Source organism: Salvelinus fontinalis, chromosome 23 (genome assembly GCF_029448725.1).
Source record: "Salvelinus fontinalis isolate EN_2023a chromosome 23, ASM2944872v1, whole genome shotgun sequence".
In the NCBI taxonomy this organism is placed as follows: domain Eukaryota; kingdom Metazoa; phylum Chordata; class Actinopteri; order Salmoniformes; family Salmonidae; genus Salvelinus; species Salvelinus fontinalis.
Window position 1 is genome coordinate 20013339 of NC_074687.1, and position 71873 is coordinate 20085211.

Consider the following 71873-nt stretch of genomic DNA (forward strand, 5'->3'; position numbering starts at 1 on the left):
GTTGGCCATGAAATGAAATATGCATTAGTTATTAATGCAACCGCTAAGTTAGATTTTTTAAATTAACGTTACTAGACATACAGTGTGCGTTACAGACAGACTAGTGCCGCAATAACGGCGTCACTATTTGCCATTATTGAGTTTACATTTTTCCACATAAAAATGGAATAACATCATAAATAGCTATTACTTTTCGACGAGCTTCCATCGGAATCTTGGCCAAGTGGTACTTTTGTCCAAAAGAATCGTTGCTTGGTTGTAAAACGTTGCATTCAACTTCTGATATAGCAGCTAACTATAGCTAACAATTGCTAACATTAGCTAACGTGTCCAAATCCTCAATACTGAGGAAATTCCGAAAAATAGCAATATACTCGCATAATCTGATATAACTCGGTTTCAAATAGCTTCGTTATGATGTTTCTAACACCTATATCAAATTAAATTACAGACTGATACATCTAAAGTTCATTAGTGAGCGTTCGAAAATGGCATCCCCAGGTCTCTCTCTGCGTAAAGTTCAACGTCGAAAAGAAGGCGTACCTCACTCCTTGGTCTTTTATAACCTCTGAGAGTTACGTAGGAAGCCCATTCCACTTCTCATTGGTTACTGACATCCAGGGGAAGGCGGGTGCAGTTCGTGTCGTTCCATAGGATATACACACCCCTTTAAACTGAACTGAGATCAGAGCTTCGCTCTCAGACCTTCGCAAAACCTGTCATGGATTTCGCTGTAGAAAGAGTTCTGTTCCACTCAGAGACATAATTCAAACGGCTATAGAAACTAGATAGTGTTTTCTATCCAATAGTAACAATAATATGCATATTGTACGATCAAGAATTGAGTAGGAAGCCGTTTCATCTGTAGAGACAATTATGCTAATTTGAAACAGCACCCCCTACAGTCGCAAGAAGCTAACTTTCCAAGAGGTTGAGAGCATGCTGGCCAGGCGGTCATGAGAGATGACATACATGTACAGTTGAAGTCGGAAGTTTACATACACCTTACCAAATGTATTTGGCTCTCAGTTTCACAATTTCTGACATTTAATCCTAGAAAATTCCCTGTCTTAGGTCAGTTAGGATCACCAATTTATTTTAAGAATGTGAAAATGTCAGAATGATAGTAGTCAGAATGATAGTAGAGAGATTGATTTATGTCAGCTTTTATTTCTTTCATCACATTCCCAGTGGTTCAGAAGTTTACACACAATATTAATATTTGGTAGCATTGCCTTTAAATTGTTTAACTTGGGTCAAACGTTTCGGGTAGCCTTCCACAAGCTTACCACAATAAATTGGGTGAATTTTGGCTCATTCCTCCTGACAGAGCTTCACGGTTGGGATGGTGTTCTTCGGCTTGCAAGCGTGCCCCTTTTTCCTCCAAACATAACAATGGTCATTATGGCCACCCCCGTGCTTCACGGTTGGGTTGGTGTTCTTCGGCTTGCAAGCGTGCCCCTTTTTCCTCCAAACATAACAATGGTCATTATGGCCAAACAGTTATATTTTTGTTTCATCAGACCAGAGGACATTTCTCCAAAAAGTACAATCTTTGTACCCATGTGCAGTTGCCGAGTCTGTCTTTTTTTATGGCGGTTTTAGAGCAATGGTTTCTTCCTTGCTGAGTGTCCTTTTAGGTTATGTCGATGTAGGACTCGTTTTACTGTGGATATAGATACTTTTGTACCCGTTTCCTCCAGTATCTTCACAAGGTCCTTTGCTGTTGTTCTGGGATTGATTTGCACTTTTTGCACCAAAGTACGTTCATATCTTGGAGACAGAACGCGTCTCTTTCCTGAGCGGTATGACGGCTGCGTGGCCCCATGGTGTTTATACTTGCGTACTATTGTTTGTAAAGATGAACGTGGTACCTTCAGGCGTTTGGAAACTTTTCCCAAGGGTGAACCAGACTTGTGGTCTACAATTTTTTTCCTGAGGTCTTGGCTGATTTCTTTTGATTTTCCCATGATGTCAAGCAAAGAGGCAGTGAGTTTGAAGGTAGGCCTTGAAATACAGCCACAGGAACACCTCCAATTGATCAAATGTCAATTAGCCTATCAGAAGCTTCTAAAGCCATGACATCATTTTCTGGAATTTTCCAAGCTGTTTAAAGGCACAGTCAACTTAATGTACGTAAACTTCTGACCCACTGGAATTGTGATACAGTGAATTATAAGTGAAATAATCTGTCTGTAAACAATTGTTAGAACAATTACTTGTGTCATGCACAAAGTAGATGTCCTAACAAACTAGTTTTGGCAAGTCTGTTAACAAGAAATTTGTGGAGTGGTTGAAAAACAAGTTTTAATGACTCCAACCAAAGTTTATGTAAACTTCCGACTTCAACTGTAGGTCCTGATGCTACCAAGTACTTACATGCCATTGATTAGAGTGAGAATATGGATTTGACCAGTGTTGAATTTGCAGTGAGCTCAGACATCATTTGCTTGCCCCCTAAACAGATGCTATTCATAGCAAGTGAAGAAAGGAATGACCTGTATAGTGTCTTCTGTAACGGCTTTCTTCTGTGGAAGGAGGGGACCAAAGCGCAGGGTGGTAATTGTCCATAATGTTTAATTAAAGACAATAAACGTGAACACTACAAAATGCAAAACAACAAATGTGAAAAACCGAAACAGTTCTGTCTGGTGCAGACACACGAAGACTGAAGACAACCACCCACAAAACCCAACACAAAACAGGCTACCTAAAAATGGTTCCCAATCAGAGACAATGACTAACACCTGTCTCTGATTGAGAACCATATCAGGCCAAACATAGAAACGGGAAAACTAGACACACAACAAAGAATGCCCACTCAGCTCACGTCCTGACCAACACTAAAACAAAGAAAACACAAAAGAACTATGGTCAGAACGTGATAGTCTTCACATTAATGTATCCAGACAAGGATCTCACCATTGTTCAGCTGACAGAACATGATAAGGTAGACATGCTGGGAGAGGTTATAAGCACTGATCAAAGTAGAAGTTTTTGATCATCATGTGTACTTGCAGAGTGATTCACCACTGGCGGGCCTACTACGCATTCAACCAGATGTAAAGCTAAAACCAGGCATAGTAACACAGTTGTTCTCTTGTGATGTGCTTGTTGGTCCACATGGAACACACGCATTTCTCATGTCATAGCTCGTGTAAATTGTTTCCTGAAACATGCAAATCAATATAATTTCAAACCCCCTGTTGAGGGTTAGGGCAGGCATTGAAATCTGTATAAGGCACAGTTTATTCCAGTTCAGATAATTATGAAACGCTATGCATATTATCGGTATAAAGTGCAGTTTGCCAGGACTACAGAGACAGTAACTGTAGTAGTACCAGTTTCAGGCAGGGTGCTTTTTAGGCATTAGGCTACTTGGAGGTGAAACTATGAGAAATCAAGGGCCGTAGCATTGGGAATTTGAGGGCAAAGCTACGATTTATTTCTTAAATTGTAGAGGTTATAAACGTTGGATTTCACAATGTTTTAATATCTGCTTTTTATATGAAACTGTAGCGGAGCTGTAGTGGAGCAGGTCAAGACTTTCAAGTTCCTTGGTGTCCACATCACCAACAAACTATCATGGTCCAAACATACCAAGACAGTCATGAAGAGGGCACGACAAAACCTTTTCCCCCTCAGGAGACTGAAAAGATTTGGTATGGGCCCCCAGATCCTCAAAAGGTTCTACAGCTGCACCATCGAGATCATCCTGGTATAGCAACTGCTCGGCATCTGACCTTAAGGCGCTACAGAGAGTAGTGCGAACGGCCCAGTACATCACTGGGGCCAAGCTTCCTGATATCCAGGACCTAAATAATAGGCGGTGTCAGAGGAAAGCCCATAAAATTGTCAGAGACTTCAGTCACCCAAGTTATAGACTGTTTTCTCTGTTACTGCACGGTAAGCGGTACCGGAGAACCAAGTCTATGACCAAAAGGCTCCTCAACAGCTTCTACCCCCAAGCCATTAGACTGCTGAACAATTAATAAAAATGGCCACTGGACAATTTACATTGACCCCCGTCCCCCCCTGTACACTGCTGCTGCTCGCTGTTTGTTTGTTACCTATGCATAGTCACTTTGCCCCCACCTACATGTACAGATTACCTCAACTAGCCTGTACCCCTTTCACACTGCCTCGGTACTGGTGCCCTGTATATAGCCTCGTCACTGTTATTCTTTTTGTGTTACTTTTTATTTTAGCCTACTTGAACTGCACTGTTGGTTAAGGGCTTGTAAGTAAGCATTTCACAGTAAAGTCTACATTTGTTGTATTCGGCGCATGTGGCAAATAAAGTTTGATTTGGTTGATTTGTGATACTGTGAAACTGCATGAGGGGTTAAAATCCCTTTGTCAACCAACCTTTTTAGCTTGGTCTTAAATCAATGACACCTTTGTGTTTTATATCCTTGGATAACATTTAATATTTTTATTACTGTGCTTGTATTTTCATTGTATTGTTTTAAGTGTGTTGCTTTTTAAATGCACTTCAAATAATGTTTGAATTGAAGTTTGATATTGGATCTTTAATTGATGATTGTATGAATGTAGACTCCATTGACTTTATAGTCTATCATTCTTAGTAAGACGTTTAAAAAATGTATTAACTAGTTATAGGCCTACTAAATAAATGTTCGGAGTACATTGCCTGCTGAGCTGGGGTTTGATATGATTACAATAGACAAGGTGTTAGGGGCTATTAGCGTATGTAAAGATCAATGACCTCCCAGAGCTGACTAATCAAGACCGGTCAAGCTCTGTTTTTATTCTGACTTCTCTACGGAGCTTCTACTTCTTATCATTAAAGATATTCTGACATACATGTACAAACTCCGAAACAGGACATTTTACAAAGTGTAATTAGTACGTAGTACGATTAATACATAGTATGCAGTTTAAGTAAGTAGTAGGCAAGCCATATTTCGGCCACTGTGTGTGAGTGTGCATATACTGATGATTTGGCGTAGCCTATAACTTTCACTTTGATAAAGACCCAAAGAAAGCAATCGCATTACGGATACTTCTGCACTGAAGATTGATAGTACATTTAACCACCCAGATAGGCAAGCACACCACAAGGGAAAGTCACACAAAAAACAATGGTGCTTGCCGATAAAAAAAATGGATTGTACCTGTTGAAGCTACTTGAAAGAATGATCATGAGCTTCAGAACTTGGTTTCAGCACATACTGTACTGTGTGCACAGACAGACAGGCTAGGTTGGGGAGTTTGTAATCTGATTACATAATATATATATTTTTTTATTGTAATCAGTTACGTTACCAGCTAAAATATTGTAATCAGATTACAGAAACTTTTGAAAAAGAAGACGATTACTTTTTGCGAAAAAATACATGATGTTCTCAATTACATTGAATTCAACATTGGAAAAAAGGCACAAGTTTAAGTTGGTTCCAACTGAGCGAGTCTGACCATGTATAAACAAGTTTATTAGTCAACATATATTTTCATATTTGCGCTTTTTATATAGTTTCAGATTAAAAGTATCAGACCAACACTCTTGTGGCTGGCATTTCTCTCAAGCAGACATTCACAGCAACAACATTTGACTCATTCCACCACTCACCAGACAACGGCAGGTAGCCTAGTGGTTAGAGCGTTGGACTAGAAACCGAAAGGTTGCAAGCTGACAAGGTAAAAATCTGTCATTCTGCCCCTGCTGTTCCTAGGCCATAATTGAAAATAAGAATTTGCTCATAACTGACTTGCCTAGTTAAATAAGGGTAAAAAAACTGCTAGAAAAGAAGATTGAAATGGTATGATTGTGAAACAAAGGAAATGGTCAATGTGATATTATTACTTAGCAATGTGTATTTAGAAAGTAGTCAAAAGTGTAGTATTTGATCCCATATTCCTAGCACGCAATGACTCAAGCGTGTGACTCTAGAAACTTGTTGGATGCAGTTGGTTTTGGTTGTGTTTAATTTATTTTGGCACAGAATTATCTGAATGGTAAACAGCGGCAGACCGGGACCAGAAATTGGACATGGCATTTCTAACACACCGGCCCATTTTTTTCAAAACTTGAGACCCCCCTGCCGGTCCATTTTTTTTCTTTAGGCACCCGGTATTAGCCAGATAATTCATTTAATTGAATTAATTTAATAAATTAATTCATTTTGCGCAAGAAAAATAAGTTAGATAGGCCCACTGGGCTAAAAATGGACCATCCCATCTGGTATTTGCTCTTATAAGGTAGAGATACAGGCATGTGATATATTCACCACAACAAAGTTGTATTTTTCAAAAAGGAACATGCATAACTTATATACAGCAAGCATTAAGATATTCTTAACAACATATGCTCACCTTGCATGCATGATTTCAACTCAGTTTTGAACTGTTTTAAACGTAGCCTGAACACAAAACGGCCTTTTTGCTCAGAGTGGAAAATTAAGATCTGACCCAAATTTAACAGAGTAGGCCATGAGACCACGATGCACTGCAGTGCTGCAGTGTCATGAAAACCTCTGTGTGGGCAGGAAGCGGTGTGTTTCTCAGAAACAGTTTTAGGGTTAGGAGTCATGTACATGTCAGAATGAAAACACCTGCACAAAACATCCTCCCTTGCTAATCTGACCCTGGAAATAATGTGACAGTTCAAGTCAAAGAGTTTGTCATGAAGAGCCTCGAGTCACCAACATCTTCTTTTGTTTATTTCAATGTGTTGTATATAAATAATTGATGTTCTCACAAGCAGTGTCTATCATTTTCACTGATACTGGGGTAATGTGTAAAACGCACTGCATGCAATGTGGGAAAAAGCTTAGTAATGACTGTACTCTTAAAAAAAAGGTGCTATCTAGAACCTAAAAGGGTTCTTCAGCTGTCCCTATAGGAGAACCCTTTGAAGAACCGTTTTTGGTTCCATACAGGACCCTTTCCACAGAGGGTTCTCCCTGGAACCAAAAAGGGGGCCAGCTGAAGATCCCTTTTGGAATCCTTTATTTTAAGAGTGTATATTGATTTCTAGAATAGGCTCTGAGGGAAATGTTTTAGTCTTCAACTCTATGTCAGTCATTATGAGGCCGCGAGGATTAGCCAGATAATTATTATTTTTCACAAAAATCCCAAGTTAGACAGGCCCAATGGGCTAAAAATGGATCAGCCCATCTGGCATTTGCCTGAAATGCCAGATGGCCAGTCTGGTAAATAATGTATTGTGTCAATTTGGAGTCACTTTTATTATAAATATATGAATGTGAATATGGTGCCATCATGATTACGGATAATCATGAATGAATGATTAAGTTAAAGAGGCATAAATATCCTACCCCCCCAAAAATGCCAACCTCAACTGTCATTTGTAATAGTGAGAGGTTAGCATTTAGGGTGGGGGGAGGGGGGGGGGGGTATGATCTTTGTGCCTAGGACTGTTATGGTGACCATTTTACTGCCACAGTCACAAGCAAGTCATGACCGCAGTCAAGTTTAGTCGCGATAACTAGACTTCTCCAAGTTCTGATTCTGCTGATGGTCATTAGTAGTCTACCAAACCTGCTAACTGCCTGGTACTCAGCACTCTATTGTCCCTCCAAATCACTCCGACATCAATGCAAATGAAATCGAAAATCAAATCAAACACTTCACTGAGAGCCCAAGAGCTCATGTTGCGCAACAGGGGTATAGCCTACCTGGCTGGCATGAAAATAAACCGCAGGAAAAGCATCCTCCATTCGCTTTTTAAGTGCAACGTATATTTTTTCACCACTGCCCCTGATCGGAGACAGGTGATTGATAATGGTCCCTTCTAAATCAAAACCAATTTCACACATATGTTATTTAGTATATGCAGGGCGGGCCTTGGGGGTCCTGGCCCCCCCTATCGTACCTCCTTGCCCGTCCAAATACATTTTTGAAATATTAATAATTTATTTGCCCGAGACGCGCACCGACAGAAAGATGCATCAATCTCAGTTAAAGCACCCGAGCGAGCGAAACAGCGCCTCTCTGTCTCAGTATTTGTAGACCATTTATCTGAAGCTGGCTGGACCAAAAGAGTATGGCATGTCATACTATTTATGTCCAGACAGCATCAGATACATGGGCTACATATAGGAGAGGCGCTGTTTCGCTCGCTCGGGTGCTTTCTCTTGTAATATAGTTTCATCAGATAAGAAGAGGCGAAGCGAGAAGGCTCACTATCGCCAAAATCTGTCCATTATAAACCCAATGAGTTTCTATTGGAATAATATTCAGACCTAAAATTGTCTCAGCCTGCGATCCCGCCTTTGGGACAGACTCCCATTGTTAGGGCGAAGGCATCTCGTCATTAAATTGCCCACTGATAGCTGGTTTCAACTTCTTACGAATTGTTAAGGAATGCCTGCATTCCAAACACGTAAGACACACCCTCTCCACTAAACCCTCACATTTAGTGGACTCCTCTGGTGAAGTATCATGACCACTGACGAGTTGAAGAATGAATGAATTTGAAATGGACGCTCTTACCCGAAAATGTGTCATTCATTCTTCATGGAACAACTGGTAGCTGTTGCGTGTGTTTTATATGTGCTACAGTCAATTATGATTGCATTTCATAGCTTGGCTAGAAGACAATGAATCCACAGACATCGAATGTTAGCCATCCGACTATATCAGGTAAATCGAAATGTACAAAGTATAAGAGTGATGTAAGGGAAATTTTTATGTGCAAGCTAACGTTTCTTAAAGTTAACCAAACAAAAGCATAATACATTTTATGATACGTGTTTGAGCCGTCATGTAGCACACTTTCTGGGGATTTTCAGGACCCGGAGTTAACATAATTGTACTCTCGCAAACTCGATCAAAAACCAGGGCTGAGGTCCTTACGTTGCCGACTTCCCTTGCTTGGCTAATCATTTGGACAGACGACAAAAAATGGCCGCGGGGATTCCCCCAAGGGCATAAAGCGAGGGTACGTGGAGGAGGGTGTCTTATGAGTTTGAAACGCAGTGAACTGCTAGGATGCTGGTGGATTGCCATAAAGTAAATTGATGTTCCTGTCTAAATAAAATATTTCAGAATACATGACCAGGGAGTATGACTTAGCCGCAGAGGATCATTAGCTTCTTTTTATTTTGTTTAGGTCTCGCTGATTGAGTGGCAGCAGTCAGTGAAAAGTGTCTAAAATATGTTTGAAGATAATGTGTCTTGAGTATAATTTGAAATGTTTGTAACGACCCAGGGTTTATAAACGCGGATATCAACTCTGTCGCTTGAGCATGCTTTTACGGCACAGTCGATAGCGCGCTGAACTTCGGGCTAGAAGGCCAAGGGTTCGAAACCTGCTCCTTGCAAGACACTGAGGGGCTAGTGTTCTGCCATAGTTTAATTATAACTTTTATATTTGATTTTTACTTCAGATTTTTATGATTACCACAGGACAATGATTTAGAGAAACGAAAACGTTATTATTTAAATTAAGCTTCCACGAAAAATGTGCATATAAATATCGGTAGAAATAGCAGGATAAATTGTAAACTTCCCCTAACTTGAAACTCATGAGCCGCCTAAATGCGTGCAAGCGCGTGAACACATAGGATGTCTTGTGAAAGAAACGGCCCCACCTATGTAAATCAAATGCTCATCCAACTGATTCGTTCTGGCATCAGGTCTGAGTAGGCCTATATGCAATGACAAAATAAAAATTAAGAATAGTCTGATGGGTGACAATATTTTTATGGAACCCAAACCGGCTGCGCGCATGCGCTATCATGCATAATATATTTTGTCCCCCTACACCAAAAGCGATCACGACACGCATGTTAAAATATCAAAACTGTTGATAATTGGATATGGAGAAGGGCGAGCCGGTCAAGGATCGATTCAGACAAGGTGGTAAATTGTATGACAAGCGACAGTTTAATTATGAGTAAAGATATCTGGTACAAGCGTATAAGGTCTCGTTCCTTCGGCTCATAGAGAACCTCCAGAAAAAAGCCCAGATAACAGAATGCATAGACATTTTATACAGCACAGAAAGTAGGTTGAGTCTGGAAGTTCTGGTCCTTTGGTTGGTTCTGGACAGGTTGTTGTCTTCACAGATTGGTCCTGATGAGCTGGGCGTCATCCTTCTGAGTCTTATAGCAAAAGTTCTTTGTTATCAAAATGTTCAGCTAAACAGGAGATTTTGTGTGTGCGTAGTCAGCCCTCTGTCCTTGGGTATGTGTGTGTGTGTCTTATTATCTCGTGAAATGCGGGCCCAAGCACCCTTTTCTTATCAGTGTTTATGAAAGGTTTACGTCAGCCCTCTGTCCTTGGGTGTGTCTGTGGGTCTCTGTATCTGTTTATAAGTTTGTGAGAAACCCTGCTTAAAATGAAGTTAGTTATAACAATGTAATAGCAATATGCTTGTGTTATTTTAAATGGTATTTATTACAAAACAAACTCTGAACCAATGACATTAATTTGGGGACAGGTCGAAAGCGTTAAACATGTATGGCAATTTAGCTAGTTAGCTTGCACTTGCTAGCTAATTTGTCCTATTTAGCTTGCTGTTGCTAGCTAATTTGTCCTGGGATATAAACATTGAGTTGTTATTTTACCTGAAATGCACAAGGACCTCTACTCCGACAATTAATCCACACATAAAACGGCCAACCGAATCGTTTCTAGTCACCTCTCCTCCTTCCAGGCTTTTTCCATCTTTGAATTTATATGGTGATTGGCATCTACACTTTTACCAGACAACCGCAAAACATTTAGTCTTTCAATCACCCACGTGGGTATAACCAATAAGATGGCACGTGAGTACCTGCTTCTATAAACCAATGAGGACATAGAAAGGAGTTCTATTAGCCCTTGGCATCGCAGACGCTTGGTGGCGCGCGCAATAATTGAATAACATGGATTTCTACATTTATTTTGCGACGCTCGCACACGGACTTGTCCGGTCTGGTCAGCATGTAGCCTTTCACTTGTGAATGATGTATTATCACTGGTCAATAATGCCCGGCCTGTGCAGTAAGGCAAGAAACAGCGCATGCCTTTGTTTTGCAACTTTTAAAATCATAGTCACACACCTCATGTAGCATAGCACATAGTTGTATATTAAAATAAGGTTTGTATCACAAATAAAGTGGCCAAATAACTTCTTAAAATTAAGCACATCCGCTTTACAACCGGGGTGTAGAGCCTTTTGAGAATGGTGTGTTCCCGTTAATTGATTGCATTTTGGAACATTCGTGCTAATAGCTTACTGCCTTGTGCACATTGCTGTGCTTATAATATGAAGAAATAGCCTAATAGTTTATCAACATTTTAAGCTAAGCGTGCTGATCTGTTGCAGTTTTTTGTTGTTGTTGATGCTAGTCTTGTATTAATTTGGTTTCTATCACATCCCACAACTGTTTGAGTGTGTTTGGAATATTTATTTCTCAACTATCCCAGAGTATATTAGGAATATTTATATCTGTCACAGGACACATTGACCAATAGAATATGTCAACTGTTGTACTATTCGGGATAGTAGATTGACATGTACTATTCGGGATAGTAGATTGACATAGGTTAGTGTGTTTGCTGTTCGTTAGGCCTACTCATCTTGTTGGCTGAGGAAATGTACATGTGGGGAGTTCTTCAAACATCTTCAATATGAACCTTGGAATTCTTTAAGGACTCGTGCAGTTGGGTCCCCGATGTGTCTTGTTCACTTGTAGCCTAAATCGGAGATGCCTGTGAAAAGGACCTGATCATGTGATGGGCATTGGCTAATAAGAATTGAGATATCTGAGAGAGCCATGTGAGTGAGAGGTGCTTTGGAGCATGGCAATTGGCAGCCAGGAGAAAGGAATTATTATATTCAGCCCAAGGGCAGAACAGTCACTTTGGCCACAAAAGGCATGGATTTTATTATGGCCACATAAGGGGGATGCCACTGGGTAAATTTGAGGCCTGGTGAGAATATTATCAAGTGCTTGTCAAATTGTGAATGAGAGACCTGCTTAAGAAACAAAGCAGAGCTCATGATCTTTCATGGGACTTTTTTCAAATCATCATTAGCGTCGCATCATGCAGCCAATGTTTATCACAACTAAAGTTGCATAAATAACTCTAAATGAAGTGTATAGGAGGACCTGTTTCTTTGCTAACTGCTCAACACAGAATAGCTGCATGTGTGCACACTCCCAGAAAATATCCTTTCTATTTTATTCAGCTATGTTAAATTCTATTTTTCATCCTATAAAATATAATGCCACAGAATTCTAAGCAAATCTTGTCTGCTAAATTAACTAGTGTAGCCAACAACCATATGGCATAGCCAGATCAGGGCCTAACATAAGGACAACTCAGAGTATGCTATTCTGTTCTTTTGAAATAGACTACATTTTCTTCATATCATGTTTATTTAGACCTGTCTAAAATAAATAATGGATTTATTGTGATGGTGTAGGTTATATTAAAATTATTTGAGACTTTTTAAAATGTAGATGTTTCAAAGTTCTGCATCAGTGGCTTGTAGGTTATGCATGGAAGCCAGGAGATGCTAAACGTGTTTGTTAATTAACAGTAAATTACAATGGGACCGGCAGTTATTTGCTTGACAATCACAGGCTGACAACATTTCATGACCATCACAGGCCAATTTGTGCTTCTAACTTTTTCACTCATCATTATTCACGATTCATTCATTATTATCCGTAATCATGGTAGTATCCACATTAATGTAGCAGTATTCAGAAACATATTCTATTATTTACAATAAAAATTACACAATACATTATTGTGCCCAATAGAAATGAATGGTAAATAATCTGAAACACAACCGAAACAAACCGCAAATGCATCCTAACAGTTTCATAGAGCCACAAGCTTGATTTAGTCATTGTGTGCTAGGAATAGGAAAATTGTAAACTTTTGACTACTTTAATACACATGTATACAAAAGATTAAGAACACCTGCTCTTTCCATGACATAGACTGACCAAGTGAATCCAGGTGAAAGCTATGATCCCTTATTGATGTCACTTGTTAAATCCACTTCAATCAGTGTAGATGAAGGGGAGGAGTAGGTTAAAGAAGGATTTTTAAGCCTTGAGACTTGTATTTTGTATCTGTGCAATTCAGATGGTGAATGGGCAAGACAAAACATGTAAGTGCTTTTGAACAGGGTATGGTAGTAGGTGCCAGGTGCACTGGTTAGTGTCAACTGCAACACTGCTGGGTTTTTCACACTCAAACGTTTCCCATGTGTATCAAGACACAGCCAGGAAGCATAGGAACTGAGAAGTGGTCTGTGGTCACCACCTGCAGAACATTCCTTTTTTGGGGGTGTCTTGCTAATTGCCTATAATTTCCACCTTTTTTCTATTCCATTTGCACAACAGCATGTGAAATTTATTGTCAATCAGTGTTGCTTCCTAAGTGGACAGTTTGATTTCACAGAAGTGTGATTCACTTGAAGTTACATTGTGTTGTTTAAGTGTTCCCTTTATTTTTTTGAGCAGTGTACATCTGGCTGTACATTTGTATGATTACTGATTGTATTGTCTTTATTACTCATAACAATACTGGGTTATCAACGGTCAGATGGATCATTATCTGCTATTTGACACTAAATGATTCTCTTAGCCACTTATGAAGAACCTGGTGGATTATTTAGGATGCTTTCTGTTAAACATCAACTCTATGTATAATTCGTTATTAATCTAAACATTTTCACCCATTGCAGTGATTGTTAAGGAATTCATGCAACTTTTCATTCTCAGAATAAGCAGTTTGATCAACTGTAATAAATAATATTTTATTAAAAAACATCCAACAGCCTTGAGGAAGTCCTAATAATCAGACACTAAGAGTTTACACAGCATAAGAGGTAAAATTAATTAGGATTAGAAATAACATAATCCAGCAGAGATAAGTCAGTCTTATAAATTACACTTAATGTATTCAATGGAAAGACCATGTGACCTGACCAGGAGAAACTCAAGGTCGTTGTCGTAACACATGGAATACAGCATGTGAAACAGTGCTGGATATACACAACAGTACACAGCTAGTAGGCCTGAGGCTCTGCAACCTGCCAGAAGACCATATGGAGAAAAGTAGCAGCAAAGCGCATAACAGAAAAGTAGTGCCAACCACATTAGCCACACTATGTGCCAATATGTACTGTAGTGCTCAGTAACCAACAAGAGCAAAGGGGGTTATCAACCAGATTCATACACAACATAAATCTAGCAAACATAGTTGTTTAAGTATGGCTGGCCCCGCTACTACCTGGTCCTCAGTCTGGCTGCCCCCACCACCCTTACTTCCTGGTCGTCACACCCCAAAGATGACCCTGAGGTCAGCCAGGGAGAGCTTGGTGAAGGAGGCTCCAGTCCCTGACAGCACCTTCTGTGCGAGATCCTTCTTCTTCTCCTGCAGAATGGAGATCTTATCCTCCACTGTGCCCTCACACACAAACCTGCAGGGATAGGGACACACATGCTCTGTGTAAGCACTCACATCAGCAATCAGATTTATACAATGTTTTTATCCAACAGGGCACAACCTCAAAATGTCTGATATTTTCCTACAGTATCTCTGCACCTGAGCATGCTCTTTCTTACCTGTGGATGGTGACGTCTCGGTGCTGACCCACTCTGTAGATGCGGTCACAGGCCTGGTCCTCTAGAGCTGGGTTCCTGTCAGAACCACAATATAAATCAATAAAGAACACTCAGATGGTAGTGGTGGATGGGTGTGTGTTGTGGGTCTCACCAGTGCATGTCCATGAGGAAGAGGTGATTCCCTCCAATAAGGTTAATGCCCACTCCTCCAGCACACAGCGACACAAGCATCACCTAGAAACATAAAACGCCTTGTCTAAACTCTACCAACTACACTGTATCTAAAGCTGAAAGTAGGTAGAGCATATCACGATTTTATGGTCACGGTTGTCCATACGATACCTGTGGTCCTTTAGGGTTGGTGTTGAATTCTTCGACCAGGTCCATGCGGCGTTTGGGGTTGACAGTGCCGTCGATGACAGCAAAGCTCAGGCCCATTCTCCTCAGGTGAACGGCCACGATGTGAAGCATGCTGGTCCACTGGGACACTATCACACTGACAGACAGACAATGGATGATTATCATATATGATTACTGTACAATCAAACTGCAACATAATGACACATGCATTCAATCACTTTCTGACTGCATCCCTTTAGATTTGAACAAAGCCTTCCAGACATGTTTGCCCATGGTAGAAGTGGTCAAAGTGATTTTTTGAACCCAAATGCCAAAACATTCAGGAGATAGAGGTGCTCAAAGTTGACCCATTTTGCATACCCCACCCTACCATGAGGGAAACATTTTCTATTAACAATAATCCTTTATTTGTCATGGACTTTAGTTGTCTATCAAACTCCTCTATATCTGTCTGCCAGGACTACATCATCCAGATGACACCAAACATTTGTAGTCTGAATGGGCTACATTTAGGAGTGTGGAATTACCTTTTCTGAGCCTCACTCTGCTGCCTGATCTCCTTCAGCTCTGTGAGAATGGCAGCGATCTGAAACAACAAAAAACATTAAGAGAATCAAGCAGGTAGTAGAGTATATAGATGCACCGGATAGCCATAAAAACAGAAACATTTTAGTATACATGGGGGCAGTTGACGTCACCTTGGTGCTCTCGTGGGTGTCCTCGAAGAGATCGGAGGCGAATCGGCTCCCATTGAGGGACACGGTGGCTTTGAGGTCGGGGCCCGAGGGCTCGGAGGAGAGGCACAGGGCATTGAGCTGCTCCTCAAGGGAGAGAGAGATCCCATCCCCCTGCAGCTCAGACGGATCCAGGGTCTTTGAAGAAGACACACAAAGAGAACGCCAGGTAAAGACAGACCAAACTTACTCAAGAGTCTGTGGAGCAAGACACACAGAGAAGAGCAGCAGGTAAAAACAAAACAGATGCCTGTTCCATAGACCCCAGAGATAAAAAAAGAAAAGAGAGCAGCGCAGGTCAGGCCCTCTCCACAGGTCTGGCTCCCAAATTGGTGCAGCGGTCTAAGGCACTGCATCTCAGTGCTAGAGGCCCCCGGTTCGATTCCAGGCTGTATCACAACCGGCCGTGATTGGTATTCCCATAGGGCGGCGCACAATTGGCCCAGCATCGTTCGGGTTAGGGTTTGGCTCGGGTAGGCCCTCATTGTAAAGAAGAATAAGAAAGAAAAGTAGAAGTGTGTTTGTACCTTCTTCAACAGAGACGGATGGCAGCAGCTCTGTCTGAGTCGGAGCAATAGAGACAGGATGTGAACAGTGCTGGTGGGGCCCTGGGTCTGCTGGGAGGAGGATACAGAGTCCGCCTGGGACACTCCAAACTCACGAGCAACTGGGGGGGGGACACACACACACTAAGGTCTCACATTGGTATCCTGTGCAAATTCACATGCCTTTGGAGAAAAAGACCCATGAACTCAAACAGATTATTATTATTTTTTAACAGAAAGTTTACCTCCCTTACCCTTGTCGAAGGGATTGGAGTTGTCTCCCTTTTTACCATTGTCTCCCTCATGTCTCTTCAGATAGTTCTGCAGAGTGGACCTAGGAGAAAAAGTTTAAAGAATCGGTCATCCAGGTGTCATAAGCCGTAGACCCAGAGAGAGAAGTTTCAGATACCAATCAGACATAGTTGTTACCTGGACTGTGCAAACACCACATCGTAAACAGACTGCTCCTCTTCAGAAAGCTTCAGGCGATGAACCTCACAGGTCCGATCTGGCAGATTCACCTGGAAAATGAAGATGGAAATCAAGTCAGCTCATAATCCACATATGATAATGTGTGTGCGTCTGTGTGTCATGTACCAGAGGTTTTCCGGTAGAGTCCATCTGGTCTTTGGTGCGTCGGAGCAGCAGAGTTCTGGTCAGAATGTTAAGTCTCTCTCCTCCTCTCTTAGAGCCGTTGTCTACCTGGGTTTTCCAAAGCTTGAACTCATCAAATGGGGCGCAGCGCAGAAACCTGACAAACACAGGCAGAGACTTTACCAGAGGATTCTGTGGAGGGGGTGTATTGTTACTGGACATGTGGTATGATGTGTAATATAAGGGTAGAGTAAGATATTGATGGACTTACTTGAGCAGGGCGTACATATCCAGTAGGTTGTTCTGGATGGGGGTCCCGGTAACAGCCCACCTGGCCTTGGCCCTCAGCTTACACACAGCCAAGGAGGTCTGCACCTTGGGATTCTTGATGTTGTGGGCCTCGTCCAGCACAATGCGCGCCCAGGCCACCCGCAGCAGAGGGAGGGCTGATGGCTGGGGAAAGGGAGCGAGGGGACAACGTCGTAGTATCATTAGCACCATCAATACATTACACACTGTTTATCTCTGTGTGTTTATTCTTACCACATCCTCAGAGTCCTTGCTAGGTTTCTCTGCGTCCTCCTTCTGGACTGGGATCTCCTTGGAGACAAGGCTGTAGGTGGTCACCACCACATCATGCTCAGCCAGCCTATCAGAGAGCGGGAGATAGAAAACAAATAAAACGTGTGTCAAAAGCAACCTGTACACTTGACAGTCTTTCAGGTGACACAAGTGCGTTAAACTCAGGGAAACAGATGACTCAGGTGTGTGTGTGTGTCTTACACTTTGGCGTTCTTCTGGCGGTTAGGCCCGTGGTACAGGTAGATACTGAGTCGGCTGCTCTTGACGTGTCTCTCAATCTCCTTCTTCCAGTGATGAACCAAAGAGGCAGGGCAGATGATCAAAGTGCCCTGAGACACTACCAGGCTAGAGTCTGCAACACAATACAGGGTATAACAAATATATCATACACAAGTTACTAAATACATTATATATACACATTGTTCACATACATTACCAAATATATCATAATACAAGTTAATATTTACATGAGAAGTTGCCATTTGATATTACCATTTTTGGAGATCCAGCCTTCCAATTTAGTGTCTTGCTCCTCCTCCTCCTTTTGCTTCTTCTTCTGGGCCAGAATGAGAGCGATCATGGTGAGGGTTTTCCCCAAGCCCATGTCATCAGCTAAGGATTAGGGGGGAAATGTTGTTAATGCATTTTCTGAAGGTTTTTGAAATACTCTGGCCATTCAACTCCTTACAAAACCCCTGGGGCTGCTGCAATCAAAGCAACTACACAGACAGGCTGGTTGACCTTACCCAGGATTCCTCCACAGGGTTTCTGGGTCTCTCTCCACAGCAGCCAGGCAAGGGCTCGTCTCTGATGGGCCAGTAGAGGCACCTGACCAATGAGAACGACCACAACACCACAGTAGATTAGGGTACCATACTCATAGACAACAGTGTGTACAATATGAGGTTTAGAAGGGTTGAGGCATTGAGTAGTGTACAAGGAGGTCTTGCCTTGATGCCTTTCGGGTCCGTAACCTCATCGTCGGGGTCGGGGCAGGACTCCAGGGAGCTGTGGAGGTGGTCAATGGCCTCAGAGGTGGCGTTCTTCACCGCTAGCAGACGGTTGTCTGTCATCCTGCCTCCATAGAATGCTTGGCTCTGGGGGTTCACTGGACAATCAGGGAAAGACAGAAGATTTGCTGACGGTGATCACGGAGAAATGACTATATCTGACTAGAGCAGGTTACAAGAATATCAAGTGTGTGTGTAGCCCTGTTCCATACCTCCATACATCTGAGTGTATCCCTGGCTGAGCTGCAGCCCCATTGAGCTGGTGGAGGCCTGGTACTGGAGGGGGGCAGGAGCAATGGGCAGTAGGACGGTGCCTCCCGGGCAGCTAAATGGGTTGTACTGGCTGGGAGTGGGCTTCGGCTTGGCATTACCTTCGTCACCCTGAGGCTCTAAAAACAGAACATTAAATTGAGTTTGTGCTTGAAGTACCTACAATGACAATACAGTAGGCAATGTTGTGGTTAGCCAAACAGTCCAGTATCCTGCTAGGGTCTTACCTGGCTCAGTGGAAGTGGTGAGGCAGAGAGACTCCAGAGCCTCCTCCAGGTCTTTGACCTGACTCTTCAACCTCTCCCCTTTATCGGGCAGAGCAGACATATTCACCACCGACAGAGTGGCCTGAGAAAGGGAAGGACAGTTAAATATGAACTATTTATTTCAGTGTACATTCTGACACACACACACAGGGGTGTCCCTCACCTTCTTCTGTTTGAGCTGAGCGGTGAGCTGGCTGTGCAGGGCCCTGGGGTCCTCCCTCTGACCTTTGACCTGAGAGGCAGGCTGGAACCCTGGGAAGGATGTCAGGGCTTTCTGGACCAGGGGCACTGGTACTAGAGTCGTCGTCTGTGTACCTGGCTGAACTGACACAAACTGGACATCATCATCATCACAATGCCACTCTCCAAATTGGTTCCCACGATGCGACTTGTCCTGGTTCTGCTGTGATGATGAAGCAGTCCTTTTCTCTGCCTCCTTATCCTGTTCAGTTATTGGAGTGGAAAGTCGTTGCGCTGGTTTATCGGATTGTGGGATTGGGGCTTTGTTCTTCTCTGTGCTCTTAGGTGCTTGTGCGTCTTTAGAGGTAGTCCCATTTGGGTCGGAGGGGTTGCTCTTCTTCCTATCTGTGCTTTGCTTTTTCCCAGCATGCTTTCCAGACTCCTTAAGGCTATTGGTTGGTGGCTCTCGTGGGGAGTATCCATGACGACCCTTTGAGGCTTTGTGTGGGTCCTCTGTATCCTGAGATTTCGGGCTAGAGTTGTTGCTTTTCTCAGCCTCTCTCTGGCTGTCTTTGTTTGAGTTCTTGTTTTTGTCTTTCGTCTCCTTGGCAGTCTTTTCCTTTTCCTCAGGTGATGTTTCAGAACTTTCCTTATTCTCCTCGCCTGATACTCCCTTCTTTATCTTCATCCTTGCTGGAAGCTGTTTGTCTCTCCAAGACTCCGAGGGACTTGACATCGCCCTCTCCTCCTCCTCCTCCTCCTTCCCCATACCTCGACCATGTTCGCTTTCTTTACCTACACTCTTGTGAAGCCTCTCCTTCTCTCCACCTTTCTCATTCTTTCCTTTGCCCTCGTCCTCCAGTCTCCCCCCATCTTGGAGTCTCCTCCACTCTGACGTCTGGTCAGTCTTGCCTGGGGCCTTGAATGGATTTCTCTCTGGGGGCAGGCTGGAGGGCTGCAGCTGTCTATCAGACAGTGGGCTGCGTTTCTCTGCCTTTGGCTGCAGGGATGGAGCACTAGTCAGTCATTTTGAAACACATTCAACGAGTGCTTGCCATGACAGTAATAGGCTATGAATTAGGCAATGTATACTGTATGTTCATCATTACCAGTAGTTAGAGGTGCTTACCGCTGTCCAGGGAACATTGCCACACCACCTCTGACCTGCATTCTTCCCCAAAACACACCGGTAGTACAACCTGAGAAGAGAAAAGAGAGAGACACGGTATGATAATGCACCTGAACACAAACCATAGATCATAGCTAGAGTTAGAGGAAGCATCCACACACATGCACACAGACCTATAGCCCTGCTGCTGCTGACTGCGGATGAGAGTCTGGAGTTCCACCATAGAATCCTCATGAAGCAGGCAGTGTGATGCCGGGATACTAATGAAAGCCATAAAACAGATCAGTCATATCAGTAAATGACTATTGCATAAGTCCTGCACGCTTTTGAGAATGCCACGATCAGATATCAGTTAGGATAGAGCTAGTGCTCTTCATGAAAAGAGAAACATGCATCAATGAACTGACATGAGAGACCACCTACCCTGCCACTTTGGTGAAATCACAGGGAGACCCCTGTTGACGCTCCCCGCACAAGTAGAAGCTTTTACCCTTATTTGGCCCTTCTTTCACTCCCGTCTTCAACATGCATGTGCTGCCTGGTTAGTGTAAATACAAGTCAAATAGATCAAAACATGAGTTCATATTCAGTAAAACACGTCCTTGCCTTACTAACGTTATCACCCCTAACCTGCTAACGTTAGATGGCTACAATAGCAAGCTAGCATACGTTTCAGAAAAGCATCTCGTTTCAGCAGGCACGAATAACAATATAGTCATTATGATAATGCAACACTTTGACTATGTCAATGCAAAAATAAATACATTTACCGTGGGTATTGCATAGTACAATCTCCATTATCAAGAAAAGTCAAATTCGTCCAAACGTTTGAACTTCTTGAAACGTTCAATTGACCAATGGGAATTGTGTTTGAAAATCACTTCCGAGTCAATTATTTAACGTTAATTACTACATTACCCAGATTGCAATGCGACCCATTTTTTTCTCTCTCGCGGGCTTTGTTTCGGTGTGGCGGAACACTTCGAAATCTCGAAATTCCCATTCGTTGTCTTCACAACGAAAATACCCTGAATACTTGTACTTGTCACATGTAAACAAGTAAGTTCGCTATGTATCCATCGTTATATAATTGAAGCACAAATGTTGTCTTTCTTGCCTGCCATGGTAAGATTTTGTTGCAAGCTTGCTAGCTAGTTTGCTAGTCAAACCAAGCCATTGTCAATGGAGTGGCAGGTACTAACGTTATGAACGTTAACATTAGACTGCTAACTAAGCTGTTGTTTCCAACATTATAAAACATATCTGTCATTTAGCACGCAATATGTCATATTATAAGGTAGTTACAGGTACTTTACGATTCAGGGATCTACAACTTCTTGCAACTAGTGTAAAATGCACAGTGGGCAAACTGTAGGTAGTAAGCTGTTGCTAACAGTCCTTTTAAACTGTCTTTTTTGTTGTTGCCGTAACTAAAGCCTAACTACACTGTGACATTCATAACTAGTTATATTAGGTAGCTAGCCACTTGATCGTGTATTCTGAATGAGGCACGCCTTCTTATTATTGACCTGTCTCTGAACTCTGATTTACTCTCGGTTTAGCCCTGTCTGGAGAGTACTTTCATGTCATCTCCAGCTGGGTTACAGGCTCAGCAGTGCCAAACAAACTTCCTCGCCCGATGGATGCCAAACATCTCTCGTGCCGTGGTTATCCTGAACCACTCCCTAGACCTGGCTGAGTCTCTTCGATATAGCTCTGTCTGGGGATCCCGGGACGTGGACGATTCCTTCGCTAATCTATTCCTTTGCCTCAGTGTAAATTCCCTCGTCCATGATGCTGAGTCTGGGACAGAATTGAACAAACAGAGCCATCGACCTGGGGATAGGCCTTTGTCTGAAAGACAGTTTGCTGGACTGCAGGCAGCGGCGTCTCAAGGGTTGACGTTACATGGAGAGATGGAGAAGTTGGTAAAGCAGTCTCAGGACCTACCCCTGATACTCAAACTTGAACAGGTAAGAAAAAAACATTATTGAATGGCTTCATAAAATATTTGAGAACTGTTTGGAATGGCTTGTCACTTCCAGGTAGGTAGGCCTGTCTAGTGTTGTACAACAGGAACATAAGCACTGCAGCCCATAGCGCCTATGCTTTGTTGTAATTGAGGCACTGATTAGTGATGTTGTGTGCTGTATTTGGAAGCAGTGCTTATTGGTAGTGTAATGTGCTGTGTTTCAGCTGAGGCAGTGGCAGCAGCACATGCAGGAGCAACTGAAAGCCCACCAGCTGGAGGAGCTGGTCCATCTCCAGGAGGAGCAACAGAGGCTACTGGGCATGGTGCATGTGGCTCAACAGGATGGAGCAGGTACTGAAAACACGCTCACACTGTGTTTTGCTGTGTTATTGCCATGTCATTGTTGTGTTATTCCGGTGGTAATACTCAGCAATCTGGATGGAGCAGGAAGCACTAGTTAGAGTTTGACACCCCTGATTTAGACAAGACTGTGGTTTCCCACAGATTACATAGAGACCTCCAGGTTGACGGGAGCAGACTGGAGAGAGGGCACTCTATTGGGGGACGCCCCCCTCTCTCAAAGTTGCCCAACAGCCCAGAGCTTTCCTATAGGCCCCCCACAAGGGCCTGCATCTTCCCAGCTTTGGAGACAGGGGTCTACCATCCAACAGCCTCCAAGGGGCCAGGAGCAGGAGGGAGAAGATCAGGACCAAACACTGGTTTGGAAAAGTGCTTACTGGGGGGGAAATGTACTTACCATGACTGTGATATGTGGTTGTCTCACCTAGATACCTTAAGAGGGAGGCACTAACTGTAAGTAGCTCTGGATAAGAGCGTCTGCTAAATGACTTCAATGTAAAATGTGCCAAGGTGCTTAAAAGCATTTAAAAGTGCTTTTTACATGAGCATTGACTCAAACTCTGTAACTCAAACAGGGACAGAAGCATGGAGCAGTCCACACAAACATCAGCTGAGTGGGAATGCTGATCATAATCATGATAATGAGGAGATGGAAGCAGTCATGTTATCCCCCCATTCTGCTCCCTCTATGACTGAAGAATGCAAAGCATACAGAGGAGATGACAGTGAACTAGACTCACAGGACAGGTAAATGTTTAATTTAATATTTGAGATGAAAATGTCTTAACATCTTTTATTTCACTATTCTCTGTCGACTGACAGTACAGACTACAAAGAAGCGATTTAGCTGTGTGTTTATGGTCTACTCATTAAAGACCCATTAAACAAGGAATAGAGGGGCAGAAGCAGACGTTTGAGGAGCTCCTGGAGGAAGAGCTGAGACTGGAGGAGCAGAGACTGAAGACCACCCAGCAGCAGCAGGTCAGAGACTAAATCTATCATCACTACACTACACTAAATATGGGCTGTAGAGCTCACACAAGTGACAAGTTTGAGGTTGATTTATGGTGGTCTTTGGAGCTACAGTACCATTCCCTTTTTTGGGGGGCATGCAACATTGCTAATGCTAAGCTCTTCTCTCCATCCCAAAAGAGCCCAGAGGCAGTTGAGGGTGCCATTCCCAAAAAGGTCTTCCTGAGGCGAGGGGAGGGCCTCTCCAGATTCACCAATAGAAGCAAGCCCCATTACCCAACAGACAGAGACCCCAAAAAGATCCCAAACCCCAGGGGACCTCAGAACCCAAGCCCACCCAGAGGGTCAGTCAGTGGCCTCCCATACAGCGCAAGACTGCTGTGCTCAAGGTGAATAGACCCAGAGATCCCTGCTCACCCCCCCTGGACAGTGGCAGTCCAGACAGCAAGGCAGCGCAGCCAGAGGCAGTGAGACCCGGAGTCCTGAGCAGTCACCACAGACAGAACATGGCGACACCTGACCTTCTGAGACCTAGGGATGTGATTAGTAACAAGGTGGGTGGGACTTCTCAGCCTGTGAGTAGAACTCCTGCAGCTGCAATTAAACAGCTTGGGCTTGAGGAGAGGACTGGGGCCCTGCAGAGGAATGGAAGTCGTCCATTGAGACTAGATGGAGCAGCAGAGGGAAAACCAGGTGTTGTTTCAGAGTATTCCTTTGAGCTGTCGTTTCAGGAGAAGCTGCAGCGCTGGGACTGTGACCGTCACAAGGAGTGTGTGGAGCTGGGAGAGTTTGAGCTGCTGGAGCAGGCAGCCGAGGAGCTCTCTTTCTCCTCCAACTCATCCTTCGTCATGAAGGTTTGTAATGCTTTTATACCTGTCTTTTTATCATGTATGGCATTAACATTTTTTGTATGTTTCACAAATAAATGCTACACAATTGCTTAGTAAATGTAAACCTACAGGTGCTGCAGCTGGACCAGCAACACCCCCTCCATGGCAGCTGGGGGCGCCACCCGCTAAGCCTGTCCTCCACTCCAATCAAATCCCCCAAACCCTCGCCAACTAAAGGTATTCACAGCAGAGGCACCAGTAAAAGTGGCCTAGGAACAGGGAGTAGCTCCTCTGAATCATCAGGAGTATCTGCTGTGAGGGCAAAGGAGGTTGTGATGAGGGAGAAAGGAAAAGCCACTGAGGAGGAAGATGAAATGAGTGACCGCAAACAACATGAGGAAATCTGTATCTCGTTCCACAGCAGCTCTGAATTCGGGGATCAGGAGAAAGTAGCCCGACCACCGTACCAAACTATATTTCCCAGCAACCCCTGGGAAAACACGCTCCCCACATCCAACCCTCCATACGACAAGAGGTCATATCAGGACAGAGAGGGGGGCTCAGGCCAGGCAGAGGGGGCAGGGAGAGTGACCTTGATGACTCCACCCTATTGGAGAACAGAGAAGAGGGGGACCGCAAGGGTCGGTTGGTGTTTGATGACGATGACACCTGGAATGACCTGGAGGAGGCTGGTAGAATCGTTGAGGACCCCATCAGAACAAAAGGCACTGCTACAGGAAACAGCCACACTCTCACAATAACAGGGAACGACGTCTCACCGCCAGAGAGGACGCTGAAGAGAAAGGTGGCTGTGGCCAAAGGGGCCGAGCTGGAGAGGGTGTCAATTATCACAGCAGCCAACCAGGAGCCAGATCCTCCTCCCGCCTCCCAGCTTATGGCCAGGCTGTTCCCCTCGCTGAAGCCCAAGACCCAGGCCCCTCCTCCACCAGAGCCTAGGAAGTCTGAGAACGAACCAGGTGAGAGAGACGGTGCAAACACTCTTAACCCAGGGAAGCATCTCAACAGCAACTGTTTTCCCTTCCAAAGTTGGTAGCACCAGCATTAAACTCTGTGTGGGGGTGTGTGGGTGGGTGGTCAGGCCAGCAGCAGCAGTCCAGGCAGCTGAGGGAGAGGAGACTGGAGAACGAGAATAATCAGGAATATCTCAGGTAACAACCATCTGGTCTGACCTGAAATGGGACGGTTTTCCCCTCATTCAAAGGCATTGTTACAAAAATTATATTTAATAACCCCCATATTAAAATTATTAATATTGGGTATTCTATTCCAGGAAGGAGAGGGCAGAGTTTGAGCAGCAGAAGGCTGAGGAGCTGGCCAGATTTGAAGAGTTCAAGAGGGAGGAGACTAAGAAGCTGCAGAAGGAACGCAAGGTGTTTGAGAAGCACACCGCCGCCGCCAGGGCCATACCAGACAAGAGGGAGCGCGACGAGATCCAGGTGAGACGTTTTAGTCATTTAGTAGACTTACAGGAGCAATTCGGGTTAATTGCTTTGCTCAAGGGCACATCAACAGATTTTTCACGTAGTCAGCCCGGGGATTCGAACCAGTAACCTTTCGCTTACTGGCCCAACGCTCTTAACCGTTAGGCTAACTGCCGCAGACACACACACACAGACAGGTCTTGTATCCGTCAACGTCCTTGCCCCCGTCCCCCCCAGGCCCTGAGGCAGCAGCTGAGTTCCCTACACAAGAAGCTGAAGTGGAGAGCGAGCCGCTGGTCCACCACACACAGCCGTCTCCGACAGTAGATAGACTCCCTGAGCTCAGACAACAGTGCCTTGAGAGACGAGGTCCGCACCCTGGAGAAACTACGCCTCAGCACCTGGAGGAAGACTGGGACAGACAGCGACAGAGGGGAAGACAGGCGGGAGAATGAGAGAGAGAGGGAGGGGCCCAGGCCATTTGACAGCAACATTGCTCTTGGAGCCAGGGGCCTCAAATCAGCAGTGAGTTTACAGATTTACTACTACCACGATTTTGTGATTTTCCTGTTTTATTCTCTGTGTTCTGAATTCACCACAAAGGTTGTTAAATTCTCTGTTGGACTAATGCAGTGTGTGTTCAGAGTCCTGACACAGTGAGGAGCAGCCCACCACAGAGCAGTAGCTCCTCTAGAGGCAGTGCTGCTATTGAAGGTACAAGGAATGCAGCTACATATGGACTAATCATGATACTTACCACAGACTAGGAGTTAAATAAATAAATCATATTTATTCATTCATATGTGGAGGTATTGTTCTACATTGTGTGGTCTATCTTAAACAGACGGTATCAGGGGCATCCTAAAGAGGTCAGCCCCTACACCAGCCGCAGCACCTGATCCCACTCAGTTACAGCTCAGACGAACAACCATCTTTGACCAGAAGTCACCACCCACCACAGAGCCACGACCACTCATACAACCTATCCCCTGTGAGTTAAGACCGCGCACAGCCTTCATCTGACATAAATCACTAGCCCTTTTAATTATTTAATGAAAGTACCTCCATGGCATAGCTCCACACTGCTATACACCCAGAGAAAATACATAACTGTATTAGTAATTTTAATAGGATCTCTGTGTATACACTACCATTGTTGTTGAGTGTTGCTGTGGTGTTTGAATGTACCCACAGAGGGCTCCAGGTCTGCAGACTGAGTCCAGAGGTCAATGAGCAGCAAGAGCTAAGTCAGGATGTCATCATTCACCCTGATGGAAAGGTGAGGGGGGATGAGAAGGATTGGGAAGGAATTCTGTGAAAATAATTTTGAATTTAGTTTGTCACCCAAAGCATGTATTGTCTCAGAGCCATACATTATATTAAGAGAGTTCGGCCAGGTTTTAGAACGGATGCCATGTTAGCGCCTTTATTCTCAAAATGTTGATGTAACAAAATGAGAGCGCCGCCGAAATGACTGTAAACAAGCAAAACAGAGCAGCTAATTTGACAGGTGTTTTTATTTATTAGGATTCAGGATAATGTGTATCCAAGGCAGTACTGTGTTGTGGTGTCAACAAATTGCATATCTGCTTTCACTGGACATCATCAGTTTTCAAAACCTATCAGAAATAAACAGCACAAGGCGGAAGTGTCAATTATCACAGGCTATGGAGGAGAAAGTGGAGTCTCGGAACGTTTAGACAGAAACCGCAGTGGCCCGACTTTCTAAATACTGCACACTGAGTCACCTTCCTAATATTGAGTTGCACCCCCTTTTGCGCTCAGAACAGAATCAATTTGTCGGGGCATGGACTCAAGGTGTCGAATGCGTTCCACAGGGATGTTGGCTAATGTTTACTCCAATGCTTCCCACAGTTGTCAAGTTGGCTGGATGTCCTTTGGTTGGTGGACCATTATTGATAAAAGGGAAACCCCGTTCAAATCTTGTCTTGCCCACTCGCACTCTGAATGGCACACAAACACAATCCATGTCTCAAGGCTTAAAAATTATTGTTTAACCTGTCTCCTCCCCTTTATCTACACTGATTGAAGTGGATTTAACATATTACTTTTTTAAAATTTAACTAGGCAAGTCATTTAAGAACAAATTGTTATTTACAATGACGGCCTAGGAACAGTGGGTTAACTGCCTTGTTCAGGGGCAGAACGACAGATTTTTACCTTGTCAGCTTGGGAATTCGATCCAGCAACCTTTCGGTTACTGGCCCAACGCTGTAACCATTAGGCTACCTGCCGCCCTGACATAGCTTAAACCTGGTCAGTCTGTCATGGAAGGAGCAGGTGTGCCTAATGTTTTGTGCACTGTGTATATGACTCTGGATTGTATTCATGGATTTATCTAGTGCTTTTCCAGGAGCTCAAAGTGCTCTACATTGTATGTATGTGTTCCTGTCTAAGATGGAGAGGGTGCTGGCCTGTGGAGGGAGACTCATCATCTTTCCCAATGGTACCAGGAAGGAGGTGTTAGCGGACGGACTGACAGCCAAAGTCACCTTCTTCAACAGGGACGTCAAGCAGATTATGGCCGACCAGAGAGTGGTGGGTTACTGATAGTGACCCTTCCCTGGCCTTAGTGTATTAGCTCAACACCTTTCTTAATCGGGATATTAAACTTACATGAATCGCAGATCGGTGTGTGTGTGGTCCTCTTACAGATCTACTACTATGCTGATGCCCAGACTACTGACGGCATCGAGGTTCTGCAGTTCCCCAACAACCAGACTGGTGAGATTTAATGGAAACATTTTCATTATTATACTTAATTACCTCCTTCTACACCACTTTGTTCTGACCCGAAACGTGTATAAGTCCTCATTTCCTTTTGTAGAGAAGCATTTCCCTGATGGTCGTAAGGAGATCACGTACCCTGACCAGACAGTTAAGAACCTGTATCCAGATGGGACGGAGGAGTGTACACTCACTGATGGGACCATCATACAAGTTAACCTGTAAGTCCACGGAGCTCACACCTATCTATCCACGTTCTCTACACTGACATGCATCTGGTCAGGTAAAAGCTCTTGATGAAGAGTTCCCAATCTGTCTCTATCGTGAAGTCAGTGGTTACAAGGTGTTTTGTTTAAGTGCGTCTCTCGTGTATTTTTCACCACTGTCCTCATGTTCACGTTCTCCTCTCCAGGGATGGCAGTAAAGAGATCCGGTTCAACACAGGCAAGAAGGAGGTCCACACAGCAGACTATGAAAGGAGGGAATACCCAGATGGCACTTTGAAGACAGTCTATACAGATGGCAGACAGGAGACCCGCTACACCACCACCGGACGCCTCAGTCAAAGACAAGGACGGTTACGTTGTCATGGACAACAGGCCCAAGGACTGTTTACGCTAAGGCTGAATCACAGTTGAACGTTTGTGTTTCGAGAAGTTTTTAGTTTAATGTGGTGCGAGTGTGTTTTATTTGTAAATGCCTATTTTAGTTGATTGTAATTTCTTTTGTAAAATAAATGGTTATCAAATCCCTGTGCATACATTTAGGAAGTGTATTAAGAGTCAGACACATTGAAGCAGTTTTAAATAAACTTTAATACTTCTGTACCCTTCATACAGACAGTATTTCAGATAGAAAATAAAGTGCTCAGCCAACTTAGATACATTCTGCTCAAAAAAACATTTTAAATAAAACAATGTTCAAGATTTTTATGTACTGTATATTGAAGGCAGCATTCTTACAATGCAGAAGGAACAGGGAACTGAAGAACCCGTCCAACGTCACAGCAGATCTCTGGTGGAGAGAAAGGTTACTTAATAACATATTCAGACTACAGAGACTTGACGTCGCTCTCTTGAACAAACAGATGACACTTTCTTTGAAAACCATTACTGACCATACGATGCCGAGTGGCCTGGGGTCCTGTTAGCCCGTTCCCGTTTTCTAAACGTTATGTGCTACGCAAAAAAACCTGTCACTGATATTCATTCACACTTCTACAACATGTAATTAATTAAATTCACACTGTTCATTGTATAATGGAAACTGCATAGAATGGGAGGAAGATGTATGCATGTCATTGTGGCAGCAAGAGGAAAACACTGCATGAAACACACCACTCACTCTCCCAAAACACATACACACACAGCTCCCAACTTTAACTGAACAGAATTTAAGGAGCACCAGAAAGATAATTTCTGATATAGTTTAGGTTTACATTAGGCCTATATGAATCCTACCTTGAGAAGGGGGTAGTGTATCCCAATATGCTTCATGTGTTGTATCTGTGTGCTTACTGTGACTATCACCCGGACATTGGCTACTAGGTAGCTACTTCCCACGCCGTTGCTGGACAGTAGTGATGGGCAAGCGGGAGCGAAGAGTACTGTGTCACGGTGTTGCCATTCATGCCCTCCCCATTGAGTAGTAGAGTATGTATGTATGCATGGTTATCAATGAGTTATTTCTTGTGTAGGCTACTATCCTACTTGAAATAAAATGGTAGGAATTAAATGGCCACGTTAGTTACCCGGCTTATCAACTTGTCGCGCAGCCCAATCAACCACGCAAAATTAGCTGATTTGCTTTCTATACACCCACTCCTTTCAACTCATCAACTCGCCTATACTCCGGTCGCCATATTGGGCTGTAGCTACTCACTTACCTTCGAAGCACATCTCATGAGTAGCAGACCCTTTACTTTCTTCCTGTGCCAATCAAAATTGCCTAGACCTAGTGTCAAAGTTAGCCGGTTGTTAGCTAGCTAGGTAACATGACTGAACAATTATCAAACCAATAATTAGCAACCCGGGATTAGTTTAAAACAGCCGGTGACATGGTTTGTGAAATTATATAAAATTTAAAACAGCCGGTGACATGGTTTGTGAAATTATATAAAATGTGTGCAAAATCATGCAGGAATAAAAAAAGGTAGCTTTGCTAATATGGATCATATTTCTGGAACCATTTGGGCTAGACACAGTGTTCTCTGCTGTAAATCTGCAAGCATGCTTGTCTCGAAGCGGTGCTCCATTTATCCTCTGTCGCTCAGAGGCTGCGTGACAGCGAACTTGAAATTACAAAGCCTACTTAGACTGGCCTGTGACCTTGGTTATACCAGGCAATGAAAGAATACAATGTACCAACTTTGTGCCGATGTAACAACGGCCAAATTATATTTTAAAAACTGATGGAAGAATAGATATGCAAGAAGAGCGGACAGAGAGAAGCAGGTGAGTGAAGGCTGGTAGGGGATGCAGCGAGAAGCAGGTGAGTGAAAGCTGGTAGGGGATGCAGCGAGAAGCAGGTGAGTGAAGGCTGGTAGGGGATGCAGAGAGAAGCAGGTGAGTGAAGGCTGGTAGGGGATGCAGAGAGAAGCAGGTGAGTGAAGGCTGGTAGGGGATGCAGAGAGAAGCAGGTGAGTGAAGGCTGGTTGGGGATGCAGAGAGAAGCAGGTGAGTGAAGGCTGGTAGGGGATGCAGAGAAAAGCAGGTGAGTGAAGGCTGGTAGGGGATGCAGAGAGAAGCAGGTGAGTGAAGGCTGGTAGGGGATGCAGAGAGAAGCAGGTGAGTGAAGGCTGGTAGGGGATGCAGAGAGAAGCAGGTGAGTGAAGGCTGGTAGGGGATGCAGAGAGAAGCAGGTTAGTGAAGGCTGGTAGGGGATGCAGAGAGAAGCAGGTGAGTGAAGGCTGGTAGGGGATGCAGAGAGAAGCAGGTTAGTGAAGGCTGGTAGGGGATGCAGAGAGAAGCAGGTGAGTGAAGGCTGGTAGGGGATGATTTTTTAGATAGGTAGGGCTGAAAAATGTGGTAGTATCATATTGTACAACGTGATTCAAAAATGTTGGTATCATGACGTTTTGGTACCATGGTACCGGTATACCGTGCAACACTACTCCTGAATGAGAGCCAAACCCACCTTTGTCTCTTGCTGTAGTGTCTTAGTCAAAGTCAGCCAGTCCTTTCTCCACCAGAGGCAGGTAGACCAGAGCTCCATCCTCGTCATACAGGAACACAGACAGCTCCGGTTCAGTGGCCTGAGACAACCAGGAAACAGCATTATCATAAAAACTACACTATAGCTTCATTATCACCATTATCATAAAAACTACACTATAACTTCATTATCATGATTGGCGGAGATGACCAACAGCACCACGGTTACAATCTCACAATGACCTAATTGGCTGAATGGTATTTGAACGGTATATTGTTTATAACCACAATACACACATGCAACAATTCTGTTGTTGTGCAGAGACCACAGTGACGCTGAATGCCAAAAATCCACTATCATAACCATGACCACACTTAATGTCTCGTCATTGTCTGTCCAGCCTTTTATGACTGCCACTGATATGACGGGGATAACTAAGGCAGATGTTGCTCACGGTAACGGATGCGGTGCAGCAGCTGTGCAGCAGGTCAATCATCTCCAGGGCAGCCTTCAGGCTCCACTCTGGCCGGTAGGACAAGCGCTCCTTCTCCAGGTTGAGGCGGGGTGGTCTGAAGCCCGCCACCCGCACCTTGATGGCCTTACAGGGAAACCGCAGGAGATGGGCCGGGATCTGACGCAGCCTGACGGAGAGAAAAAAAGACCATATTACCTCCGGTAACCAGAGAGGAAAAGGCAAAGCGAGAGGTTTTTACTCTGCCCAAAATCTGTCCACAAAAATGACAGACATTTTTGTATGGAGGTCAATGAGTGTCTAATTTGGTCAACAGTTTTTTTTTTTTTTTGCTATGTGGGGCTTATTTGATCTAATAGAAGTTTTGTAATGGTTAGGTTGTAAACAAATACAGTGATATAAATGGACGCATGTGGCATTCTGGCAACTTTGGGAAAAAAATACTTTTTGACTTTTTGTCATAGAGATAGAGGACTCTATTACCCATTTTAGCGTGGACATTGCCATTGAGGACTTCCACCATTTTAAAGTAGTCAACAGGGTGGGGATTCCTATGAATTGGGAGGAATCAGCCAATGAATAATAAGAAAATTGACTACTTTAAAATGGAGACCACCTCAATGGCACTGCCCATGCTGTCAGACGCTATAATGGCACAGATACAAAGATGAGTCGTCTATCTCAAAGGTTCCCAACCAGGGGTACTAGGACTCATAAGGCCATAGGCTTACTGGTAAAATGCACATGAGAGTAAATCAGAGGTACTCAGGGCAGACCAAAAATCAGTTGGTGGTACAGTAACCGAAAAAGGTTGGGAACCACTGCTCTTGCTCTAAGGCCTGTTGTTCGCATGCCCTCTCATCGGCTAGAATGGTCCCACCTGATCTCGCCTCCTTCCGCCTGCCTTCCATCTTTGAGGATGTGTATTTCCATTGTTAGAGTGGTCACTTGACTATCTTGTCAATATAATAGACAATCAATCTGCACGAAAATGTGATTTACTTATGCTCCAATCTCCAGTAGGATTGGACCCACAGTGAGATGTCTTACTTGTGTGTGGGAAGGGTGTCGTCAGAGCCAAAGTCCACGTGTCTGACCAGGATCTTAACAGGGTTGAGGCCAGCGAAGCCCAGTAGCTTGGCCCGGTAGTACTTCCCATCACTGTATTCTGCCAGACACGGGGCCTCTGGAGAGATAGACACACAGGATCAACAAGTCAGCACTTTACCACCTAGCTCGTTATAAATCCTTGTTACAAGACCCTATGGAAATGTTTTAGTAAAAGCATTAAGGATTAAGTGTGAAGTTTAGTCCATGGAAAGTGCTTGTGATCATGTTGTGGTTTACCAATGGCGAAGTCCGAGAGCATGGCCAGACGGTCAATCCTGTCATGGACTCTCTTCAGTGCTTCCTCCAGACTCTCCCCACCAGACTCCATACAACTACTGCCATCTAAGGGATACAGGAACACCTGCAACACACACACGCAGTAGAAAAAGTTGCAAAAGGCATAACAAATAATTTCAGAATTGACATTGACATTACAGTTGGGTATGGAAGTGGTAGTACCTCGTTGGGGGTCCGGAGGTGTTTGATCCTGACCCGGAAGCGTTCGCCTTTCTCAGGCAGGTCTGGGTATGAGAACACCCTCGGTACTGGCCCCGGGTCCTCCAACCCCTGTACATAAGACAGGAAAACACATCAGAGCAGTGGGGATGACTGACAATCTCACACTCGATAAATAAATAAACAAATGTAATTGGCAAGTTATATCACAGTGCATACTAGCAATTTCAAACAACATCTTATATACAGATGGCACTGAATAACCAACGTACCTCTGTGTCAATGTCCCAGTCATCTAGATCTAGGTGAGATGACACCACCAGCTCCTGAGGAAAATCACAGATTTAGACAATTGTGTTGAATCAAAGCCTACTTTAAAAAAAAAAAGGGGGGGGGGGGGGGGACTGAAACAAGGGTAACATACCCACCCCTCCCTCCCTACCTCCTGCATGGATGCAATAGCCTGGTCTACAGAGGCGTGTTGGTGGTGAACCATGATTCTGCTTAGAGTCATGCCATCCAGAGAAATCTGTACTGTCAGACAGCCCAGAGGATCCTCAGGCAGTTCCTAACACACACAGTCATGTTTTTTGTTACATTTCATCGTACATCAGGTCAGTGAGTCCATGCACAACTGATACAGGGCCTTGCCTGCAGCTTATAGTGAGACACTCACATTTACTCAAACTGACAGGATCACCTCATATCCCCCCAGCACTAACATACCATCTTTGTGTATGTAGTGTCCACCTCACCATAACCTGCATGTCCACACAGCGGTTTAGCAGCAGCTCTTTCAGCAGAGCCACAGCATCCCACTGCCACGTCCTGCCCACCTGAACGGAGACAGAGATGATGTAGATGAAGGAGAGGAAGCTACTGAGATGGAACACTGAACTAAACCACCACGATTCTGAATCTAGTCCACTCACAGGGATGACGCCGTGCAGCTGGCAGGGCATACAGAGCTGGGGAATGTCCTCACACAACACTGTGGGGTAGACGTGACACACTGGGATGTTCTCCACTAGACCCTGGTCCACGTAGCGCACCTGGGACACACACACACACGTATAGGTTGGGTGTTGTAAGTTTTGTATAGACATCATTTGTATAAACTGTTCAAAATCCCAGTATTTATTTGTTCACAAAAAACGTGTCTGTACCTTAACGTGACCTCCGATGACCTCCAGCACCTCTCCTCTGTACCAGAGCATGTCAGAGCCCATGACAGCACAACCCAGGACACTCTTCCAGGTGTAGGGCTTCAGCCTGGGAAGGGTCTTTATGTGTTGCTGTAGACGCTCCCGCAGCTGCTCAAACTGACGCCCTGACAAACACACAGTAATTACGCATGTACACTGAGTGTACAAAACATTATGAACACCTTCCTAATATTGAGTGTGTCACCTAGGGCTGTTATGATGACCACAGTGGTGATTTTAGCATGTAAATCTTGGTGGGGCAAACTGAATTATTTTTCTTAGATGCATGCCAGCAAAGCACAACACAATACAAGTGGCTCCCATTTTGGCTGTCGCGTTTGTGGCGCGTTCCGGTGAGGGCGTGCACTTCGTTATTTATCTCCGGTAATGGTCTCCGGTATTCTCAGCCTTAAATTGTATCGTTTATTTACATATTAGGGTACCTGACGATTGATTAGGAACGTTGTTTGATATGTTTGGAAGAGTTTATTGGTAACTTACGGGATTCATTTGTATGCATTTTGAACGAGGGAAACCGGTGGATTACTGAGTCAAGCGGGCCAAATAAACTTTTTTGGGATATCGAACAAAAGGACCATTTGTTATGTAGCCGGGGACCCTTGTGATTGCAACCAGATGAAGATCTTCAAAGATAAGTGATTTATTTTATTGCTATTTCTGACTTTCATGACACCTCTGCTTGGTTGGAAAATGTATGTAATGCTTTTGTGTGCGGGGTGCTGTCCTCAGATAATTGCATGGTGTACTTTCGCCGTAAAGCCTTTTTGAAATCTGACAAAGCGGCTGGATTAACAAGAAGTTAAGCTTTTAAATGATGTATGACACTTGTATTTTCATGAATGTTTAATATTACGATTTCTGTAATTTGAATTTGGCGCTCTGCAATTTCACCGGATGTTGTCGAGGTGGGACGCTAGCGTCCCAATGATCCGTAAGAAGTTAACATATCTCCTCCACTTCATCTACACTGATTGAAGTGGATTTAACAAGTGACATCAATAAGGGGATAGCTTCCACCTGGTCAGTCTATGTCATGGAAAGTCTGTGTCAAATTGTGTAAAACTCAGGGTATGTGTGTGTGTGTGTGTGTGTGTGTGTGTGTGTGTGTGTGTGTGTGTGAGAGAGAGAGTGAGCGCAGAGGTAAACAGCAGTAGAAAGGAGAGTACCTGCGTACTGCGTCATGGCGTAGATGAGGCCATCCTCTCCGATGGCAGAGATTGTCATCAGAGTGCGTCCACAGTGGGGCAGCTCAGGGGGGCAGTAGGCCTGTGTCTTCACCTTCTCTGGGGAGGGGTTAGTATGGGCGGCCGGTTTGGGAGGCGTAGGGGCAGTGGAGAGGGGTCGGGGAGAAACTGACCAGTCAGAGGAGGGGTTGGGGGGCTGGTTTTCTGTGTTAGGTGTCCTGTTTTGAAGGCCCTTGAACTTGGAGTCAGAGTCTGATAACTCCTCTAGTTTAGGCATGGGGGACGCTCTGTAGCACAGAACACAGGGACAAAGAGGGCAGATAAGTAGAGCCAGCAGAAAGACATGGGTCCTAGGAAACATATTATACTCAACTGTGAAACATACATCCACACACAAGAGTTCTGTTACTCACTGTGGCTTCCTCTCTTTCAGAGCGAGGCCCTCACTAACTAGGAAGTCTGCGATGCTGACGTCTTGCCCGGCCCGGTTGGAGCAGTACAGAGAGACCGGCACCGGACGCTGCTCTGTGTTCTCCTGCAAAGAGGAAAAGGCTGGTAAAGAGAAACTCAAGTAAAACCATGGATGGTCTCCACCGAGCTGGTGAAGAACAAAGTGTCACAGTATTCAGATGATCTACTATTATATATCACTAACCCTGTCTATAACATACGGCTTATTTTAAACACATTTGGATCATTCTCAGGTTACAAATTGAACATTAAGAAAAGTTAATGTTTTCCGATCAACCCCGCTGCCAAGCAAATTCACCCTGGAGCCCTGCCTTTCCGTCTGTCGCCCTCTGGTTTTTCCTATTTAGGTTTGAATATAACACCTTTGGCTACCCTCCATAAAACTAACTTCGTAAGTCCAGTCACTCAAGTTAAAACAGACTTACAACGCTGGGATAGTCTGCCTCTGTCCTTAGCTGGCAGAATCCAATCTGTTAACTTCTTATGGCTGCAGGGGCAGTATTGAGTAGCTTGGATGAAAGGTGCACAGAGGTGCCCATAGTAAACTGCCTGCTCCTCAGTCCCAGTTGCTAATATATGCATATTATTATTCATATTGGATAGAAAACACTCTGAAGTTTCTAAAACTGTTTGAATTATGTCTGTGAGTATAACAGAACTCATATGGCAGGAAAAAACCTGAGAAGTTCCACTTCCCGTTTGAATTGTTTCTGAGGTGGTAGATTTTCAACCAAGCTCTTATTGAAATTACAGCGAGATATTGATGAGTTTTCACTTCCTACGGCTTCCATTAGATGTCAACAGTCAATAGAACTTTGTCTGATGACTCTGCTGTGAAGGGGGGCCGAAGGAGACAGGAATTATTAATCACTGCCATGAGGTGACCACGCGTTGACCATGCGCCGTCACACGAGGAGGACCTCCGTTCCACCGCTCTTCTGAAGTCAATCTATTTCTCCGGTTGGAACGTTATTCAAGATGTATGTTAACAACATTCTAAAGATTGATTCAGTATATCGTTTGACATGTTTCTACTGACTGTTACGGAACCTTTGGACATTGTCACGTTATAGTGGATGCGCTTTGTGACTTTGGAATTTCTTACTGCTAACGTGCTAACCAAAGTTGCTAATTGGACATAAATAACGGACATTATCGAACAAATCAAGCATTTATTGTGGACCTGGGATTCCTAGGACTGCATTCTGATGAAGTTCATCAAAGGTAAGGAAACATTTATCATGTATTTTCTGGTTTCTGTTGACCCCAACATGGCGGCTAATTTGGCTATTGTTCTGAGCTCCGTCTCAGATTATTGCCTGATTTGCTTTTTCCGTAAAGTTTTTTTGAAATCTGACACAGCGGTTGCATTAAGGAGAGGTATATCTATAATTCCATGTGTATAACTTGTATTATCATCTACATTTATGATGAGTATTTCTGTTGAAACAATGTGGCTATGCAAAATCACTTGATGTTTTTGGAACTAGTGAATGTAACGCGCCAATGTAAACTCTGATTTTTTGTTATAAATATGAACTTTATCAAACAAAACATGCATGTATTGTGTAACATTAAGTCCTATGAGTGTGATCTGATGAAGATAATCAAAGGTTAGTGATTCATTTTATCTCTATTTCTGCTTTTTCTGACTGCTATCTTTCGCTGGAAAAATGGCTGTGCTTATTGTGGTTTGGTGGTGACCTAACAATCGTTTGTAGTGCTTTCGCTGAAAAGCATATTTGAAATCGGACACTTTGGTGGGATTAACAACAAGATTACCTTTAAAATGATATAAGACACATGTATGTTTGAGGAATTTTAATTATGAGATCTGTTTGAATTTGGCGCCCTGCACTTTCACTGGCTGCTGTCATATCGATCCCGTTAGCGGGATGCAGCCATAAGAAGTTAAAATGAATTTTTTTTTACCTCTGTTTCTAAACCTTTTTCAATGTCTTTTGATCTTTCTGCCCGAAATCATTTTTTACCAAGTTTGATAGGCTCAGTCATTTTAACTGGGCTGGCAAATCACCTAGGATATATAGAACAATACTTCAAAAGGAGACAAGATGGAGGATTGGCACTTCCAAATCAACTGCTTTACTATTGGACAGCCAATATTCAAAAGATTGTGGTCTGGTGTAATGCTCCAAGTAACAGCTGGTGCTCATTAGAAGGACACTCCTGCCAATCATCCTCCCTTTCTGCTCTTACTTGTGCCCCACTGTCCTTCAAAGTACACTGGAAACCCCATTGCGCTCTCTACTTTGAAGATCTGGAGACAATTTTGTCAACATTTTAGACTTTTTACCCCTTCTCCTCTAAGCCCCATTTGTAACAACCACTTATTTGAAGAGCACATGGCGCCAGTGGCGAATTTGCCAATCTTGGTGTTCTCTGGCAAATGCCAAATGTCCTGCACGGTGTTGGGCTGTAAGCACAACTCCCACCTGTGGACGTCGGGCCCTCAGAGTCTGTTTCTGACCGTTTGAGCAGACACATGCACATTTGTGGCCGGCTGGAGGTCATTTTGCAGGGCTCTGGCAGTGCTCCTCCTTGCACAAAGGCGGAGGTAGCGGTCCTGCTGCTGGGTTGTTGCCCTCCTACGGCCTCCTCCACGTCTCCTGATGTACTGGTCTGTCTCCTGGTAGCGCCTCCATGCTCTGGACAATACTCTGACAGACACAGCAAACCTTCTTGCCACAGCTCGCATTGATGTGCCATCCTGGATGAGCTGCACTACCTGAGCCACTTGTGTGGGTTGTAGACTCCGTCTCATGCTACCACTAGAGTGAAAGCACCGTCAGCATTCAAAAGTGACCAAAACATCAGCCAGGAAGCATAGGAACTGAGAAGTGGTCTGTGGTCACCACCTGCAGAACCACTCCTTTATTGGGGGTGTCTTGCTAATTGCCTATAATTTCCACCTGTTGTCTATTCCATTTGCACAACAGCATGTGAAATTTATTGTCAATCAGTGTTGCTTCCTAAGTGGACAGTTTGATTTCACAGAAGAAGTGTGATTGACTTGGAGTTACATTGTGTTGTTTAAGTGTTCCCTTTATTTTTTTGAGCAGTGTATATATATTACACACACAGTACCAGTCAAAAGTTTGGACACACCTACTCATTCAAGTTTATATATATATATATATATATATATATATATATATATATATATTTAAAAAAACACAAAACAGTGAGGTAGGGACTAGGGGAAGTGGTTAAGGGCTACAGGAAGTGGTAGGGCTAGGAAAAGGTGTGTGATGTGGCGTCACCTTGATGGTCATGATGGCCATGGCTCCTGTCAGGTAGTAGGAGATGAAGTCACACGCTGTGGCTGTCCAGGTGGAACGACCGCCTGCAGGTCTGAGAGGGAGAGAGAAAGAAATGGAGCGAGAGGGAGAAAGAGTGAGAAATTTGAAATGAGGTCTAAGGAAAATAGCATGCCCCTTGCTCCAGTATTAGGATAGGTGTGATAAATAACTCATGCCCTGAGGAAACCTGTCAGAATCTATTTGTGTGAAAGGTCTACTAATTCAGAACATTTTGCCAGGGATCAGTGTTTGAGGTCAGCCCTTCATTTGAGGGGGTTTGAGGTCAGCGCTGCATTTGTGTGTGTTCACCTGATTTCACTGAGGGAACACTCCAGCACCAGCGAGCCAACCAGACTGGGCAGCAGTGGTCTCAGGTTGTTCACATGGAGTTTCACCTTGTTGCCAAAATCACAGCGTACTACCTAACACCATGTGGAGACAAAACACCACACTGCAGTTACAGCTGGATGTACCCATCTGTCAATCACTGATGAAACAGTAATGGCAAATCGGCTGCAATAAGCTGCTACAATGTCATTACTTCTAAATCCACTCCTAGTCCACTTCTGTGGCTCTTAAAGGATAGATGTGTGTGTGTGCGCGTGCTCGTGTGTTACCTCGGCAATGCAGCCGAGGGAAACAGGAGAGCAGAGCTGGCCCCTCTCCCAGACCCCGTTGTTGTAGGCAGCACAGTACATGTCTGCCTTCCACTCTATCTCCTGGGGCTCTGTACGGGCATACTCCTGCTTCAACAACTCATACACCCTGAAACAGAGGGGGAGAGAGCGATAACTAAATGACACAGACCTCTCATCAGCGTCTCATTCTAAAGTCACACATCATAGAAAATCAAGTCAATGTCTGTCAATCCACTCTACAGTTACAAGATTCCTGTGTGAACACAGCCCAAGATTCTCTGCTGGATTCGGTGAGGCTTCAGTAAGCCATTGTCTGTCCCTCCTTGCCCTCCTCTCCATCCCCACTGGCTGACCTCTTGAGCTGGGTGTCCATCTGTAGCAGCTGGACGTAAAAGCTCCCGGGTGAGACCACGTGGGTCAATCTGACCCTCAGGTCTTTCAGGTTGGCCGGCAGCATCAGGTAGGGCTGGATCTCTTGGGGGTCTTGGTCCTGCTCTGGGGTCTCCTGGCCCAGGGAGATAGGGGCTGGCTCAGACTCAGCCAGAAGACCCTCGAGTGGGGGGTCCCACACTGTGGTGTCTACCACTGGCGCCTGGGTGTCCTTAGATTTGATACTAAGTGAGAGGGAGATGGGGTAAAATAAAACATCTCATTTTTGGAACCATACCCACATCTGTGTGTGCAGGTATCAAAAAGTCTAAATAAGATTAGTTATTGATTTTACCCATGAAGTATCCTGCTGTGAGATGACAGACACACACTCACCCCTTCTTGAAGCAGGCCAGTTGGTCGTTGACCAGCAGATCTTCGATGTTTGCTAACGGCTCGCTGGAATCACTGGTCTCAAACAGCCTGACTGGCAGACCCCTGCCCCTTCGACCAGCCTCTGGGAGTTCAGAAGACACACACAAATCAATCAACTACAGAACAGTCACACGGTTGTCGTGGGATGCCAAGACAGTGCCGTGTGAAAGGAGAACTCTCCAGTTCTGCCCGTCTTACCTGTGGCCACAGCGGTCACAAGTCTCTGGTCAGCAAGACTCTTGAACTTCTCTATACACGCTTCGCTCCATGTCTCACCCTCTTCCAGAGGAATCACATCAGCCAGGTAGCACTGGATGGCCTGGGTGGGGGGGGGTAATTGTGCAAGCCATTTGAATAATAGGAGTGCCCTGCCCGGTCTACCAACCCTAGCAGTTAATGCTGGGATGGTATATGGATACAGTCAGCCTTATTTATTCTCCATCCAACATATTCTAGTGTAGTGTGACCTCACCATGGCTGGGAGGGCAAAGAACTCATCCTTGATCTTCCTCAGGTCATTGACTGACAGAATCTTGTTGTTGCCAAAGTCTACAAATTGGACTTCCACCTTCCTGCCCCCGGGAATACCTACACACACAATAACATTCTAGTCTTTAGGTAGACTCTTTTTCCATACATTTTTGGAGTTTGCATATAATTTATTATCCAAGGCAGTGGTTCTCAAACCTCTCCTCGGGATCTCCAGACATTTCACTATTTTGTTTTAACCCTGAACTAGCTCACCAGATTTCACTTAGTTGACTATTTGAAATCAGGATATGCTAGTTCTGGAATAGATAAAATACATGGAACGGTTGAGGGCCCCCAGGAGAGGTTTGAGAACCACTGATCTAAGGGGACAATACCGTAAAAAAAACAAAAACACATTGTGACCTCAATGAGTGTACCTAGGGGCTGTGGCAGTCATTACATTTTGTCAGTTGGTAACCATCATGCCAATGACTGCTAGTCTCACGGTCTCAAAGATCAAAAACAAACAGGTAGACTGCTCCTTAATAATCTGAATGGAGTTGTTATTTGTAACAGCATGCACACACACACTGAAGGAAGAAAAGAAGCGCAGTAACGTTATGTAGACTAGCCTCAATTAATCTACCTAGCTAGCTTCTCTCAGTTTGACGCAGTCAAGACGGGTACTATTCTATCAGATAGGATGATAAATAACAAGCAAGAAGTCTGCTAGCGCGAGTTAACAGTGCTTGCCGTCGCTCTCTGTTTCTGTGCTTGCTCGTGTCACTCACTGCGCACACACACACCGCAGGCCCCTTCTCCCTAGCGCCATGCTCGTTCTGTTGCTCTCCCTCTCCTTTCCTCCACACCGGTTAATAAAGTATCAAAACAAATGGAATTTTCTCATGCTAGGTTGTGGACCTGACCGGGTCTCTATGTTAAAAAGTGTACTGTGCATATTGTGTCCGTCTGGGAAAGCCCCGGGTCTATTTTTGAACGGGACCTCTAACTCCCATCACCATTTATCCTCATTATTCAGATTAGAGGAACAGGGCGCTGAGTACCAAGCCATTCATTGGCCAGTTGATTATACTGCCTTACGCATCAGCACCATTCATGTAGTCCTACAGAGAGCATTCATGTAGGCCTACGTGACTCATGACTGCCGGTAATTCGGTCACCGCAACTGCCCTAAGTGTACCCACGCACAGACAGTGTACTGACCGATGACATGGGCCCTGTACCAGACCTTATCGTCAAAGCGTGCCACACAGGCCTGATCCAGGACAGGACAGTAGACCTCCAAGTCCTGGTCCTCTCCTCTGGTCCCCCTGCTGGGGCAGTCATAGCTGTAACACTCCTGCAGCTTGGCTGTCAGCAGCAGGAACTCCATGTTGTCAACCTGCGTTTAATTAGCAAGGGGGAAGAGTTAGAGAGGGCTCTGGAATATCAGCTGATAATGCTTTCATGTGTGTGTGGAATGTGTGTGTGTTTGTGTGTGACCTACCAGTTGGATGTAGAAGTGTGAGGGTGTGTCTATGTGGGACACCACAGCGTTGAGCTCTACGTTGGTACGAGGGAAGACAGGAAGGTAGAACTGGAGAGGCCTCCTGCCACACGGCACAGTCTTGGCATTCCACGCCACCGGAGAATAAAACCTACAGCAGCAGAACGGGACAAACATATTACTACTGATTATCCATGGCAACAAGGAAGAAACTGATGCAGCCTTCCGCAAAACTCATATAAGGGAAACACTGGATATGTACAGTATGCAGGGTTTACATATTTTGACAAATGGAATTTCAAGACTTTTCCATGACTTTTAACCAAACTTCCATGACCAATAATTAACGGCATCTATGTGTATGTATAAAACAGTATGTAATGTGGTATCGACCCTGGGAGGCTGCTCTCTGATCCCATGTACTGTCGTTGTTCAAAGCACTTAACCCCCCACAAAGTGAAATACCTGTTAGGCAACTGTACAAAACAAGAGGTCAGTCTGGAGAGCTACTGGGTGTGCAGGCTTTTGATCAAGCCCTGCTCAAACACAGAGACAGTTTATCAAGGTAAGGTTCAGCAGCTAATTTCTAAAATGTGGTTTGTTTGAGGGGGACTGGAATAAAAGCCTGCCCACCCATTAGCTGTCCTGGAGGATGGTTTACCACCCTTGATGTATAAAATTGCAACATTACAACCAAATACATTTTATGCCTTTTTAAATAATTTGCTCATTCAATATATCAAAAGATCAAATGGCTTTGATAGGCCACAACTCTTTTTATTCAGCTGAAGCAAGCCCACACATTTTCTTCAGGAAATGTACCTTTTCTAATTTATTTTAGTTACCTTAGAAGTGTTTACGTTGCAGGCTGACTAGCATCTATTGTGTTGCAATGTCCCATACATTGGATGCCCAAATAAACTATAAGTATCAACAAAACAAGTTTAAGCCACTTAATCCAAAAGAAAGGCTACATCTAATCCATTTTTCTAAAATTACTGTTCACGATTCACAAATTCTTATTTTGATTCACTGCATTTGAACCAAATCCCAACTAATACAATGGTGAAGTGTATTGTTCATTTCGTGAAAAATAGTTTAAAATGAATAATCTGAGTCGTTCAAAAAAGTAAATCAACTTTGTATGGCCTTATTCGCGAGTGTTTTGGACATGACGAAAACATTAATACAAGCTAACAATAGCTAAACAGTTAACTAAAGGGCACAAGATATGTTTTGAATTGGCTACATAGTTATTAGTCTGTTCTCTATTTAAGTGATAATGCCCAAGAAGTCGGCAGGGGTGTTGTTAGGCCCGAGACAAAGTCCAGGGCCGGTAAACTGTGCCAATATATCCTCCAAACGCCGGCTTCAAGGGCATTATCACTTTTATACAATGTGTTACCAACATATTACAATACTGATTGACATATTTTCATTAAAAAAACATTAATTTGATGAATTTATTCATACTATTTCATCCTTCCACAAGATATAGTCCCAACACAAATCTAAGGTGGCTAACCAAGCAGGCTGGTCGTTCGTTTGTTCTATCGGTTCGGTTGCCAGAGACGCGACCCAGTCATTCAGTCTTTTTGTTCTGCATCTATGGATGCGACCCAATCGTTCGTTCTAAATGTTCCATTGCAATTCTAGCTGGCAATGTTCTTATCCCTTGCTTGCAAGCTAGCCAACTACGGCTAACTTAGTCACGTAAAAAAGTGCAGCCAGAATAACACAAAGTAGTTGCTTGTTTAAGCTCTTTTCTAGTGCCATTTATTTGGATACATCCATAACAATGAGCTAATGATGCGCGATTTCACCTGGTATAGAAATGTGCTCACTTGTCAGGACACTGTTGTTCAGAGGAGCTAGCCAACAACTCAGCTAACACAATCACTTCAAACTGAAAAAACTCCAAACTAGTTGCACTTCGTTTAGTTTGACCTTTTTTCAATTGACATTTCTTTGTATATACCCATAAAAAATTATGCCAGCTGATTCATGATTTCGACTGGCTGAGAAACGCTGCCTGCCTGTCTCATCACGTTCATTACTATGGGACAGCTAGAGATCAAATATGAATATTGAAACAATGTTGCAAATGTCGGACAGAGAGCAAGGTTTATACCAATCTCTGCCGTTGAAAACGAAATGTTAGTCTAAAAGAAATGTGAGATAATGTCTAGATGCTTTTTACAGTGGAGATCGAGTTGATAAATTGCTTGGCTGGGCTGATGAGACAGCGGATTGCCCAGTCAGATGTTAAAATGCGTATTTAATCTGTTCCATCATAGATTTAGCCGGTGGTAACTTTTTTTTTTAAACGTAGGGGCAGGTCAGCGCCCCCCCGCAGGGCGCACGGTGGATTGCACCAGGTTCCTCCTCCCTGACGGGAGTTGACGGTCCCTGGATGTTCTCTGCTTAGTGCGTCAGGGATGGCGACACGAATTAAGCCTCCAACAAAGGGGCCTGTAAAACAGGACCCCAACACCGGCTGGAATGCGGTTTTAACCAATCAGCATTAGACTCACCCGTTATATAACATATTTTATAGGCTAGGACTACCTGCTGCTGCAATGTTCGACTGTCTCGCTCTCCTTGAGCAACAGCCCACTATTTTCTTACAAATGCAGGTGATGCGGGTAAACACAGCTGTGCAAAAGTGTCATTCCGATCCTAGCTGATATGTGGATTTTAATTTGATTGATAAAATATTTAAAAACTGTCTCTAAATAAATTACATGAACAGAAATTATTATTTGCACAATTTTTCAGATTTGATCATTTTCCAAAACCTTTCCAGGCCTGGAAAACATCATTAAAAAAATTCCATGTCTTTTCCAGGATTTTCATGACCATGAGTATGTATGTACCTGGCGAGCTCGAGGAAGACCAGGTACTCTCGGAGGGACATAGGCATGTTGCTGGAACCGCTGTCCATGGGGGCTTTCTTCAGATCCACTAGCAGAGCACCTCTCTCCTGACCAAACACCTGCATCTCTACTGAGGCTGAGCCCACCACGCGACGAAACTCATCCTGGGCCTCCGCACTCCAGCCTTTAGTCTGGGAGAGAAGAGAGGAAAAGGAGGGGGATGCAGGTAAAGAAAACAAATCTAAACTCATCCTAGTCACATACAATAGCCCTTCACTTGAAGAAAAAGATAGATGGCGACATACACAAATGTTATGTCAGAATATGGACAATATGCAAATGTATGCCCCTTACAAGGTCTGCAGGCATGATGTCCTCCACTTACCAGGTCTGCAGGCACAATGTCCTTGAGGGAACACTTGATAGCCTGAGGGAGCCAGCGGCTCATTTCTGATTGGCCGGCGACGTCCACTCTTCTCAGACGCTCATTCATGTCCCTGATGAACAGGTCTGGACCTGCCTCCTCACTGGGAATGGGGAAGTAGAGGTGGAAGAGAAAGACAGACCTGGGTGACTGAAAAAACAAGTCAATGTTCTGTCCTTTTTCATGCCTACTAGGTTTTTCACGTGTGTGCGTGTGTGTCTGTACCTCTGCAGGGCTATTCCCTTGCAGAAACCGTAGTCTTGGAAGTAGACTCTGACACGGTGAAGTTCAGGAACAGGACAGCTGCGGACTGGGTCCAGGTGACCTCTCTGGAACAGTTCTGTCAGGGTGGCCCGACACCACATCCCCTCCTTCCACTTCACAAACACTGTGGAGCCTGACGGAGACACACACGCGCAATAGTCAGAGTGGCAACATTGCACTGCTTTCATTTCACAAACACCATAAAACCTAGAGAAAGGGACATACCCACAGTAAGGTTTCACACACACACAGTGATCTCACCAGTCTCCAGTATGTCGCTGGCTGTGAACAGTCCTCTCTCTCCAGAGCAGAGAGAGTTGATCTTCTTGGACAGCAGAATACAGGCCCTCTGCTCTGCCACGTGGCGGATGTAGAAGTGGTTAGGGTTCACCACATGGGTCACCATCACCCACTCCTGGAACACTGCACACACTCACAGTTTCTATGTGTCTCTATTCATCAAGTTATAGATTACGTGACCATAACTGTTGTGCATGTTATCATGTGAAATGTGTGTTGTGCGGATCAACAGTGCGCACACTAGATGTCTGTCTCTCCTCTACCTTTCCCCTGACTGACAGGTAGGAGGTCCTCCTGGATCTTCTTGCTGCTCCTCTGGGCTCTCTGTCTCTCACTGGCCTGCTGCAGCTCAGACAGGTGGGCTGGGACAACTACAATCAGAAACCAAGGAACACCATTATTATCCTATGCGGTTTACCTCAGCAGACATGCACTGACGTGCTCTCTAAATGTTGCTGTGACATTGTCACTAACCTCCAACTGAGAACCCTGCTGCAGTGGTTTTGGATGAGGCTGTGGTGACTTGATGGCAGGATTTCAAACTGACTTCATCCTTCCCTTCTCCTCCTTCTTCAATCTCCTCTATAATCTCCTCTATGATGACGTTGGGTCCAGAGTCTGAGACAGGGCTGGAGCTGGGTAAGGGCCAAGGGCCAGGGCTGGGAGAGGGGCCCCAGGTATGCCTAGTCATCCTCAGGCTTTCCTGCTCCTGGTGAGGTGGAACAGGCTCTCTGGTGCTGGGCGGGGGAGGCCTCATCATCGTTTGGCTCTCCTGCTGCTGCTGCTGGGGGCGGCTGGGCTCTCTGGTGCTAACGGAGTGTGGGAGCAGGGGGGCCTTCCTATTGGGCCCTGCCTGCTCTTGGGGCCTCTCTCTGTCTCTGTGGATCAGCTCATCTGTCAGACTGAGGGTGGAGTTCAAAAGGCAGTTAAACCATGTAAACAAAGATATATATTTTTTTCTCTGTAGCCAATTACTGGACGTACATCTTGGCGTTCCCAATGTTGATCTTCAGACACGCCTTCAGACTCCTGCCCAGCGCATCCTGCTGTGCTATGCAGCTAACACACACACACACATGCGCGCCATGGGTCAGATGTGAGTTCAAACTACAGTAGCAGAATTCCAGTCAGGCCACATAGCTACAAGGTTTCAAATTGTAATTCAGGTCAACTTTATTGACTCACCTCAGTCCAGAGCCCAGAGACAGACACTTCAGGTCAAACGACTGTACATCCACAGAAGCCTGCAGGGTCTCCAACAACTGTTCAACACACAAACACACCTCGTATGTTTGAAGTGAAGTGCCACATATATGTATGTATGTATGTATGTATGTATGTATGTATGTATGTATGTATGTATGTATGTATGTATGTATGTATGTATGTATGTATGTATGTATGTACCTGCTCCAGGTCGCAGTAGCTCTCCAGGGAGGGGTGCTGTCCAACCTGCCTGGCCTTCTGCATGGCTGTGCCCAGGGCCCTCATCCTCTCCTCCACCCGGCCCAGTTCCCTCCTGCTGGACGGGAAGTGCTGCTCCATGTCGGTCAGCTCAGCCACCAGTGCCCCCTTCCTGACAATGCAGGAATTACACCTCACCCCATGAAACCAGAAAAATAATGGGAGGGTCCACTCACTGTATACGTCCATTTGATCAGCCCTGATAAAAAGCATTACAGCCAAGCCCAATACACACAGTAGCAGAAGCTATAAATACATAACACACTAGCCCATTAGTGAGAGGAAGGTATGAGGTGGTTGTAGAGTAGTGTACCTTCTATTGAGGATGGTGAAGGCCCTGTCCATAGCCTCATCTATCTCCATCAGCAGTCTGGCCTTCTCTCTCTTCACCTGCACCATCAAGCCTTTCACCAGAGTCTGCAGAGGCAAGCAACCGGTATGCTACAGGTAACATCTTGCTTTCATACAGTGCTGATTTCCCAGACACAGATTAAGCCCAGTCCTGGACTACAAAGCATGCGCAATGTATATTCTCCATTTAATATGCTTTTTTTAGTCCAGGACTAGGTTTAATCTGTCTGGGAAACCAGGCCATAGTATTATTGGATCAGTACAGATGGAAGGACAGGAGATGTGGGACAATCCTTTTGTCGCTCACCTGATGGATGTTGTCCAGATTGGCCATGTTCTCAGAGGCCTGAGACAGAGCCTCTTCTACTGCTTTCAGTGCTGTCTCTACATCTGGACCCTAGAACCGAATACATATATTGCCTACTATATAGAAACAACAGAAATTCGACCATTTCTGCAGCATTCTTTAAATAATGCCCTGCATCTGTGTTTGGCTGACCGACTCCCAGGAGCTTGGATATTACTGATCAGACAGGCCAAGCACACTTATATTAACGTCAAACCATACCTGTTTTGTGTCCTCCTCGACAGGTAAAGACGAGGATTTGACTCTGTGATGCCTCGGTCTGTCTCTACCAGAGTTTAAATAAACAAAAATAAAGGTTGTCTACAGAATGAGAACGATTACATAAAGTGCATTAGGAAAGTATTCAGGTCCCTTGACCTTTTCCACATTTTGTTACGTTAGAGGCTTATTCTAAAATGTATTAAATTGTTTTTTTCTCTCTCATCAATCTACACACAAAACCTCTTCAGCAAACAGGTTTTACGAAATATTTGCTAATTTATAAAAAAATTAAAACAGAAATACCTTATTTACATAAGTATTCAGACCCTTTGCTATGAGACTCGAAATTGAGCTCAGGTGCATCCTGTTTCCATTGATCATCATTGAGATGTTTCTACAACTTGGAGTCCACCTGTGGTAAATTAAATTGATTGGACATGATTTGGAAAGGCACACACCTGTCTATATGAGGTCCCACAGTTGACAGTGCATGTCAGAGCAAAAACCAAGCCAAAGGTACTTCAACAAAGTACTGAGTAAAGGGTCTGAATAGTCATGTAAATGTGATATCAGTTTTTTATTTTGAATTAGCAAAAATTAATTTTAAAAAACAGTTTTTGCTTCATCTTTATGGAGTATTGTGTGTAGATTGATGAGGGGGGAAAAAACAATTTAATACATTTTAGAATAAGGCTGTAATGTAATTTGGGGAAAAAGTAAAGGGGTATGAATACTTTACGAAGGCACTATGTAAATAAAGATTAGTTTATTATTTTTTATACATTTTCAAAAATTTCTAAAATACTGTTTTCGGTTTTTCATTGTGGGGTATTGTGCGTAGAATGATGAGGAAAAAATATTCTAAAATTGAGAAAAATTATAAGTCTAATGTAACAAAATGTGGAAAAGTGTAGGGGTCTGAATACTTTCCAAATGCATTATATTTCCAGTTTGGAGTGTTTGTTCATTATTGAGATATGAGACAGAATCTCTGTGATTACTAACTAAAGGACCCATAATGGTCTGAGGAGAATGGTAGAGTGTTCGCTCAGAGTTAGCTGATAAATGGACACTGAAAAGAAAAATTAGAATAGGGGGAAATCATATTGAAATGTTTTCTATTTATAATCATGCTCTTAATATGCGTGTAAGGTCAACTGGACAGCAATTCAGTTTCTGCATTATAAACTGCCAAAGTGAATCATATTGGCGGGCATGTGTATTTATAAGTATGTGAAATAAACTGTTATATACCTTTTCATTTTGTTCATTTTGGCTGTGTAGATGAGGCCGATGATTCTGCTGTCCACCTGCAGTCCCTCCACCCCTCCTTCAGGAAGAGTGGACTCAACCTGCAGGAACACCCACTGCATTTCATACAACTACACTACTTATTCACACTGCAGCCAATTAGCCTGCTGGTAAGTAGTATGAACTGGCACAAAAGTATGTGGACCCCCCTTCAAATTAGTGGATTCGGCTACATCAGCCACCACCCGATGCTGACAGTAGGGCCGGGCGATATGGCCAAAATCTCATATCCCGATATAGGTAATTTCATATCCCGATAACGATACATATCACGATATAGCACATTTTCTGTAAATTCAATGAATAAATAGTTTATATAAAATGACCACATGTAAAGGCCTATTTCTCTTTGAATTATACTCAACAAATAAAAAGGTACTTACTCATATTTGATTATTTCTCCTTTTATTTAGAACCTTTGTGCAAATTTTCAATTAAGCATGTAAAAAAACAAAATATTAATGTATAAAATCTAAAAAAGGTAAATTGAAAACATTTCAACTATAGTTGCAAACAAAATAAATATAGGCCTAAAATATACACTGCTCAAAAAAATAAAAGGAACACTTAAACAACACAATGTAACTCCAAGTCAATCACACTTCTGTGAAATCAAACTGTCCACTTAGGAAGCAACACTGATTGACAATAAATGTCACATGCTGTTGTGCAAATGGAACAGTGGAAACTTGTTCTCTGGAGAGATTAATCACGCCTCACCATCTGGCAGTCAGACGGACGAATCTGGGTTTGGCGGATGCCAGGAGAACGCTATCTGCCGCAATGCATAGTGCCGACTGTAAAGTTTGGTGGCGGAGAAATAATGGCCTGGGGCTGGTTTTCATGGTTTGGGCTAGATCCCTTAGTTCCAGTGAAGGGAAATATTTGTTGCAACAGCCTCCCGTTCCTGTTTCAGCATGACAATGCCCCGTGCATAAAGCGAGGTCCATACAGAAATGGTTTGTCGAGGTGGAAGAACTTGACTGGCCTGCACAGAGCCTAGACCTCAACCCCATCGAACGCCTTTGGGAGGAATTGGAACGGCGACTGCGAGCCAGGCCTAATTTTCCAACATCAATGCCCGAACTGACGAATGCTCGTGGTTGAATGGAAGCAAGTCCCCGCAGCAATGTTTCAACATCTAGTGGAACGCCTTCCCAGAAGAGTGGAAGCTGTTATGGCAGCAAAGGGTGGGGGGGACCAACTCCATATACGTTTGATCAGGTGTCCACATACTTTTCTTTTTTTATCACGTAGTGTAGTCTAATACCAACATGTTTCAAGCAGACCACCATAGTCCCTGTGCCCAAGAACACTAAGGTAACCTGCCTAAATGACTACCAACCCGTAGCACTCACGTCTGTAGCCATGAAATGCTTTGAAAGGATGGTCATGGCTCACAACACCATTATCCCAGAAACCCTAGACCCACTCCGATTTGCATACCTCCCCAACAGAGCCACAAATGATGCGATCTCTATTGCACTCCACACTACCCTTCCACACCGGGACAAAAGGAACACCTATGTGAGAATGCTATTTATTGACTACAGCTCAGCTTTCAACACAATAGTGCCCTCAAAGCTCATCACGAAGCTAAGGACCCTGAGACTAAACATCTCCCTCTGCAACTGGATCCTGGACTTCCTGATGGGTCACCCCCAGGTGGTAAGGGTAGGTAACAACACATCTGCCACGCTGATCCTCGACACGGGGGCCCCCCAGGGGTGCGTGCTCAGTCCCCTCCTGTACACCCTGTTCACTCATGATTGCGCGGCCAGGCACGACTCCAACACCATCATTAAGTTTGCCGATGACACAACAGTGATAGGCCTGATCACTGACAACAATGAGACAGCCTATAGGGAGGTCAGAGACCTGACCGTGTGGTGCAAGGACAACAACCTCTCCCTCAACGTGATCAAGACAAAGGAGATGATTGTGGACTACAGAAAAAGGAGGACTGAGCACACCCACATTCTCATCGACGGGGCTGTAGTGGAGCAGGTTGAGAGCGTCAAGTTCCTTGGCGTTCACATCACCAACAAACTAACATGGTCAAGCACACCAAAATCCTATTCCCCCTCAGGAGACTGAAAAGATTTAGCATGGGTCCACAGATCCTCAAAAGGTTTTACAGCTGCACCATCGAGAGCATCCTGACGGGTTGCATCACTGCCTGGTATGGCAACTGCTCGGCATCTGACAGCAAAGCACTAGAGGGTAGTGTGTACAGCCCAGTACATCACCGGGGCCAAGCTTCTTGCCATCCAGGACCTCTATACCAGGCGGTGTCAGAGGAAGGCCCTAAAAATTGTCAAAGACTCCAGCCCTAGTCATAGACTGTTCTCTCTGCTACCTCATGGCAAGCGGTACCGGAGCGCCAAGTCTAGGTCCAAGAGGCTTCTAAACAGCTTCTACCCCAAAGCCATAAGACTCCTGAAAGTCTAATCAAATGGCTACCCAGACTATTCCTCCCCCCCCCCACTTCTACGCTGCTGCTACTGTTATTATCTATGCATAGTCACGTTAATAACTCTACCTACATGTACATATTACCTCAACACCGGTACCCCCTGTATATAGCCCCGCTATTGTTATTTTACTGCTGCTCTTTAAATATTTGTTATTCTTATCTTACTTTTTTTAAAGGTATTTTCTTAAAACTGCATTGTTGGTTAAGGGCTTGTAAGTAAGCATTTCACTGTAAGGTCTACCTGTTGTATTCGGCACATGTGACAAATATAATTGGATTTGATTTATATTACTGTAAATGTGAACATTTTGAAAATATTGGGACTATAGATATACAGGGAAGTGTATACATTCACCATTGCATTTACAGCCTTACCACTTTTTGAAATATGTATGTGGTCATCAGTTTCATGTAGTGTTTGTTGTATAGTTGACATCAGGTGCCAGTACTGTACCATACCTTGCATTCAGGGCACAGAATGACATTGTTAAACTCCAGCGAGCGCAGACAGGTAGTGCAGAAGATGTGGGAACACAGGAGGACATTGGGAAGGTTGCCAACGATTTCGTCCTCTGAAAAGATTAATGGCATTAAAATGTATTTTATAACGTTTTGTGCATTTTTAGGTTGGGTTAAGGAGGTGCCTAAACCTGCAACAATAGTTTTTTTCCTACGCCATAATAGAGTTAACGTTTATGGAAGATACTTCCTCTCTGGCCATAATGGTCCAGTCCAGACGTATTGGCACTGTGGCAGGCTATAGGCAGAATGAGATGATGTGTCCGGACCAAACTCTTGATAAGCTTCTTCAAGTCAACAAAATGTATTATTAGCTACTATATAACGTTACTGTATAAATACAGTTCGCCTGTTTACTGAAGAAAATGGACCGTGTAACTTTTGGTAGCCACAACGTGGTCCGATGCTAGCTAACAGGTGTGCAATTTGACAGGTAACGTTAGCTCGATATAGCTAAAACTTTAAACAACATGAATGACAATATGTGGACTGGTAAATTATAATTATTACAATGAATTTACCTGGTAAAGTGTAAGCAATACCGCATATGTTACAAACCACAGAGTTCGGGTTGTCGGCTCGAGGCGATCTGTCCGACATTTTTGAACGGACGACTACGGTTCACATCGAATGAAAGAATGTTCTGTCAAAGTCCTCTGCCTCCAATTATGTCACGTGCTCATAAAGGCAAGCAAGAGCAGATGGAAAGGCACGACCGTGCACACGACAGGATGGATGGAAAAGGCTTCGGAGAAAAGGCAACTTTTTTCTCCAGAATTCCCACTTGAGGGCGCCATATCATACTTTAGCAATCCCTGGCCTTCCGCCTGCACCCGGCAGTGATGTAGTTGTGAGTTTTGTGGTCAAGACAGGTAGGCTAAAGAACACGTTGACCATTGTGCACTGTTGATGATAACAATTAATTTTAAACATAATAAAGTATGCATATTTCCACAGTTTTTTCACCTTCTTGCCATTAAATGGGGTTAAGGAGGAAATTGACATCTTTACAGCTGAATGGACAATGTTTTATTTACGAACCCCGGTCCAAAGGGGATATGAGTGTGCTGCATAGATTCACTTTTGACGGTAAGATGAAACTACTTAATACCGGCCTTTCAGGTAGCTCAATGGTAAACCCTCTATTTAAAATGAGTAATAATATTTAAATTGGTTGTATGAATATGTAAATTATGTACATGTTGTTGCCTACAGGTGAAACAAGTGCTTTGGGTCAGACAGTGAGAAAGAACAGTTTAAAATTAGTTTTACATGTAAGTTGACCTAATTGATCTAATGTCTATATATTTAAATTTCATAATTGTGACCAACTGTTTGATTCCCACAGTATACATTCATTAATGTGCAGCAATGGGGCTGAGGAGACATCACTTCGATCTGTATGCAGCTGCAGTATTCCAAACACGGTGCCTAAGGGCAGTGCAAGCTGTGCAATGGAGCTGAATAATGGGAAGTGACTGGTTACCAGGAGCAGAGAGGCCAGAGAGAGGCCTACATTACTACATAGGTAATGTAGTAAACACAGTCAAGTACAACAACTTTGCCCTTCAGCCTGCGTCCACCAGCCTGAGGTAAAGGAAAAAATTAGGCCCTACATTCAACCAGGAGAGGCTTGTGTGTGGCTGTCCATGTGGGTGTTTGAGTGAGAAAGACACAGAGGAGAACCAATCAGTAAAAAAGCACAGCAGACTGAAAACGGGACAGCCGGGCATTCGTGTAGTTGAGTCTGTTTTTGCTGTAACATGGACTCTAGAACCTGATGAAACTTTGTTGCTGAAACAAGCAAGGTGTTGTAGAAAACAAGTCTTTAGTTGCCTAGGCAATGCCCCTCTCTCTGCAGCAGCAGCACATGTAGTCAGGAGCGGAGCGGAGAAGAGGAGAAACTGTGCATCTTAAAACACAATTCTTTTGTTGCTATTAGAACAGTTATAACATTGGCCGCAGTCATTTGGCTGACCAATTACGTCATTCAAAATTCCATGACCGTCACAGCCCTAGGGTAAGTATGGCAAAAAGAGGCATGGCTTCATCCTACTGACTGTAGCCTGTCAGACAGATGCCTAGAGTGCAAAGAGATGTACGAGTCTGTCTGTGGAGGAATCTGGCCTATGGTATTTAACAGGGCTAGCTGCAGACTGGCAGGGGGAGAAGCATGTTTACCACGGGTAATGAACCAATGAGGTGGGCTGCCCAGGGGGGTTTGGGGGTCGACGGGGGAATACCCCAACTTTCCCCCCAAATGTGAGTCAATACTCATCCTCGGGTGATTCCCCCCCATCCCTGGTTTCATACTCCATGTTTCATAACAACAATACCAAATTCCCAATAATTCATTGGATTCATCGGATTGACAGTGTGGTGTTCTAACAGCATTTGTTTCCCTGCTCAGGCCTGTGTCTCTGGAACACATGAAAAGGTCAGCAGACACTCCAGGAGACTCGCACTCAGGGTTTGGTACTAAGTACACCCCCCCTGGGCTAGTCGGTCATGACGTGAAAAGAGCATGGGCAAGGAATGAACAAACGTCTCTTTACCTTTTTCAGCCTCTTTGTCCTCCCCTCTGAAAGCCCTTTGCCATGCACTCAAAAGGAAGAGCTGTTGACCTGAAAGCACTTGATTCCACCATGTGCAAACTGCATAGGCACTCCTACTGTATTGATCAAAATGACAAACATTATACAGTATTGACCAGTATTTGCAAAAAAATATTTGTGCTATGATTTTGTTGTGATTTTACCATTCATTAGTCTAAATCTGTAGATATCTCCAATGGCTGGAAAGGGAAAATAGAGACATACAGTAGATCTTCTCATTAAATCTAGGTCAGCTGACACAAACATGATTGCTCTTTTTGTGAACTGAGCTCTGCCTATGGCGTTATTGCATGAAAGGTAATGGGAGAGATACAGAGGGCCATATTGTATCCCCACAATACACTGATCCTGCTCAATGTGCTCTGGGTCCATGTATTAATAAGCCTACTCAATAGAGAGGTTTTCTGTCTTCAGATGGTCTTCTCTCTTTAAACAACGGCTCCTGGAATCAGTCCTTAAATTTCAAAGCCAATATGGCTCTTAACAACCAACCTTGATTTATTATTCTTTGTACAGTATATCATATTGTTAGATGCGAGAGTTTCGGGAAAATATTGCTCTCTTTTAAGTTGGGAACTAAGTTCTCCAAGTTAATTTGAATTCAAGAAGTGAATGCCACCACATACTACTCTGTGTGAACCCTCAGGTGCCCTGGTCCTCTCTCTCTCAGTGCTTTCCTTCTTCCCCCATCCCCTCTTCCATTCTCCCATCCATTCCCCCATCCCCTCCACACTTTATTGACCCTGTCTTCAAAGCAGTGCTGGGAGGTGGAGGTACCAGTCGGACCTAAAGGGGGTATTTAGGAGCGACCGGAGGCCCTAATAGCCGGGGATATCACACACAGCCACATCAGAGGGCCTTCGTTCGCCAGGGCACTAATCACACTGTCGCCAACCATCCCAGAGCCTGTCAGTCATAAACAGGTATTACTCCCCCCGCCCCCTCTGATCAGGGACAATTGCCTTTGAAACAGTGGCCTTTTGAATGGTACTGTGCCGGGGGGTGCGGAGGGTGGGGTCTTTAGAGGTGGGGGTATATTTGAGTGGTAAGCCCTAAGCTGTCTGGGTAAATCACAGTGTGACAATTATCTCACTTTGCTGCACTTTCAGAATGCTTGACCTGCTTCTCAGCATTGATACACATTCTCAGGGCGAGGCGGGGGTCGTCACTGAGGGTTCCAGTGTGTGTGAAGGAGTGAGTGTGTTTCAGTGTGTTTGTCAATGAGTGATATAGAGAGAGACAGAGACAGAGCGAGAATGTATGTGTATGTGTTTTATCTGAAGGTCTCCATTCACTATAAGTACTGTATGAAACACAAATTTTCGTCAAACAGTGGCATTTTTGAATATTTTTGTTCGTCTTTGTAAAATCTTTGATTTCATTCTCAGGCCTTGTTATGCATAACTCACTAGTCACTACATCAATATTATGACAAGTATTTATTTAGAAAACTTGGAAGAGGCAGATATATTGTAACAAACATCAAAACTCTTCATGTGTACCAGTAATTGTGGTCCAGAAATATAGTTTGACACAGAACATGATTTGGTTTTCACACCACAGTGTGTTATTGATGATGACTCACTACTTGAACATTTGGCCTACATGTCTCTCCTCCACATAATAATAGCTGGAATAGAGTGAATGGAATGGTATCAAACACATGGAAACCAGGTGTTTGATACCATTCCATTTACTCCGTAAACATCTGGAAAGTTAACTCCATCTCACTCATCATTATTCATGATTCATTCAAGATTTCTCTTAATCATGGCATTATCGGGATTCATTAATAAGGGTTCAGAAACATCTTATATCCACTCACTTAGACATAAAATGACTCCAGTCATCATTCACCATTCAGTTCAGGATTGGGCAAAACATAATCTGAAACACGACCAAAACAAACTGAGATTTATCCAATACATTTGTAGAGTCACAAGCTGAATGTAGTCATTGTGTGCAAAAAATATGGGACCAAATATTTAACTTTAGACTACTTAAATACAAAATAAGTGAATTTGTTCAAATACTTATGACACCTTCAAATGGGGGGGACTAGATACATAACAGTAAAACAGATATTTATGAAAATACCCTCAAATAAAAGATGACATTCTGTACTGTCGCCTAATATCTTCACTGTCCAAATACATATGCAGGGGAGTGTAAATAAAATAAAAAAATGAATATCGCAATCGCAGATTGGCACTTTAATCTATACTTAAACCTTCTCTTACTGTCTACTAAAGCTCCCAGCTCTGCTCTAGTATAAACCAAAGTGGATTGGAGTTCATATAACTTAGACCACTGTTTATTATGACTCTTCATAGAGGGGTGTAGTGTGCTGTCTTGTGCCTTGTGACTCAGGCTTACACCTGGTCTGGTGACCCAGCCAAACTAGATGAGACAAATGAATGGAATATCCGCTGGATATGAAGAGAATGGATATAGGCTCAAGTGGGATATGTGTTCTCTGGCTCACTGTTAGGCCTGTGAGGTAAAATGGTCCAGTGGAATATTGGAAAAGGCTTCTCTGCTGTGATAGTAGAAGCTCTGGACCTCTTCACATGGCTCTGGGAAGATGTTGCCTTCAGGCAGAGAGGTAGGCTCAACATATCTTCTCCAAATCATAATCTTAACCTGGATGAATCCAATTTAATCTAACTTAATCACTTGGAATTATTGGCACTACATTATTACTGTTAGTCAATAATGTACAGTATAGATGTGGTCAGAGTGTGAGACAGATCTGTTATGTGGTCTGCTGTGTTCCAGGGATATCATAGTGTCCCTGGACATCGTAGTGTCCCTACTCCTTTGGCCACCTTTCCTTGCAGTTCTCTGCTGCCATTGACTGGAACAAACTGCAAAAATCACTGAAGTTGGAGACTTATATCTCCCTCACTAACTTTAAGCATCAGCTGTCATAGCAGCTTACCGATCGCTGCAGCTGTACACAGCCCATCTGTAAATAGCCCATCCAACCAACTACCTACCTCATCCCCATATTTGTTTTTGTTTTTCTGCTATTTTCCACACCAGTATTTCTACTTGCACATCCTCATCTGCACATCTATCACTCCAGTGTTAATTGCTAAATTGTAATAACTTCGCCACTATGCCTGACCTCCTTACTTCATTTGGACACACTGTATACAGAGTTTTCTATTGTGTTATTGACTGTACGTTTGTTTATCCCATGTGTAACTCTGTGTTGTTGTTTTTGTCGCACTGCTTTGCTTTATCTTGGCCAGGTCGCAGTTGTAAATGAGAACTTGTTCTCAACTGGCCTACCTGGTTAAATAAAGGTTAAATAAAATTTAAAAAAATAGTGTGAATGGTTAGACCTTACTGTACACTGTATCTCTGTCATTGAATAAAGAGAGATGGGATGTCTGTACGCTTTTGAAAAATGATGCAACAGATGCTGTCAGTGTCTCTAGGAAGAAGGCCACACACACACACACACACACACACACACACACACACACACACACACACACACACACACACACACACACTAAACAAAGGATCCTGGGACTAAACACCTCCCTCTGCAACTGGGTCCTGGACTTCCTGACGGGCCGCACCCAGGTGATGAAGGTAGGAAACAACACCTCCACTTCACTGATCCTCAACACTGGGGCCCCACAAGGGTTGCGTGCTCAGCCCCCTCCTGCACTCCCTGTTCACCCAGGACTGCGTGGCCAAGCACGCCTCCAACTCAATCATCAAGTTTGCAGATGACACAACAGTAGTAGGCTTGATTACCAACAATGACGAGACAGCCTACAGGGAGGAGGGGAGGGCTCTGGGAGTGGGGTGCCAGAAAAATAATCTCTGACTCAACGTCAACAAAATAAAGGAGATGATCATGGACTTCAGGAAACATCAGAAGGAGCACCCCCCTGTCCACATTGACGGGACCGTAGTGGAGAAGTTGGAAAGCTTTTAGTTCCTTGGCATACACATCACTGACAAACTGAAATGGTCCACCAACAGTGGAAGGCGCAACAGTGCCTCTTCAACCTCAGTAGGCTGAAGAAATTTGGCTTGTCACCTAAAACCCTCACAAACTTTTACAGATGCACAATTAAGAGCATCTTGTCGGGCTGTATCACCGTCTGGTATTGCAACTGCATTGCCCGCAACCGCAGGGCTCTCCAGAGGGTAGTGTGGTCTGCCCAATGCACCACCGGGGGCAAACTACCTGCCCTCCAGGACACCTACAGCCCCCGATGTCACAGGAAGGCCAAAAATATAATCAAGGACAACAACAACAACCCGAGCCACTGCCTGTTCACCCCGCTATCATCCAGAAGGCGAGGTCAGTACAGGTGCATCAAAGCTGGGACCGAGAGACTGAAAACAGCTTCTATCTCAAGGCCATCAGACTGTTAAATAACCATCACTAACACATTAGATGCTGCTGCCTATATACATAGACTTGAAATCACTGGCCACGGCCACTTTAATAAATGTAACACTAGTCACTTTAATAATATTTACATATTTTGCATTACTCATCTCATATGTACAGTATATACTGTATTCTATTCTACAGTATCTTAGTCTGTGCCGTTCTGATATTGCTCGTCCATATATTTATATATTCTTCATTCCATTCCTTTACTTTGATTTGTGTGTATTGGGTATATGTTGTGAAATTGTTAGATATTACTGCACTGTCGGAGGTAGAAACACAAGCATTTCACTACACCCACAATAACATCTGCTAAACACGTGTATGTGACCAATAAAATGTAATTTGATTTGACAGAAAAGGAGATGAGACCCTTCTCCTGTCAATCACAAACACAACACATGATAAAAACACCTGAGTACTCTGTTGCAAAAACACTTGTTCCAAGCATTTTGCTACACCCGCAATAACATCTGCTAAATATGTGTAGGTGAACAATACAAGGTGATTTGATTTGATTTAGGTGATGGAAAAAAAAACAATACGTTTTTGGTTAGCTGGGACAGTGCCATGCAAGCACTATAACCTATTTAATAACAGAAATACCACTGCATCTTGATAGTTCTTGAAGCATGTCAAATTCAACGAAGGCATTGGTTCTATACATTTCTCCATCATCACAGTCATTCTGATTGGACATTTGAAGGTAGAGCCCTGGCATACTTTCTCTAGTCTGTTTCAGGATAGAGAGAAATCTTATCTACAGGGAAGAGGTTCCTGAGATATGCTGTAAGTCACTTCAGCTCTAGTTAGGCAGAATCTTTGGCTCCAGTTTAAGAGAAATCTTACACCCTGTCTTGAGCTACAAAGGCATGCCATGTTTGTATATAAAACCAATCATGAGGAATTCTGTGGAAATAAATATTAGATAATATACTTTTTATTAATGTCACGTTGTGTGAAGGATCGGGAGACAGGCGCAGGAATGCGTAATAGTTTTTTAAAAATCCACCCAAATTACAGCGTGCCATGTAAAGGCACGAGGACAAAGACCAAACAAACACGTATACAAAACACAGGGTTGAACCCACACAAAAGAGCGAGGTGTACCTCGAATACATACATGGGACGAGACCCGAAACACAAGCGCACAATGATACACCACGGGACGTGACCCGTAATCATATACGCACATCCTAATTCGGCACGAAAGCCAATACAAACAACACAGCACAGGTACTCACAGGCACAACGGACATTGAAACAATAATCGAAAACCCAATGGGAACCAAAGGGCACATTTACACAATTACTAATCAGTGGAGAATATGGGGACCGGGTGTGCATAATGACACAGTTCAGGCCGGTGACATAGACCTCCGATACTGGTGCACAGAATGAGCAACCTTACCGGGGGACTCCATGACAATTAAGACAAATTTAAGTTCTCTATCAAAACTCAAAACTGTAGTGGATGTGTATTCTCACATGACCAGCGCTCCGTTCATTTCGCCACGGGCCTCAAATCGAATCAAAGTTTATTTGTCACATGCTCCGAATACAACAGGTGTAGGTGGACCTTACAGTGAAATGCTTACTTACAGGCTCTAACCAATAGTGCAAAAAAGGTATTAGGTGAACAATAGATAAGTAAAGAAATAAAAACAACAGTAAAAAGACAGGCTATATACAGTAGCCAGGCTACATACTGACACCGGTTAGTCAGGCTGATTGAGGTAGTACGTACATGTACATATGCTGTTCTCAAATGCATGGAGAGCACAAGGCACAGCACTTGTAGCCTAACAGTTTGGATGCTTGGTAGTCTTGTGTTTGTTTGTAGATGTTCTAATGAATGACAATGTTTGGTAGACGTATCTAATTGAGGGCATGGGTTCAACCAATCGATGGTTTGACTGGCAGATATCTGGAGGTGCACGTATGGACACACACACAAACAGACAAACACACACACTCCTTTGCCCGTTGTGTCACCCCCTCACCCTGCCGTGGTTTCCGGTGCCCTCCGCAGGCACTCCCTCTAGTCTTTGATGTTCTCTCTCCTCCCTCCCTTTTCCGCTTCTCTCTCCAGGCTTGCCCTCTCTGTCCCTATCTTGCCTTCTGCCTCTCTCTTCACTGTTGTCGATCGCTCGTCCCTAGTCACATTTCATATGGTGCCTTAAATGGCCCTTTGGCTTCCTGGCATTAGCATAACCACTAACCTAGCTAACACTCTCATGACCATAGACGTCCCCTCATGTTAATCCACTGAGAGTTAGCTCCCATCACTCAGCCCTAGGCTCCACACTACTTCTTAATGAGAGAAGACACTGCTCTAGATGACGCAGCGCTGCATTAGCACTCAACCAAACAGGGAGACACACACACAGGCATGCGCATATGATCACACACACACAGGCACACTAGTACTGACTCTGGGATGGATGTCACTGTAATGAAAAGATCAACACTAACACACTTCGGTAGCTAGACACAGTTCTCTGTGTGTACTGACTGATGAAGTGCTTGTCATACCAGGCGCTCTCTTGAGGGATGGTCATGATGACAATACCTCTAAGTGAGGCTGTTAGGACACTTTTTGCCTCTTGTAATGTCTCCCTCTACCCCTGCACCCTGATGTCGTGTGCTTGGGATTTTACTCCACTCTATTAGCCAGATGCAAGCATAGACCATCAGCCTGGGACTACACCCCTTTGTATATGCGATATATACGGCTGATTATATCTCTCCATCCAACTGGGTTTGAGTCATTTACATGTGGAACTCATCTGCCCACACCAAAGACCTCGCCCGTTGTATACCGCCACCATCTTGTAAAACAATGGGTTGCCATGGCGACATATCGTGTTGAGGTATTCCCAGTTTATTGGGGAACAGGATTTGATTAACACTTTCTGAATGTAATCTGGAAATATAATTTTATTTAATTGGTGTCGTGCAGCGGCTCAATCTGTGACATCCATTAAGACTTTAATGTAATGGTTCTCATGCTGAGGCAGAGTCTGCTCAATATTTAGGATAATAACAAGAGAGGTTTTCATTGACGTTTGGGTCTACGCACAACAACATAACTGTGAACTGTGTTTTCGGGCTGTTTTAAGATATTGCACAAGTGCCATAGTCGGCTCAGAGTGAGAAATGAGAGGAATTAATATGTTTGTGTTCTATATGCTCTACCTGTCAAACAGACAATGTCGCACAAGTGGATCAGATTTACACAGTAAAAACAGTGGAGGAAAAAAACCTGTCCAATCAGAAAATTTGCAGTCACAGCTCTTAAGCTTGAGTGAGACAAAATATTTGAGTGTTGTGCGTTTTTGTGTTTCTTTGCTTTGTTTTACAGTGTGGATGGAGTGAGGGCCACATTGGAATCCAGCCATACCTCATTCGCCTGGCCCCAGCACTGTCGGTCTCTCCTCTGTGAAAATAGGTCAATAGGACTGAAGGTTGAGCAGAACATGTTTTCAGACCGACCATAATGTCAACATATTGCCCCATTCACTTGATTCCTGTACGACCACATTCCAATGCTCAAGTTTTCTTAATCCCCTCATTTCAACTTCAAGATTGGAATAAAACTATCTGTAAATTCAGGTAGCATGCCCAGAAATATGTGGAATGTGCTTTCAACAAAAGAGGAAGTGGCAACGTGATTTTTCGCCCCATTGACTTAAATCCTCCATTGTACTCATGGTCTTTGTCTAGAGGTATGTATTTACAGTACTGTATGCTTCAGCAATGAAGAAATCAGGACCAGTTTATTTAGCCTTTGGGGATATTGACACACAGAGGAGTTGGCTGTAGCTTTTGGTCTTTGGTTAAGAATGTACAGTGCTCTCAGTGCTCTAGTAGTCGACAAGCTATACATTGATAACCAACTGTTTCTGAGACACCAGACCACTCCATGGCTATTCTAAATAAAATGGAACATCCAACACTATTAATGGTAGGGATTGTAGTAAAATAAATCAATCACCTTGTATGGCTCTCAATCAGAGGCAGGTGGTTTACGTTTTCCTCTGATTGAGAACCATATATAGGTAGGTTGTTTCACAACCAGGCACGACTCCAACACCATCATTAAGTTTGCAGACGACACAACAGTTGTAGGCCTGATCACCGACAACAACGAGACAGCCTATAGGGAGGAGGTCAGAGACCTGGCCGGGTGATGCCAGAATAACAACCTATCCCTCAACGAAATCAAGTCTAAGGAGATGATTGTGGACTACAGGAAAAGGAGGACCGAGCACGCTCCCATTCTAATCCACAGGGCTGTAGTGGAGCAAGTTGTGAGCTTCAAGTTCCTTGGTGTCCACATCAACAACAAACTAGAATGGTCCAAACACACCAAGACAGTCCTGAAGAGGGCACGACAAAGCCTATTCCCCTTCAGGAAACTAAAATGATTTGGCATGGGGTCCTGAGATCCTCAAAAGGTTCTACAACTGCAACATTGAAAGCATCCTGACTTGTTGCATCACTGCCTGGTACGGCAGTTGCTCGGCCTCCGACCGTAAGGCACTACAGAGGGTAGTGCGTACGGCCCAGTACATCACTGGGGCTAAGCTGCCTGCCATCCAGGACCTCTACACCAGGCGGTGTCACAGGAAGGCCCTAAAAATGGTCAAAGACCCCAGCCACCCTAGTCATAGACTGTTCTCTCTACTACCATATGGCAAGTGGTACCGGAGTGCCAAGTCTAGGACAAAAAGGCTTCTCAACAGTTTTTAGCCATAAGACTCCTGAACAGGTAATCAAATGGCTACCCGGACTATTTGCATTGTGTGACCCCCCCCAACCCCTCTTTTTTGCTGATGCTACTCTCTGTTTATCATATATGATAAATATGCATATATGCACAATGCTATTCGCATTGTGTCCCGCCACCCACCACCTGCCAACCCCTCTTTTACGCTACTGCTACTCTCTGTTCATCATATAGGCATAGTCACTTTAACCATATCTACATGTACATACTACCCAGTGGCGTGCCTGGGGCCTGGGCCTTCAGTGAGGTACTACACAGTCCCACCCGAATTAATCCACCTCTTATTACCATCATTATGATGCCATGGCTCTAGACACTATACATTTAGACAGAAACACAGTATAACCAGGCGTTGCGTCACCTTGAAATTGACAAATTGACATTTTTGGGTAAACAGCATTTTTCTAAAATGTTTTGTGAGATTGTAGAACACATTGGGAGGGATCTTAAACCATTCCCCCATACATCTCCAGAATGTTTTGTCATCCTCCCTCTCAGCGCAGTGCACTGCCAACGCAGCATCGATCCCAGACCAACGTGGAGGACACATGCTTTTTTGACCACACAATTGTTTTTGGTGTAGCAAAGTTGCAGTATGGTTACGGTTCCAACCAGGTCTCCAAAATGTAACACATAAGACTCCTGTGGTCCTAAAAAATATGTTCTATTGGTGTTAACTAAAGAAGAAAATTCTGTGCTGGTCTGTCTACATTTGTGATGCCAAAACACATAAGCCATGCAAGCCTGTGGCTGAAGTGTGCTTGTTGGTGACAGGTCCCTGAAAACCAATGGCCACAGTTGCATTAACTTTGTCTTTAAACAGATTAACTGACACTATTGACTAAGGGCACTTAAAAACATGATCAAGCATGACAACTGTGGAGTGAAAGACTAAAGTCTGAAAAGAGGTGTGATGAAAGAGGGAATAGAGGAGAGGTGAAAGAGGGATGACATGTCAGGTTGACAGAAGTGGGAGAAGTGTAAAATGTGAATAAAGCGGAAATAAGAGGGAAGAAGGCACGCAGGTTGGAAAGCAGCGTTGGTGGTGTATGAGTGTGTGTGTGTTAATGAACACTGACAGCCTGTGAAACAGCCTTAATAAAGACATATGGAGCCTCCTCAGCCCTGCAGCAACGTGTGTGTGCCATACAGGATTACTCAATCGCTTAAGGAGAGCCATCGTGCATTCCCTACACACACACACACAGGTCCACTTTAGGTTCAACACAGAGTGCAGTAAACATGACACACTGATATCCCTGTGCACATCATTTCTAGATGAACTTCAAACATGAGCTGTATGAGGGGAGACATGTATGAGAAGAAGTAGTAGTGTGAAATTAGTGCAGGTTGAATCTGAGAGAGAGAGAAAAGGGAAGAAGAAAGAGAGAAAGGGAGAGCGAGTGGGGGGAGATGGAGCTCATGTTTGAAGTTAATCTAGAAATTATGTGCACAGGGCTATACGTTCATCAGTGTGTACGTCACTCTGCACGTCACACTGCGTTGAACCTGAACTAGACCTCTGTGTGTGTGTGTGTGTGTGCGTGCGTGCGTGCGTGTGTGTGTGTCAGTTAGTTAGTTAGAGAGATAAGATGTGCTATGGACTGTGCTAGGCGTTTAGGGTTTTCTATAGAATGACCTTACATAATTCCTTGCTTAAGTTACACCTTAGATTGGTGTCAGACCATTGCAAGACACTTTGGGCTAAGGTTAGAGGAGGCAGGGGAGACCGTTTGTTGTAGGAACTCCATAGAGGGCTGACCACACACACACCCACACTCACACGCACACACACACACACACACACACTCACACTCACACTCACACTCACACTCACACTCACACTCACACTCACATAGACATACACACTCACACAGACACACACTTTCTGTTTGAACCAGTTCAACCTTGTCTACATAACTTCAGGAATTCAAAGGTGTTCTCTTGCAGTCTAAGCTAGGTGGGCTTTTATTTTGACCCCACGCATTCAGCTAAATGGGTTATCAATATTTGCCATATCTTCAATTTAAGCCTTCTAGAAAGTGTGTGCCCTCAGGCCTGGAGGGAAGCAAAAGTAATTCCGCTAACTAAGAATAGTGAAGCCCCCTTTACTTGCTCAAGTAGCTGACCAATCAGCCTGTTACAAACCCTTGGCAAAGTTTTGGAAAAAATTGTGTTTGACTAGATACAATGCTATTTTACAGTAAACAAATTGACAACAGACTTTCAGCACGACATTCAACAAGCACAGCACTTATACAAATGGCTGATGATTGGCTGAGAGAAATTGATGATAAAAATATTGTGGGGGCTATTTTGTTAGACTTCAGTGCAGCTTTTGACATTGTCGATCATAGTCTGCTGCTGCAAAAACAAATGTGTTATGCTATATTGTAGATTAAGAGTTACCTGTATGGCAGAACACAGAGGGTGTTCTTTAATGGAAGCCTTTCCAGCATAATCCAGGTAGAATCAGGAATTCCCCAGGGCAGCTCTCTAGGCCCCTTACTTTTAAAAATCTCTACCAATGACATGAGTCAAGCCAGTGTGTCTATGTATGCGGATGACTCAACACTATACACGTCAGCTACTACAGCAACTGAAATGACTGCAACACTTAACAGAGAGCTGCAGTTAGTTTCAGAATGGGTGGCAAGGAATAAATTAGTCCTATATATTTCAAAAATTAAAAGCATTGTATTTGTCACGCCCTGACCTTAGAGAGCCTTAGGCAGCCTTTTTTCCACCTTTAGTTTGTGGGATCTTGTTTTTGTGTGGCTGCCTGTGAGCAGCCTAGAACTTTACGTTTTGTTTGTATTCTTTTTTCTTTTTTCGGGGGTTCATTTTTAATAAAGTAAGATGTACGCCTACCATGCTGCACCTTGGTCCAATCCATCTCTAAACGAACGTGACAGTATTTTGGACAAATCATTCACTAAACCTCAACTAAATCTTGTAATAAATAATGTGGAAATTTAGCAAGTTGAGGTGACTAAACTGCTTGGAGTAACCCTGTATTGTAAACTGTCATGGTCAAATATATTGATACAACTGTAGCTAAGATTGTCACGTTCCTGACCTATTTATGTTAGTTGTTATGTGTGTTAGTTGGTCAGGACGTGAGGTTGGGTGGGCATTCTATGTTTTCTGTTTCTGTGTTGGTTTTGGGTTGCCTGGTATGGCTCTTAATTAGAGGCAGGTGTTTGGCGTTCCTCTAATTAAGAGTCATATTTAGGTAGGCGTTGTCCCAGTGTTCGTTGTGGGTGATTGTCTTCCGTGTTTGTGTTATGTCTGCACCATACGGAACTGTATACGGTTTGTTCGGTTAATGTAGTCTGTTTCCTATTCGTGCGTTCTTCGTGTTTATGTAAGTTCTCATGTTTAGGTCAGTCTACGTCGTTTGTTATTTTGTATCATTTCAAGTGTAGTTCGTGTTCGTTTTTCGTCTTGTCATTAAATTCATTATGTGTTCAAACTTCGCTGCGCCTTGGTTCAATCCCTGCTCCTCTTCGGATGAAGAAGAGGAGGACAGCCGTTACAGAATCACCCACCATACCAGAGCCAAGCAGCGGAGTCAACGGAGAAAGGGACAAGAAAAGAAGGAACAATGGACATGGGACGATATATTGGACGGAAAGGGTTGCTACACATGGGAGGAGATCCTGGCTGGGAGGGATCGCCTCCCATGGGAACAGCTGGAGGCACTGAGGAGAGCAGAGGCTACCGGGGAGAGGAACCGGAGCTATGAGGGAACGCGTCTGGCACGGAAGCCCAAAAAGCCCGTAAGTAATTCCCAAAAATTTCTTGGGGGGGGGCTAAGAGGTAGTGGGCCAAGGGCAGGTAGGAGACCTGCGCCCACTTCCCAGGCTTACCGTGGAGAGCGGGAGTACGGGCAGGCGCCGTGTTACGCAGTAGAGCGCACGGTGTCTCCTGTACGAGTGCATAGCCCAGTGCGGGTTATTCCACCTCCCCGCACTGGTAGGGCTAGATTGAGTATTGAGCCAGGTGTCATGAGGCCGGCTCAACGCGTCTGGTCTCCAGTGCGTCTCCTCGGGCCGGCATACATGGCACCGGCCTTACGCATGGTTTCCCCGGTTTGCCTACATAGCCCGGTGCGGGTTATTCCACCTCCCCGCACTGGTCGGGCAACCGGGAGCATTCAACCAGGTAAGGTTGGGCGGGTTCAATGCTCAAGAGTGCCAGTACGCCTCCACGGTCCGGTATTTCCGGCACCACCTCCCCGCCCCAGCCTAGTACCTACAGTGTCTACACTACGCACTAGGCTACCAGTGCGTATCCTGAGCCCTGTTCCTCCTCCACGCACTCTCCCTGTAGTGCGTGTATCTAGCCCGGTGCCTCCAGTTCCGGCCCCACGCACTAAGCTACCAGTGCGTCTCCAGAGCCCTGTACAAACTGTATCTTCTCCCCCTACTAATCCTGATGTGCTTGTCCTCAGCCCGGCGTCACCAGTGCCGGTACCACGCATCAGTTATAGAGTGGGCTTTGAGAATACAGTGTGCCCTGTCCCTGCTCCCCGCACTAGTAGGAAGGTGCTTATCCTTAGCCCGGTGCCTCCAGTTCCGGCACCACGCACCAGGTCTACAGTGCACCGTATCCGGCCAGAGCCATCCGTCTCCCCAGCGCCATCTGAGCCATCCGTCTCCCCAGCGCCATCTGAGCCATCCGTCTCCCCAGCGCCATCTGAGCCATTCGTCTCCCCAGCGCCATCTGAGCCATCCGTCTCCCCAGCGCCGTCTGAGCCATCCGTCTGCCAGGAGCCTGCAAAGCCGCCCGTCTGCCATGAGCCTGCAAAGCCGCCCGTCTGCCATGAGCCTACAGAGCCATCCGCCAGACAGGAGCCGCTAGAGCCGTCAGCCAGACAGGAGCCGCTAGAGCCGTCAGCCAGACAGGATCTGCCAGAGCCGCCAACCAGACAGGATCTGCCAGAGCCGCCAACCAGACAGGATCTGCCAGAGCCGCCAACCAGACAGGATCTGCCAGAGCCGCCAACCAGACAGGATCTGCCAGAGCCGCCAGCGAGCCATGAGCAGCCAGAGCCGTCAGAGAGCCATGAGCAGCCAGAGCCGTCAGAGCGCCATGAGCAGCCAGAGCCGTCAGAGCGCCATGAGCGTCGAGAGCCGTCAGCCTGCCATGAGCGTCGAGAGCCGTCAGCCTGCCGTGAGCGTCGAGAGCCGTCAGCCTGCCATGAGCGTCGAGAGCCGTCAGCCTGCCATGAGCATCGAGAGCCGTCAGCCTGCCATGAGCGTCGAGAGCCGTCAGACAGCCATGAGCGTCGAGAGCCGTCAGCCAGCCATGAGCGTCGAGTTTCGTCAGTCAGCCATGAGCTGCCCTTCAGCCTGAAACGGCTAGATACCCAGAACTGCCCATCAGTCCAGAGCTGTCTCTCTGTCCGGAGCTGCCTTTCAGTCCGGAGTTGCCCCTCTATCCTGATCTCCCTCTCTATCTTGATCTACCTCTATATTCTTATCTATCCCTCTGTCTTGATTTATCTCTCTGTCCCGGTGCTGTCCTTATTAGTGATGTTATTAAGAGGATTTTGTGGGGGTAAAAAGAGGGTGGACATTCTTGGAGGGAGGAAGCTAGGATGGATTATGGTGGGGTGGGGACCTCGCCCGGAGCCTGAGCCACCACCGTGGTTAGATGCCCACCCAGACCCTCCCCTAGACTTTGTGCTGGTGCGTCCGGAGTTCGCACCTTGTGGGGGGGGTAATGTCACGTTCCTGACCTATTTATGTTAGTTGTTATGTGTGTTAGTTGGTCAGGACGTGAGGTTGGGTGGGCATTCTATGTTTTCTGTTTCTGTGTTGGTTTTGGGTTGCCTGGTATGGCTCTTAATTAGAGGCAGGTGTTTGGCGTTCCTCTAATTAAGAGTCATATTTAGGTAGGCGTTGTCACAGTGTTCGTTGTGGGTGATTGTCTTCCGTGTTTGTGTTATGTCTGCACCATACGGAACTGTATACGGTTTGTTCGGTTAATGTAGTCTGTTTCCTATTCGTGCGTTCTTCGTGTTTATGTAAGTTCTCATGTTTAGGTCAGTCTACGTCGTTTGTTATTTTGTATCATTTCAAGTGTAGTTCGTGTTCGTTTTTCGTCTTG

At 44.4% G+C, this 71873-nt stretch overlaps 2 protein-coding genes and 1 pseudogene across 4 annotated transcripts; 1 reads left to right on the forward strand and 2 right to left on the reverse strand.

Annotated features, from left to right (window-relative positions):
• Positions 1 to 13737: 13737 nt before the first annotated feature.
• ttf2 (transcription termination factor, RNA polymerase II) lies at positions 13738 to 21094 on the reverse strand. 2 transcript variants are annotated; one of them, XM_055878183.1, is made up of 23 exons: positions 21005 to 21094; positions 20658 to 20772; positions 20408 to 20494; positions 20235 to 20304; positions 19089 to 20105; positions 18887 to 19007; positions 18602 to 18778; positions 18330 to 18487; positions 18126 to 18207; positions 17872 to 17991; positions 17581 to 17731; positions 17341 to 17446; positions 17069 to 17250; positions 16801 to 16954; positions 16633 to 16724; positions 16458 to 16537; positions 16186 to 16325; positions 15623 to 15796; positions 15452 to 15510; positions 14907 to 15060; positions 14716 to 14798; positions 14565 to 14639; positions 13738 to 14419 (listed from the first exon to the last, which is right to left on the reverse strand). In XM_055878183.1, the coding sequence occupies exons 1-23, from the start codon at positions 21030 to 21032 to the stop codon at positions 14275 to 14277; spliced, it is 3570 nt and encodes a 1189-aa protein (XP_055734158.1). In that variant the 5' UTR covers positions 21033 to 21094; the 3' UTR covers positions 13738 to 14274. The 2 variants fall into 2 exon arrangements, with proteins under 2 accessions (XP_055734158.1, XP_055734157.1); XM_055878182.1 differs by having other exon boundaries at positions 16449 to 16537.
• Positions 21095 to 21187: 93 nt separating this feature from the next.
• On the forward strand, positions 21188 to 29308 carry LOC129820992 (centromere protein J-like; annotated as a pseudogene).
• Positions 29309 to 29354: 46 nt separating this feature from the next.
• On the reverse strand, positions 29355 to 54666 carry rnf17 (ring finger protein 17). Of its 2 annotated transcripts, none has more exons than XM_055878181.1 (37): positions 54445 to 54666; positions 53864 to 53976; positions 50872 to 50969; positions 49618 to 49681; positions 49357 to 49446; positions 49012 to 49115; positions 48642 to 48810; positions 48420 to 48496; positions 48219 to 48293; positions 47709 to 48112; positions 47498 to 47605; positions 47196 to 47357; positions 46896 to 47067; positions 46632 to 46773; positions 46247 to 46437; positions 43371 to 43521; positions 43088 to 43265; positions 41865 to 41980; positions 41591 to 41711; positions 41354 to 41474; positions 40942 to 41202; positions 40568 to 40715; positions 40260 to 40372; positions 39912 to 40002; positions 36573 to 36694; positions 36142 to 36446; positions 34916 to 35079; positions 34682 to 34801; positions 34505 to 34585; positions 34192 to 34317; positions 34022 to 34075; positions 33753 to 33860; positions 33531 to 33654; positions 33234 to 33369; positions 32166 to 32352; positions 31694 to 31811; positions 29355 to 29572 (listed from the first exon to the last, which is right to left on the reverse strand). In XM_055878181.1, exons 1-36 carry the CDS (start codon positions 54521 to 54523, stop codon positions 31716 to 31718), a joined length of 4971 nt encoding a protein of 1656 aa, XP_055734156.1. In that variant the 5' UTR covers positions 54524 to 54666; the 3' UTR covers positions 29355 to 29572; positions 31694 to 31715. The 2 variants fall into 2 exon arrangements, with proteins under 2 accessions (XP_055734156.1, XP_055734155.1); XM_055878180.1 differs by having other exon boundaries at positions 47709 to 48136; positions 54445 to 54665.
• Positions 54667 to 71873: the final 17207 nt, after the last annotated feature.

Coding starts and splice junctions, on each gene's coding strand:
- ttf2 (XM_055878182.1), bottom strand. CDS start 21,032: ATGGAGATTGTACTATGCAATACCCACG. Junction 16,725..16,800: donor ACTCTACCGGAAAACCTCTG/GTACATGACACA, acceptor TTCATTTTCCAG/GTGAATCTGCCAGATCGGAC. Junction 15,061..15,451: donor CAGAGTGAGGCTCAGAAAAG/GTAATTCCACAC, acceptor TCTGTCTGTCAG/TGTGATAGTGTCCCAGTGGA.
- rnf17 (XM_055878180.1), bottom strand. CDS start 54,523: ATGTCGGACAGATCGCCTCGAGCCGACAACCCGAACTCTGTGGTTTGT. Junction 36,447..36,572: donor CTGAAAGAGAGGAAGCCACA/GTGAGTAACAGA, acceptor TCTGTGCTACAG/AGCGTCCCCCATGCCTAAAC. Junction 31,812..32,165: donor GCTGCACCGCATCCGTTACC/GTGAGCAACATC, acceptor TGGTTGTCTCAG/GCCACTGAACCGGAGCTGTC.